The following is a 72,089-nucleotide window of genomic DNA, read 5'->3' as shown; positions in this document are numbered from 1 at the left end:
TCTACATTTCCTGGCAAATACTCAATTCTCAAAAAGAAATGCAGGGTTACCCAGACAAGATCACATAAATAAGCAAATCTGAATAACCAATATAACAAATATTTGTTTAGAAACTCTGGAGAAAGATTTAACAGCTCACATTTGCTTAGCAAAAGGTCATCATTCTGCACTATGTATAAAATGTAGTCACTTTGAAAAGGAATGAAGAACTGATCTAAAAGCCAAGCATACTATTGATCGTTCAGTGACAAAACAATGTTTCGCATCACAGCAAATTTTCTTTTGATGTAGTCTGTGCTAATGATGCACAAAACCCCAAACACATCATGGGCAAACTAAAGATTTGCTGATTTCTCATAAGCTTGCTTATATTGTAAGACATAAATTTGACACTAGAGCTCAAGTCAATACTATATGAAAAAAATACCATAGGCATTTGAAACACATCTCTTCCTATAGTATATAGTATATCCATTAAAACAGCTAAGAGCAGATTCAGAGTCAGCATACTTCAGCTTCCTTCCTACAGTACGGGCATCCAGCTCACTGGTTCCCAACTGAAGTTTTAAGCTGAAGAATAGCCTCCTCCAGCCTTAATTGACCTAAAAGGTTATTGTTGTTAGACAGTGACTCCTAGGTTGGTTGGACCTTTACTACATATTTCTGATGGATAAACATCAATTATGAGCTTAACTTTATATGTAAGTGTTTTATTTATAGTCTGGTTGTATATACAGACAGGAAACATGATACACTGAGTCTGAAGTAAGTAATTTTCACTTCAAAGCCAGCAGTTATGGTGCAAGTAAAGAACACCATAAAAACTACTAAAGCATTCTCAGAAGAGGAAGGATGAATGCAGAGAGATTTTGCAGAGAATGAAACTTCCTTCCTGCAGAATTCTTTCTTTCAGGAACTAGATTTCATAGTATCTCATTTCAGTAATATTATTGAGTTGTCTCAGCTTTGAATTTGCAGTTGTGGCTTCCATTTTCTCTGTCAAGGGATGGTGAACAGCAGAACACTATGGCTTATAAATACTACACACGCTTCATCTTTTAGCATACCTTTATATTTCTTCCTGAATTATAGCACTATTTGTGTAAAAGAAATAAGATTCAGCACTGTAACAGAATCAAACTGACTCTACCTCACAGAGCAGCTGTATGTTTTCTATGTTTTTGCGAAGTTTTATGACCATAGATTAATATGAAATTGCTTTATCTAGCTACAATAGTATTCAGTATAGCATTTCTCCACTGTTATATAAGATAATTTTCCCCAAACTACAAACTTTTTTATTCCTATTAGTATATTCATGGTTTTGCGTTCATGATGCTAAGTTTTCCAGTCTCAGGATGTGTGTTGCTTTTGGCTGGGATAGAGTTAATTTTCTTCATAGTAGCTAGTATGGGGCTACGTTTTGGATTTGTGCTGGAAACAATGTTGATAATTCAGTGATGTTTTCGTTATTGCTGAGCAGTGCTTACACAGAGTCAAGGCCTTCTCTGCTTCTCACACCACCCCACCAGCGAGGAGGCTGGAGGTGCACAGGGAGTTGGGAGGGGACACAGCTGGGACAGCTGACCCCAACTGACCCAAGGGATATTCCATACCATACGACATCATGCTCAGCAATAAACCAGGGGGAAGGTTGGCCAGGGGGCCACTGCTGAGGGACTGGCTGGGCATCAGTAGGTTGGTGGTGAGCAATTGTTTTCATTTGCATCACTTATCTTTCTTGGGTTTTATTTCTCTCTCTTTGTTATTTTCCTTTTCATTACAATTTATTATTATTATTATATTTTATTTTATTTCATTTATTAAATTGTTCTTATCTCAAGCCATGAGTTTTCTCACTTTTACCCTTCCAATTCTCTTCCCCCCATCCTGCTGGGGCAGGGGAGTGAGCGAGCGGCTGTGTGGTGCTTAGTTGCTGGCTGGCGTTAAACCACGACAGGATGCAACCAGACATGATGCAGCTGACTGATTTCATCACAGGAAAACAAGATGAAGGACAGGGAAGGAAATAAGGAAAATGCAGATGCTTGAGATTTTATTTTTAGTGAGCATTACTCAAATAATATAATTATAAATTCTTGAATTACTTCGGAAAATTTGTGGATAATGTTGCAAAAATCTGCCAAGTAATGTAGTGAACAATGAATTAAATATGCACTGACAGACTCTTTTGGGTAGTGCTCAGCATACCACTCTGACAGACCATCAGTGATTATCGGTGACTACACTGTAGTTTATTACAGAGGTTTCCACTACCCTTACTAGATAGTTGTTGCCAGAACTACTGAACATATTATATTTGTTTACACCTTCCAGATCCCCTGTGAAGTAGCTTCCAAGCAAACAATACACAAAAAATACCGTCCCTGGGTTTTTTTAGCAAAACTTTGTAGATTTTCTTATATGAAACCAATAGTGTGTCCAGAAAGCAAGAAAAATCTGTGATGCAAGTCTTACTGAACTTCTAGGAGGTTGATTTTTTTTTGTTTTGTTTTTTCGCAAAGAGCATACTCTGATCTCATAAATCTCCTGTGTCAAAACAGATGTCTATTCTTGTGAAGAACCTGTCCCTCTCTATGAATTCTGATCACCCTTAATCATGAGGCTAAAGTGTTGGGTTTCGTTTTTTTTAAGAAACCAGATCCCACCACTCAGGTAGATCACAGAAATAAGATGATGCTTTGTGACATACTCAGTAATATGCTTTTGTTATTATTAATAAAAGGCCACAGGTTTTATACTGAGCTGGCATTGCAGGGTCTCAGGACCAGTTGAGGCTTCCCTTGGCTCAAGCTGATTTTAGCTGGTTTAACATGGCAGGTGGCCTAGTGACCAGTGCCTCACCTGTTTCAGAAGAAGCTCTGTGAGTACGTACTCCCAACAAAAAACCTGAGATGCTGATAACTTGCTGTGACCTCCCACCACCTCCCTGTCTGGCGAAGACAGCTGCCATCAACCTTAGGATCCAGAAGGACAGTGGAGGGGTGAGTACAGTGCCAGAGGAAAAGGGCAAATATTAGCAGGTCTTTTTGTACAGCAATTTTAAAGATACTGAGGCTTTTCTGTATGAATTTAGACTATGAGTGCTGGCACTGTTTGCTATATTTTGATGAGACATTTAAGATTTTAATCAGGTTAATGACAAATTTTTTGCTCCATGTGTTTGGTGTATTCCCAGAATGGCCTATTTTCTGTAGATGCCTTATGTGATTAATGAAGAAAGGAAGCATTCGCCTCTCCTGAAAGAGTTAAATGACTCCTGAATACCTGCAGCTGGATTATCTGGGTGGTCGCTTAACCTGAGCTTGCCTTTCCCAGTGACCCAGCTGCTGACCCAGCACTGGTGTCCTGTACAGTCCATGCCTGTTACCCAACAGCCTTCCTTGCCTACAGTGCATGTCCTTGTAACCTAATTTACATAGGTTTTATTTGATTTCTTTTTTTGCTTTATCGTGATAGTGCTTCTTACCTAGGTTAACCACGATGACTGTGTAGACAGAATTTAGGAAGACTAAGCCTCTAATTTAGGCAACTAACTAAAACAGTGGCTGTGAATACCCTCTCTCTTCCTATCATATACACAAGCGTATTAAAGGAAAAGTTTGACAATCTTGTATTATATATAACCATTTTCAATTTGCCTTTTAACATCGGTAACATGCTGAATACTAGAATACAAAACTAGATTGGGAAAAATTAGCAACAAGATTACTCTGTCAATGAAAAGTTGTCCAAGGGAAAGTAGAAATTCTTGATGCTAGACAGCACTGTAGTTTAGCAGTACTCCTGAACCAGCAAAATGACGGGACGAACCTATTCCATTTAGTCTGATAGCAGAACATGAATTATAAATCACACTGTATAAGTCACTTGTTGCTTGATAACCCAATTATATGAGAATAGCATTTACAGCTTACCAGTGATCAGAAGCTTGAAAATGGTTTTATTCTCTTCAGTGACCATAAAATGGTCAACATTTATTTACAGCTGCTTTAAGGAAGAAGTAAGTAGGAGCCTATCTATTCTAAGCAAATGCTTTTTTCTTTTTTTTTTATTTTTTTAACTCAGCTAGAAATGTGTTAAGGTTTTTTTTCTTTATGCAAAAATGCATTTACCAAAAATTATTTTTTGGTATAATTTTCCATTTTTTTTCATTAAGGATTTGAATTTCAAAGGACTACTCAAGCGGGAGAAAACAGAGTCACAGTCATGTATGTTCTTCTCTCTGTTTTCAGAAAGAAATTAAACTTTCAAAAGGAGATTTATATAACATTACATATTTGATGAGCCCTTCAGCTATACACCATGTATACTGCTGCTGACATCCTGAGTACTGTGATAGCATATCGGAGCAGTGAGAAATTTAATATTATTTAATACAATAATCTAAAATAATTTAATACTATACGGCCATAACAAGCCAAGGGGGTTTTTGTTCTTGTTCTTTTTTTTTTCTGCAGATGAAGCCACTCAGAATGGCTTTTGAAAAAATTTCATTTTACCTTGGTCTCTCATATTTTCTCTGGCAAAAGAAGAAATAAGTTATTGTCTACAGAATATAACTACTCATTTATTTCTGGCATCTTTATAAACCTGAGAAAATAATTCAGAAAATACAAGGAAGGCAAGTCTGATTAATGTTATATCATTTGGAACTGCAAACATAATTTTGGTATTCATGAGGCTAAAACAACAGACTTTTCATGAAACTGAGTGTTTGTGTTGAAAGATACATTTGTTCCTAATAAATATTTCAGTAAAAACAGTGAGAAAGAAAGAGGGAGAAATTAGAAGTTAAAAAAAAGGTTCTGGAGCTTGTTGTAGTTTTTTATTTTAATTGATCCCTTATTAATTTACAGAAAACAAAATTACTGCCTTGTGGTATATTGGCCTTTGGAACGAGGTCTCATACAAATCACTGAAGTACAAAGGCAACTCATATTTTTTTCCCCAGTTTTCCTTTTTTTCAAATGTGTATGTAATTACAGCTGTTGCAAACAATATAAGTAACTATGGAGAAGCGGAAACAATGAAAGGAAGAAAGTGTAACTGTAAAACTTGAAGTGAAGAAATGAGGCTTCTGCAAATTGGCATTTTCCATGACACAATTCAGTTTACTTAGGAAAGAGAAACAAGAAAAAAATATAGTGGACCCAGAAATTTAGTGGAAATATAGTAGAAATTAAATTTTAAAAATGCATAGTATTTTCCTTTTAATCAGTTCTACAGAATATGAAAATTACTTGCCTTCCTGGACTATTTCCCTAGGAAATCTTTAGTAGTTTGGACTTGTCTTTTTCCTTTGGGCTGGTAGACAATCACTTTGAGATGCAAGTTTTTCCTATGATCAATGCACTATTCTAAAAGGACAAACAAACTGTGAAGTCTAATGAAGCCACTGAAGAGGGGTCACATTGCAACCTTACAACTAAGATTTTTAACATCCAGAGCTACTTTTTTTTTTCCCCCCTCCCAAAGTCTGTTATGGATAAAAATAAATAAACCATAATTTTTTGATGGATCCTGATTTAGTAGAAAGAATTTTTGAAGAGTTAAAGCCATTCATATGGAGGAAATTCTGTATTAAGTTTACAACAGTCAGTCAGTTTTATAGGTAGTCTAAGTTTGGTTTGCTACACAAGATTCTGTGCAACCAGTTTTATCTTGTTAGGTCTTTTAGAAATTACAGGTCTATCATATGCGAATTTCCACTTGACTAAAGAGACTCAGAGAATATACATGATAGTCTAAACAAGCTTTTATTTTTTAACATGGTTAGAAATTTTGTAAAATTCATTTTTTCAAATGTATTGCTTAGCCACATGAATAGAATGGGTTCTGCATTAATCAATACTGCATGTAACTGAATGGTAATAAAGATCTACAACAGGACTATTGCGATCTTTATTATGTGGAATTGTAGTTAAATGCCTAAATTTTTAGGAAGAAAAAAGATTTTAACAGAACAGTTTTAGCTGAACTACCTCTTGGTAAACAGTTTCTGAGATCCACAATAAAGAATTATCTGACTGAGCACAGGGAGAGAATAAATAATATGTCATACACATCTCAAGGCCAGTGATGTCTTTCCATGGAGGCAGCAGTTTTTGCATTTTAGTCAATATCTAATTTCCTCCAGACTAATCAGATTGATTTTTGGGATGAAATCATTGCAGAAGAAGGAATGCCACATTTGTAGATTCACAAAGGGAAAGGGATATTCATGTAGCTTTGGAAATATGTGGGAATAATTTCATTGAATGTTTTCATCAGTCTTTTTTACACAAAAAAATAAGGGATGCACTAAGAGAATCTGCTAGTGAAACAGAGCTGGGAGGTTTTACACAGAAGGAAATAAAAATGTCATACAGGAAGAATGAGATTATCTCAAAGACTTGAATAATAGAAACAGAATGAAGTATATTAGTACAAAGTGCAGTGCTAAGTACTTACAGAGTAATCATAAGTATTAACAGTCCTAAATATTCAGAAATTATGAATCATGCCTTTGAAAAAGTCTTACAGAACTGACTTAAAAATTTTAAATTATACATTTAAGATTAATTTTCCTTGCTATTTTTTGAGTCTTTGAGCCTGGATTCTTATCTTCAAGTGTAGTTCTACAATCAGAATGGGTGAGAAAGTACTTAAAAAGGAAGGAAAAAATGATTGTCACTATACGGCAGGTTATATGGTCCCTAAGGGGAAAAAAAAAAACCAAAAAAACAAAAATACAAAAAAAACCCCAACAGAATAGCAGTATTAATTTGTGACTTGTAGATGAAAAATCATGTCAAGGCAGCAGTTTGTAGAACTTAGATGAAAGTTTCAGATTCCCATTTAGTTTTTTATTAGAAAACACAAACTCTTTTTTCTTGCTTTTCTAGAATTTATTATAGTAGTTGTTTTGATAGGAGAGAGGATATTTTCCCCTCCTGTTGTTTTGTGGGGAATACAAGTTTTAAACACTTTCTTTCCCCTTGATCATGATGATTTGAACAGCCTTGTATCTTTGTGGAATCTGGCCAAAGACAAAAGATGAAGCTCAGTTTTGGGGGGGTGGGGGGGGGTTCTTCTGCTTTTCTTCTTTTGATTCCTTTGATTTTTGGTTTGTTTCCCCTACAGTATATCTAGAGAAAGTGCCACTTAAATCCCAAGGAACACTAAAAAAGCAAAACTTGAGGAACCCAAATTTACTGAAGAAGTGTTAAAAACTCTAGTAAAAGGCTGCTCTGTATGAATTCATGGCAATATATCCCACCCAAACTCACAAATCCACACAAAAATTCATCAATAATTTTGTCCAGACTTTAATTTAGCCTGTGTTGATGTTTCATCTGTATGTACGACTGTGTGCAGATATGCTTTGTTGTGCTTCTTGATTCACTGATCACACAGCAGCATTAGATTCTAGTTTGCTATGCTTTCCAGTCAGCCCACTACCTAAGGTTTTTCTGGTGGAATCATGAGACAGAGAAGAGATTGATGTGGCTTTCCTGACCTTGGTGGGCTTTTATTTTTTTCCTTTTGTTTTGTTTTTATTGCTGTCAGGACACAATCATCTGAATCTAAAAGTTAGGGAGAGTTTACAATCCTTTCTATGTGTGTAACCAATGTATATACAGTTACGTCACTCTCCAAATCCTTCACATTTTCTGCAGAACTGACTTTCCCGGGAGAGAAATTCAGGTGGGGATTGTTTCACACTTGACACCTGCAGCTGTTTGCAGTGTGGATACAAAGGACTTGAGACAATGAACTCTCAATTTGACGGCAGTGCTTTTGTAGTAAGTGTTTACTCAGCTCCTATAGTAGAGGGGGTATTCCTGCAAAGTTCAACTGTTTACTTATTTATTTTTTAATTTGAGACTCTTAAGAGTTTTTCTAAGGAAAAAAACCCACCATTTATTTTGTATTGATGCAGCTTTCGTTTCACTTACAGAATAAGTGATTTGTCCTAGTGTAAACAAGGATTCATAGGTATGCCATATGCTTATGTAAGGCTGTGTTTACATGACTTCTATACTTATTAGAACATGATACAACTCTTTCCACAAATAGAGGAATTTACATTTGTCTTGTGATCCTAATTACTTCTCGCTCTCATAAAATTAAAAAACCCCATCAGTCTTTTGATTACTTCGTTGAATTTCAAAGTCTATAGCAATAATGAACAGTCAGTAGCAAGTTTTAAGAAAGGGTATTATTTTTTCATTAAAATATATTTACAAAATTAAATATTTCTGCTCTCCAAAATAGTTCTATCAGAGATTTCTTAGACATCTCTAGTTCTTTTGTATTGGACTGGTAAAGAAAACTGTTAAATCAATGAAGTGATATGGAAGCCCATTATTGACAAGAATTACTATAGCATTACATATGTGGCCTTTCAAAGCTTTTGTTACCTTCCATTGGATGATATTCTCTAAATAAATTACATTTGGGCCTCCAGTTGATTTCTCACACAGTTAATTTCATAGCAACAAAAGTGGCTTCTTTGAGCTGTGACAGTACAATTATGGAAGAAATAATTGAATTTTATTTATTTGTTCAATATTTCTGAAGATATTTTATAGACAGGAACATTTTTTTTGCTTACGTATCTTTATTCTCATACACTGGTATCTTAATATCAAACAGATTTTTGCAATAATTATCTTCTTAAGAACATTCCTGACACAATACATTTTTTGAAATCATTTTCTAAAATTGAAACCAAAAAGACAGTCATAATGGTCTAGTTCACAAATTGCTGTGTTAAGAGTTTCCATTTAAGTAAATTGTCTAAGTGCATATAATTTTATATGTAATTGTCACTGTTATAACACTGAATTGCTTTGGTTTGAACTATATAGAAGTTCAACATACCCACCTACTTCATAGCTTTGTTTGCTCTACTTAGTAATTTGCACTATGTGAAAGCTGGGAGTTTTGAACTGTGATGAAGCACCATGACAGCAACAGCAGCTCAACATTTTACTGCCGTGAGTTTCCCAAGCAAAGGAGAGATAGGGAGGTAAAGTCATGTAGAAGTTAATACTGTAGCCATGATTCACAGATTGAACACTGGTATAGAATAAGTGCTTGGAGTCCATGCAGGCTCATTTGATTGAATGATCAGGTCTACAGTTATTTAACATTGACTTACCACAAAGTATCAACCATAAAAATATTCAATGTTTGAATATTGCAGCTTACGATCATTTTAAGACTGGCTGATTTATTTTTTTGGTTTGGTTTGGTTTTGCAGATCACTTTAGTCACTAAATGGCTATTGAGTAGTGATCAAAAGCATTTGTGATTTGTGTCAATTTTTCCATATCACCTGAAATGAAAATGAGAAAAAAAATAAAAGTTTCCAAGTGTTAAAATAAACTGTTACTTTCATGCACTTAAAAGGGCAATAAAAAAAGTACATAAACATTAGATTTGTACTACGAATTGTAAAGATGAATTTAGTTTTTCATCCCACCAGCATAAAAACTGTAAAAGTAGATGGTCCCTCCCAAAGTTAGTACCAGGTGACCAATATTCACAGGCCAGAGCACCTGTTCACTGAGTAGCACCAGGAGGAATGCAAAACATATAATTCAAAGTTAGGCTGGACTAGGAAGCCAACGAGACTGTCTCACAGTAGGTGAAACTACTGCAGCCAATGCCATCAGGCATTTCTAAGAAGTCTGGAGACTGACAGGTGGACAGAAATCACAATAAATTTGAGCCCTTTTGACCAGGCTAGTTCACGTTAAAATTCCTTATGCTAGGAGGGTGGTTTTAGTGGTTTATCCAATAGCCAAGTGGTTAGGCTCCTCTGCTAGTATCAAATTTTTCTTCCCCAAAGGATTTGCAGCCATATGTTTTACTTGTTAAGTGAGATGTGGTACGATTATAATATTTGGATATCTTGTGAGTTTCTTATTTTATACTGTTCATACTATTATGTTTTGCATGGCATATTTGAATATGCATTAAGCACGGAATTAGAAGCCAGGGGCTTTCCGTCAACACACACACTTGAAAATACTCCAATTACCAAGAGACAGAATTGATTTTTTTTTTTTTTTTCATGGCCTGGTTTACTGAAATGGCTTTTGGATAAAAACACTTCAGAATTAAACTCTTCCTTTTCCAGACATATATGTAGTTCTTCATTTCCTTTGCTTCTGTTAATGGACTTGAAAAAGGAATTTTCCATTTGTGTTGAAAGAAAATGCTTTGTTTGTTCAAAAGTGAGTAGTTTTTCTTTTCCAAAAATTTTATTAGAGAAATAAAAGAAATTACTAGATTATTTTCCCTTCAGTGTTTCTGTTCATCAGTTAAATCAAACTACCAGTTACTGAGACAATCTTCTGGATGATGTGTGACTCTTTAAAGAATAATATACATAGTCAGTGTGGTATATGAAATACAACTGCTCTTGGAACAAGGAATTATGTGTTTTAGCAATGTTTTGTTTAGAGGAATTTGGAAATATTCTACTGATGGAAAAACTAAAAGATTTTTCTCTACTAATACCTTAACCTACTCCTAGGAAATTGTAATATTTGCCAAGAAATACTACAAGAATATAGAAGAAAGTTAAAAACTCTGCTGCAAGCTCATTATTGTCTTCTATTTACTTAATGGAATAATTTATTTTTTAAGCCTTGCTATTTAGAAACATACTGAAAATTAATATCTATGCTATATTTTAGGGAAACTGTGACTTGCTAGAGGTCTGACCTGTGCACCGAACACTTTATGGACCCTTTCACTTTTACTGCCACTATTTTCAGTGAAAAGGAACAATGAAAAATTCTGATTCTGTTTCCTTCAGCCTCTAATAATGGGGATTGATATTGTTCATAGGGTCTCACCATATAAACTTAGTGATATGTAGATGAGTAGCTGGACTATTTTGTAAGCTTTTTCACTGCTTCTCTTTGTGCTGATGGTGTTCTTTGTATTCAAAATCTGTCAGCCTTGTGGATAAGCTAAATAATGTTAAGCTTATAAACTTTCCAAGTTAGGAAGCTCATTCAAGTATATTATTGTTGGTATGGAATATTGTATTGTACTATGTATTTTCAGGGCTGAGACATAATGCATGTATGAGGATCGTTGACATTACCAGAGACGAGAAAAAGAAGGAACAACTATCATGAAGGAACAACAATTATCATGGCTAAGCGACTATCCATCACTTTTGAGAAGTCATGGCAGTCTGGTGAAGTTCCCACTGACTGGAAAAGGGGAAGCATAACCCCCATTTTTAAAAAGGGGAAAAAAGGAAGACCCGGGGAACTACAGGCCAGTCAGTCTCGCCTCTGTGCCTGGCAAGATCATGGAGCAGATCCTCCTGGAAACTGTGCTAGGGCACATGGAAAATAAGGAGGTGATAGGTGACAGCCAACATGGCTTCACTAAGGGCAAATCATGCCTGACAAATTAGGTGGCCTTCTACAATGGGGTTACAGCGTTGGTGGATAAGGGAAGAGCAACTGATGTCATCTACCTGGACTTGTGCAAAGCGTTTGACACTGCCCCGCACAACATCCTTGTCTCTAAATTGGAGAGACATGGATTTGACGGATGGACCACTCAGTGGATAAGGAATTGGCTGGATGGTCGCACTGAAAGGGTTGTGGTCAATGTCTTGAAGTCCAAGTGGAGACCAGTGATGAGTGTTGTTCCTCAGGGGTCGGTATGGGGACCAGCAATGTTCAACATCTTTGTCAGCAACATGGACAGTGGGATTGAGTGCACCCTCAGCAAGTTTGCCGATGACACCAAGCTGTGTGGTGCGGTCGACATGCTGGAGGGAAGGAATGCCATCCAGAGGGACTTTGACACACTTGAGAGGTGGGCCTGTGCAAACTTCACGAAGTTCAACAAGGCCAAGCACAAGGTCCTGCACATGGGTTGGGGCAAGCCCAAACACAGATAAAGGCTGGGCAGAGAATGGATTGAGAGCAGCCCTGAGGAGAAGGACTTGAGGGTGTTGGTTGACAAGAAGCTGAACATGACCCAGCAGTGTGCGTTTGCAGCCCAGAAAGCCAACCGTATCCTGGGCTGCATCAAAAGAAGCGTGACCAGCAGGTCGAGGGAGGTGATTCTGCCCCTCTACTCTGCTCTCGTGAGACCCCACCTGGAGTACTGCATTCAGCTGTGGGCTCCCCAACATAAGAAGGACATGGACCTGTTGGAGCAAGTCCAGAGGAGGGCCACGAAGATGATCACAGGGCTGGAGCACCTCTTCTATGAAGAAAGGCTGAGAGAGTTGAGGTTGTTCAGCCTGGAGAAGAGAAGGCTCCGGCGAGACCTTATAGGAGCCTTCCAGTACCTAAAGGGGGCCTATAAGAAAGCTGGAGAGGGACTTTTTACAAAGGCATATAGTGGTAGGACAGAGAGCAATGGCTTTAAACTGAAAGAGGATAGATTTAGATTAGATGTAAGGAAGAAATTATTTACTATGAAGCTAGTGAGGCACTGCAACAGGTTGCCCAGAGAGATTGTGGATGCCCCTTCCCTGGAAGTGTTCAAGGCCAGGTTGGATGGAGTTTTGAGCAACCTGGTCTAGTGGAAGGTGTCCCTGCCCATAGCAGGGGGGTTGGAACTAGATGATCTTTAAGGTCCCTTCCAACCCAAACCATTCTATGATTCTATGTTCTCCTGTGAGAGTATTGCTATTACCGATGTTCATAGTAGCAACAGTGTCAGTAATGTCATATGACAAAGATAGCAGATAGGGACGAAGATTTTAAGTTATATTTGGAGCAAAGTAGGGTGGGAGCTGGTGTGAATAAGGGGTTAAAGGCAGTTCCAAAAAAAAGAATTAGATCCCCTGTCTAAATCCACTGTGTGGATTACACTGACTGTGGTGCAATGCCAGACTTGTTTTGTTTCTGATGATAGGTGTGGAGAGCGTTTGGCATTTTGTATACTTTACTGCAGTACTAAAAAAATAAATAAAAATTAGTACACTGTGTCAGAGTTTTAAGGGACTTGTGAGAACAGGTTATATCCATTACTCATTGGAAGTCTGGTATAATTCAGACTCAGAAATAATATGATTCAGTGACTAACTATCCTCAGTAGATATACAGATGAATGTAAAATTCGGAATAACATTTATTTAGGTTGTCTCTTTTTTGCAGTTCATTTTAAAAGTAAATATTTACTATTTTTATTAAGCTATTGCTACTAAAGTCATTTATTGCTACTTTTCAACTTTTGTTTTGTGAATACGTGAATTTTGTTTTATGGCATCTTAGAGATTGCTGTGGTAGGACTGTTCAGATAGTGGTAAGTGTTAAGGCCAGTTTTAAACTTTAAAACTAAACTTTACTAAATTCCTCACCTCATTAGCAATACACCTCAGGGTGTTTCCATCTTTCCTCTTCATGCTTGAAGTTTTTAGGCTATTTCTGCCCCTCTCAAAAGAAGGACCTTAAAATTGGCTTCCGATACTGTTTCTCTTGGTTTTGTTTTTGCCAGTACTCCTAATTTATTAATCAGGACATATATTTGCAGTCCCTTGCATTTCCCTTGTTCTTTGTTTTCCAACTTTCTGTTACTTGGATGCCTCCTATGTACAACATCTTTGCCCTTTTGGTGGTCAAGTTGCTCACATGCGCCTGTAAAATGCTAATTTATGTGTGTCACAGGGCTCTGCTTCTTCTGCAAAATAGTAAGCTGATAACATATGTGGATATAAGTAAATCTTTATATCAATGTATCTATTGTTTTATGAGTTCAGAAACATAAATGTTCCTATTTTATTAATGTTTTATCTGCATATTTGGTTATAAATTGTACTCAAACAGGACAGATTCCTCTCTTAGAAATACCATCACAGTAGATACAGCTTAGTTATTTATATTTACCAAATGCTAGTTACTGGACAGCTAGCGTGATGATAGCCAATATTTGGTGCGTCACTGAGTAAACAGAGATAAACAATGACCATTTGCTGCAATTAAAAAGTATCACTATTTGCTGGAGTGGTAATTTGGCTTCTGACAGCAGGGAGATGGCTGCATATAAATATTGTTGTATTTTTTTTCTAAATATTTTATAAAACATATACTTGAAGTGTTTTTATCTCCTCATCTTTTATTTGCATTTGCATTTTTTTATACAAATATGTTTCAGCAGATTTGTTTACACTTATTTGATGAGGCCCTAACCATTTGAAAATATTTAGACTCAGAAAGGACATTTCAGTAAAATATTAAAAACTATTTGTTCATCTTTTTTATGGTTATTATGAAGTCACTAGAACTTCCCTAGTTTGTAGTTCTAAGTGGTGCATCTGCATTCCCTAACTCATGTAATGCATAATGAAAATGGATAAATACATTAGTGGTAAATTCCCCAGCAATATCATACAGTAGCAAGTCAGAAAAAAATCTCTATCATTACTTTGCATTTAAGACCGCTAGCAATTTGAAAAAAAAATCCCTGTTCCATTTACTTTGAAGCCATATTGAACAGGCTGAGAACACACTGGCAAGCTTAATTAATGCCCTGTGTCATGAAGTATGACAAACAAACATTTACAGTATGTAGAACCTATATGACCTTGACAGTCTTCACTATAATTAGATATCTTACACAGTATTTTTTAAAAGTCCTATTAAAAACTCAATGAATGCACCTCAGTGGGGTACACTGGTATTATCTTAATTATTGCTAAATAAAATTTCAGAGTAATAGAATATTCCGAACAGTTTCCAGATGATGGGGTGCGTGTGTATTCATGAATATTTAGGTAAAAGAGAATTATTCCAGTAAATCTGATTCTGAAAAGTATGGAGCCTCCTTGCATCCTTGATTTCAGTGGGAAAAGAACCTTTTTCACCTGATTGATAGGAGACACTGAGCACCTTGCCAGAATAGGGCATCATATGTAACACTGCAGAAGGAAGATTGCACTCTGTATTGGAGGACTCACATATTTTATTTGCTGCATAAGTAAAACCTAAAGATTTCTGATATCTGTAGGGTAAAATTCTGGGTTAGATGTTGGAGGTCTATGCTTAGTTCCAGACCAGAACCTCTACGTAATTGCTCTTTCTACCTTTTTCCTAATGGAGGCAATAGTGCCTGGTGCAGTCTTTGCTGTGTTCTCCAGGTTATCCTGCAACAGCTGAAGGTAGAAGCTTTCTATTCCTGCTTAAACTGTAGGGAAGCATAGAAACAATTATTTCATATAGTTGCTGTCTGATATTTTTTGTCTTTTAAAAAAGTGTTTAGAAGGTCCAGATACTCATTTTAATTAGAGATTACTCCAAGTCCTGAGATAATATGTAATATATTACATACTTTGCTAGTTCAAATGATATGAAATAATTAATATTGTGTCATACTTCATATACCTTTTAGGGCAGCTAAATTAAGATAAAACTCAAGTAAATGAATAAATGACAGATATGCTACCTTTGCTGTTATTTACAAGTATTACTTGCACAGTATGAGTGTGCTAGGAGTGTGTGTCCTGGGCAATTTTCCACAACTTGCAATACATAAATAGACTAATGTAAGAAATTACTTTCTCTGCCATGAAAATTTGGGGAAACTCCAATACAAGTCACAAATTTTAACTTTCAGAAGTGATGTTTAAACAAAGGTTGCTTTGAACATTCCTTGGTTATACATCAGTGTAACTAATCGTTATCTGAGCTGCAGGATAGCTTAGACCATCATAGAAATATTTTAACAGGTAAACCTTTTCCTCACTAATTGCCACATTCAACAAAATGTATCTATGGTAGCAGAAAGTTAACTTTTTTTATCTTTGGTCTGTAAGACTGACTTAAGTGAAAAACAAAACTCACTGAGAGACTATTCTGACTGAGGAGCTACTAGGACTGAATCTGACAGAAGTCTGGAAAACATCAAGATGCTTATTAGAATTTAAAATGCTTTTTCATTCCAGTTTCCTGTTTTCAAAGCTTCCCCTAAAATTGAGACTTAAGAATCATAGCATCATTTAGGTTGGAAAAAACCCTTAAGATCATCGAGTCCAACCATTAAGATATTACTGTTGTAAGATATCTGTCTGCGTATGTACTTTAAGATCTCAAAAGTCCTAATGAAGGTAACAGGGTAACCCATGTATAAAGGTAACCACTTACACAAACTTTTGCAAGACTGGGTCCTACTATAACCAAATATGCACACAGAAGTAAATACAAAAGAAAAATTAAATTCATGGACATTCTAAACACCTCTGTATATTATAAATTCTGTGTAAAAACAACTGAACCCAATCAAGTTCAAAGAATGAACGCTAGCAATTTTAATGCACTTATTACAAAATTCGCAATATACTTTGAGAAAAAATTGCTCTATAAAACATAATCACAGTAGTTTCCCAATGTTCTTAAAACTATGGGGCTCATTGGCAGTGGACTCAATGTTTATCTGCTAGAAATATTTCAAAGTACAAAAATTATAATCAAGAATATCACCTGGAAAATAGATAAATTTAAAGGAATTTCATTTTTGCCTTAGTTTCAGAATACCACGTTTCACAGGAATCTTGTTTTTAATTTTTCCTTTGCATTTGTATTAACAAGAGCATACCTGAACAAAATTCAGTGTTTAGAGTTCATAGGAAGCTTATATTAACAGGTTTCTGTGTAGCCCAATATAAGTCCCAGAAAAATCTGTACTGCTTAAATAAGAGACCGTTTTGATAATGTTCTGAATCAAAAGAAAAATATACTGGATCACATAGTCTGATACAAAATTTGGCTAAGTATTAAAGATCAGAGCCTACGGAAGACCTATGGAATCTGAAAGTCCTGCTGTATGACTTTGTATGCATCAGCTTTCTATGGGCAGAATGCACAGCGAGGACAAGAAACCTGTGCACGTTTTATCATGAGTGAAGTCAATCAAATTTTTCGCAGCACACAGATGCTTGTGAAAGGAAGCACACTAGCATAGTAAAATGAAATCCTTGCTAAAATGTAGTGCAAATTACATTTGATTCTTGTAAAACAATTATTGAATGTAAAGAAAATTACTAGGAGGAGATGCCTAAAAAATATAAAAGGAATAGTTATAATTCTTTTGCTATTCCAGGTATTAATTTACAGTACTGCACTACTTGAAGACAATGCTTTCTTCTGTACAGCTTTGTTGTCCCCAACTCCATTTAAACAGATTCCTTGAGCATTCATTGCCATTATGCTTAATTCTGGGAATACTTTTTCTTAAGAATGGCTTTTTTGATACTTAAATATAATTTACATTTCAAAATTTAGAAAAAATATGTGTTCATGCACATGCATGCATACATGAACACAAATATAAATGACATGTGAATGTAACTCCTTTGTAACTGTAATCCTCTAAAAGGTAAGCATACGGTATCAGCTATTTGTCTGCATTTTTTGTATAACCAATGGACAAACAAGAATTCTTCATCCTCAGACCAGTGTCTGAAAAAATTGGGACAAACTTTTCTGGAGCCTTCTCTTTCTGACCCTTTATTGTTGTGACCTAATCCTACTTTTGAGTAAATGTCTAACTTTAGATGATAGCCTAGATTTAGATCAGTTGAACATGCTTTGAATCTATACCTTGAGCTGGAACTAGCAAGGAAAGAGAGGGGATAAATCTTGATTGAGAGATGCAAGGAGTAATTTTTATTGTGAAAGTCATTTGCAATGTCGTTTTTTCCAAAGGACAAAGTGAATTAAATGGATCTTTCCGTGCAGTTCTGACAGCCAAACTGAGAACTGTATAAAATACACTATAATCCTATAGTTTGATTTTGCTGATGCATCATAAAAATCAGCTCTGAGAGGAAAAATTTATTCTGAGAGGAAAATTTAATAGCATGTCCTCAGAAGAAGGAATACATTTTTCAAGAATTTGAAAATTTCCCTCAAATTTGGGCAAAATGTGGACAGATACATATACAAAAATTTACATGTATTTTAATGTAACAATTTGACATTTTGGAATACAGGTTTTTTTAGTCTCACTAGATATCCTTGCTCTTTTTTTACTCTCACATATTTCATTTCCATTCTGCCATTTTGATCGTTCTTTCTAGCATGTTTTCTGTACTTCTTCATCCTTATTTCCTACTTCCTTTGCCACAATTATCCTTTGTCCTCTAGTTCTGCTGAAGTCTTCTTTCTTCCCTAGCCTTTCTCTTCAATCCAATGCTTCACATTTTCTCATGGATGACTGTCTCTTTCCCATTTAATCTCTTCCTTGAGATAAAGACAACTAAAAAAATAGAATTTGGTGACAGACTATTAGACCTTCTTTTAACGCAACACTCTTGAAGCATGGACTCTCAACTGAACTGAATCTCTAAGACTATAGTTTTGCATTCAGTGAAATTATGGCTTCAGCTGTTTTGAACATCTCTCATCCTTATTTTCCGTTTCAGCTCCTTTTTCAATCCCTTATCGTGCTCTGCCATGTCATATTAAACATTAGATCAGGGAATTGTTTGAAAACTAACTAACTCAGGAAAGAAAGGGAAAAATGTTAATTTTTCAGGTGGATCAGTTTACCAATGGACTTTCTTGCTCAGCCATACAGACACATCTCCTTTTGGAACAACAAGAAGAAAGGAGGATAAAGAAACTTTGAAAACTGCAATTTTTTTCCTAACCTAAAGGAATACATACTCACCTTTTGTTAAGTTTTAAATTTTCACACTGCTTTCACTTTTTGGAAAATTCTTTGAGATGGAAAGAATGAGCAAGGTATTTTCACACTTAAGTGACATTTCTTGATAAAATTAAGAATGTCTAATCCACTATTTGACAGTCAGTATATGATATTTAATGTAATTCTTTCTTTTTTCCTGCTTGACTGTGAAATTTTTTGATAAATTAGTACTATACCCAAATAAGCTGTCATCAAATCTTTATTGCAATTTACCTCTTAAATCATGCACTGTCATAAACTTCAGAAAGTTCAAGTTTTATAATTAAAAAATCATATCAGAAAAAAGTCCTGAATATTTAGAAAGAAAAATAAGTAAGTTTCATAATAAAATGTCACTCTGTCATATTAATTTCTGACATCTGTTAAAAAAACCTACAACTTTAAAATAGTCATATGATGCAAATTTTTAATATCTAAAGGACATTTTAATTTCCTTAAAACTTCAGGTTTTAAAGACAACTCTTTTATTGGAGTTTTCCTCAACAGTTCCAAGCATAAAGGGTTGACAACAAAGAAACACCCTTTGTAATCCTCAAACTTTTTGCAGATAAGGAAAATTAATTGAAACTTTTAGCTAGTATTCAGTATCAGATAATACCACGACTACTTTAATTTACTGCATTGTACAGTATCTCAGATATTGTTTATAGCAAATACTCTCATTTTCCAGTATTTTGCACACTGGTGTGTCCCATGGAATCACAGAACTGTTGAGGTTGGAAGTGACCTCTGGAGGTCACTCAGGAGACAGTGTCGAAAGCCTTCCTGAAGTCCAGGTAGACAACATCCACTGCTTTCTCCTTGTCTACCAAGACAGTCATTTCATCATAGAAGTTTATCAGGTTGGTCAAGCAAGACTTCCCCTTCATGAGTGCATGTCAACTACTCCTGATCACCTTCTTGTCCTTCATGTGCCTGGAAATGGTTTCCAGGATTAGCTGCTCCATCACCTTCCCAAGGATTGAGGTAAGGCTGACCGACCTGTAGTTCCCTGAGTCCTCCTTCTTGCCCTTCTTGAAGATAGGAGTAACTTTTGCTTTCCTTCTGTGCTCGGGCACATCTCTCAATTGCCATGATCAATCAAGGATTATGGAGAGTGGCCTTGCAATGACATCAGCCAGCTTCCCTCAGCACTCATGGTTGCATCCCATCAATGACCACAGACTTAAAGTCCACTTTGCTTGAGTATTCCCTGACCTGATCCTCTTCCACCAAGGCTACGCCTTCCTTGCTCCAGCCTTTCCCCCAGTCTCTGGGGCATTGGATTCCTGAAGACCAGTCTTACTAGTAAAGACTAAGGCAAAGGCGGCATTCAGTACCTCAGCCTTTTCCATGTCCTGTGTTGCGAGGGCCCCTGCCCCATGCAGCAGCAGGCTCACATTTTCCTGGTCTACATTTTGCTACTTATGTGCTTCTAGAAGCCCCTCTTTTTGCCCATCTTGCTGTCCCACTTTAATGTTTTCATTATCAGCTGCAAATTTATGACCCATCAGAAAAAGTCAAACTATGATTTAGTAAAGTTCTTGCACTTTTTAGTGTTTCTGTCAGGAGTATCTTGAAACTACAGGAAAAAAAATAACTTTCTCCTTTTACTTGCTGCATAACAACTGGTGATCCTAAATATTTTGATATCTCAATGGTGTGAAGCCACAGAGAAACAGGATTTCATTTTGGAGTCCCTCATCTATTTTTCAGCTGAAAGAACAGGTAAGACAGCTGTAGCAGTTCACTAATGTTTGCCATACCCAAACTGATCGGTTTAGTTTTCAGTCAGTCCTGGAAAACATTGCCACAGTATCTAAGTGAATTACATCTGTGAATAACCAGAAGTAATTATGTGATATACTTTTTATTGGTTCTGGTGCAAGTATTTTGTGTATGTATTTTCAAATTTCCTTGCATCAAAGCCTTAAGAGGTTAGGTTTTGAAAGGCTAAATTAGAGTTATTTTCTTGCTATTTCTGAAAAATGAGCATAACATTTCTTTTCTTGCTATCGGGAAAGTCTACTATGACCTCTCAAAGATGACAGAGAGTAGCCTAGCAATGAAATTGATCCGTTCCCTTGGTACCCTAGGTATCCAGTCCCATGGACCTGTGCCTATCCAGTTTGCTCGAGTTATCCCTGAATTCATCCTCCTGTATCATGAATACTGTAATCCTTCAGACTCTGTCACTAGGCAACATAAACCTGAAACACTTGAGAACAAACACTGCCACTAAAGACAAAAGCAAAAAAGGCACTGATTACCTCACCCTGTTCTGGGTCCATTGTCATGAGTTCTCCCACCTCTTTTGCATGAGAATATAATTTTCCTTAGGTTTATTTTTGCTTCAGCTGTAAATGTAGGAGCCGTCTTTTGGCCCATTGCATCTCTTCTTCATTTCCAAGTCCAGCTGAGCTTTGGCTTTATTACATTTCTGAATGTCTGGGTAATGTTTCTGTATTCTTCCTGTGCTCATTGAACATTTTCTGTAAAAGTACTGATACCTGCATTTGCTGTTCACTTAATCATTAATTACCATTGCCAGATCTTTTCTTCTTTGAATGCCATTTCCTTACTTGGGTTCCAAATAAAAATGTGGAGATTATGGTAATGTGTAAAGTGTCTTAAGACCATGCAGTACTTGCAGTTTTAAAAAACACAAAAGAAGTATCCTTTTGTGTTTTGTATTTTGTGGTTTGGTTTTTTTTTCTGGCCCAAAGGTTGGCTTTCTACAGGCTCAATACTGTACTGAAAGTAAGATTTAATCAACAGCAACATTGTTTAAAGTTCCTCTGTGAAAGCTTCTTTGATTGATTTTTGCCTTCTTATTCACTTGACAAGCAAATGAAATAAGGAATATTTCTTAAAATAAGGGATGGGTAATAATTTTCAGGGATGACTCAAAGAAAGTGAGAATTGATTGCTTATAATAAACAGTAGGTACGCTCCCTGCCACCCAAACTTACTCTAAATCCTTCTAGACAATTATGTCCATCTTCCTCTAGCTCTACACGTATCTGCTTCTCCTAGGCACAGCTGTTCTCTTTCTCACATCCAACATTTTGGCTGTGTTTTCTGTCTGTTCCCTAGCTCCTACCATTCTTCTCTTTCTTTCACTTACAGGTGTAATTCTACAGTCTTACACTTATCTGTAGTATTGTTCCCTATCTCACACCAGATGAATAGACTCTGTAAAAGATGAAGAATCTCCCTTACACAGAAAGAATCACTGTTGTCTATCACAAAGATAGGAGAGGAGCCAAGAGTTCGGATCAGAAATTGCTACATGCATCATCTTTCCTTCCCTCACTGCAGTGGCAATAGGTGTAACAGTATTTGGAAAACCTATTTTCCCAGGGTGGCAACGAAAGCATTTGCCATCACAGACAGAATGCAGTGATGCTTAGGAAAGTGAAATCATGGTGGTTTCCTATTTGAGAATACCTAATGTTGGCTATGCCATGATAATTTTTTATTTTAAAACCAGCAATTGACAATAGGTACAGAGGATCTTGCCTTCCTTTGAAATTGTAATTAAGTTTTATGGGGAGGCAATTAAGGAGATTCCTTCTAAGACAATTTGGGTATATTTAGAGAAAACACAGCCTTTAGAGATTCTAAAGCATCAAAGTGACAGAGCTGATTTTTGAAACAGCGTTGGAACAGCTGGTTATACTAGCACAAATAAAGTGTAATATTCTTGCAATTAAATATGAGCAAGCACAGTTTTAAAGGTCAGTTTCCTTTCATATATGGAATTGAGTTCTGAACGCATTTATGTATTCATTTTAAAGCAAACACATTGACCTCAAACCTCAGCCACTTATTTACCTTCAGGATGAAGGGTTTCATAAAATAAACATTATTTATATGCCTAATATATCAGATATTAATTCAGATGTGTCTTGTGCCTCGTGCCTCAATTTGCAAGTGTAATCAGTAGTCTTTTCAACCCAACAGCTCATCTCTAGTTACAATCATTTCTCCTCCTAACTGTGGGCACTGATCTTACACTCATGTCCATGTTGAAACTCTTAAGAAATTATAAAAGTTGTGGCTGATAAAACTCCTGTTTCAAAATCAACCTTTGAATAAGAGATATATTTTGACAGTACTATCATCTGCTTCAGGTTGCTCTTTACTCTACCTAAATCACTCATCTGGATTGAATATATTTTTTACCTAAGGACGTCAGACTGTAAGTCTACTTTTTAACACTTAAGATTCTTCAAGACAAAATTTTCGACTTAGTCAGCTTTAAAAAGCATCTGCCTTAATTTAGGTTATTCCTTTCCCCTCTTGATATTCCCTTTCCCCTCAGCATGAAAAAAAGCATAATAGATTAAGACAAGATCTACTGATTCAAGGATTCAGTCTTATAAGGAAAGGGAATTGTGAAGCTTTGGTGTAAAAAGAAAAGGGAAATTGAAAAGTTTCCCCTCAGAGATCTCTGATGTGCAATTACAATGTACGGGGGTGGCAAAGATACTTTACAGGAGAGCAGGAATCTGAGAGGACCTCTAAGCAGCTGCTCTCCAGCTTGTCCTTCAAAGCCATTTTGGCTAGAGCTTCACTATTAAATATTGCAATCCTCTAGAAAGAGGGAAGAGCTGGTTTCCCATTCTTAGACAATATTTTCCTGTCACTACAATTGGCCATTCATGTCAGTGGCAATGGACTGAGCCTGTGTGTAATGCTCGCTTTGAAGTGTTCTTAGCTTTTACCCCTTTTTTTTCCTATCATCTGAGCAATCTGAGTCAAAAATACATGTATTAACTAGCTGATAAACAGGAATCCTCTGAATATATTTATTATTATTTTCATTTCTTTGTTTAGAACATACTTGGACAAATGTTGAAAAGCATTAACAAAAAAAGACCATGAGATTTGTTTTTAATGTAGTAGTTATAATGCATGTATGTGTGTATGTATGTGTTCATGTCTGTATGCGTGCATGTATATGTGAATAGTTTAACATGTATGCCTTTGATTTAGTATAAAGAAATGCTTAGTCAAACTAGTCATATACCGTGTAAATTAAACTTCATAAATATAAAATTACCTATAAGTAATTACCTAATAGTAGACATTAGGAGCCTGATTTCAGTTCCTCAAATCTCAAAACCTCAGAAGTTTTCAATGTTCAAGAAAATCAGTCAGAGCTTAAGAACATTAAATCAACCCATTCAGGAAGGCCATATCTACATGTTGTATGAAACTATATGTTTGCTAAGGCAGATATATAATAATTATGTCTTTTTTTTATCATTATTATACATTTTGCAAAAATAAAGGAGTCATGAAGTGAAAGGTAACTTTTCCATTACCTATTCTAAAGGTTAAAACTTCTATATTTTCCTCAACAAGTTATTTCTTTATTTCTGCTACACAGAATTGATGTTTCTTTGAAAGGTTTTGGTTTTTCATTCTTTTTTTGGAAACACACAAGAAATATATATTTTGTGAATTTTTATTTCAGAAAGATTGAAAATACCGTTGCTATATTTTAATATAAACCTTTGTTTAAAAAACAACAACACAGAAAACATTATTTTACAAAAAGAACTTTTTCTGAAACTGGAAATTCTATTTAAGAAAGATGAACTGCAACAACATTCTGAGTAAACCTCTTTCCGATATATCAAGGAACCATTTTCAAAAATCATGGCTGTCTCTTAACACAGCTCACTGGCAAAATTCTCTAGTGTAGATGACAGTTAACATACAGATTATAACTATGGGGAAATAATTTCAATCATTTTACTAACTTTGTTGATGATTTTTAATAAAAACTTTAGGGATGTAAAAAGATCCTTAGCTCAGTAAAATATTTGTACTACCAAGGATGTAGGAGTCCTAACAAAACAATTAGCTTATTCAACAAAAATGAGTTAAATAGTAAGAAAATGCATTATGCTTTTATGTACTTTAGGAGTTCTAAGTTGCTCAATGTGCTTTTCTGAGCTTTGAGGACTGAATTTTTGTAATGGTAAATGGTATCACCAATAATGAGTCTGCAGGGATCTTTATTATAAATATCCTGATTCTTTCATTTGCTCTATTTCCAGTGCATGCTGGGATGCTCAATTGTGTGAAATCAAGTCATAGATTATCTGTTTACTGCCACATTGTCCCAGAAGAAATGAACTTGAAAACAAATAGGCTGGGCATTTCTAATAACTTCTGAACAAAATATGTTTCTGTGTAAGCCAAGAAATGATAATAAAATTTTTAAATTTGAAAAATTTCCATCAAAAAGTAAGTAATGTTTCCCTCTTGTGAAGACTCCATTTAATTGGCAGGGACGAAGAGAGAGTGTGCAAAACCAAACCAAACCAAACCAAACCAAACCAAACCAAACCAAACCAAACCCCAGCCTACTTAGGGATAGGACTATAAAATAAATGTCTGCTTTTGGTACTTTCATTTAATCTTAGGTTAGTTGTTTTCATACTTCTTTTCATCAGCAGCCATTTTATTCCTTATTTATTAAGCAAGAACTTCCAGTGAGCTCAAGAAAATTTGTTTGAAGGAGGAGCACAGGACTGGAACTCAAGTGTTTGGACTCCTGTTTTAAAATATACCCATGATATGCCTTTTTGGGACCAATCACAAATAGGACATACACATGTAGACTCAGAAAAAAGATCTCTGTTGATTTCCTTTAGCCTTCAAATAGCCTCTGTGGGAACATGCTGACTTGTTAAATGATAAGCCATTCTACTGCACATTATCCTAATCTTTCCATATCCCTATTGATAGTAAGTTGGAAATGAACTGATCATTATTTTAAATCTTCAGCATCTTACCATTTACTGCTAAATTTAGGGTTTTAATGTATAAATATATACTTTCATTGTGTTGCAATGCATAGCGAGGTCAAGAGCCAGTAAAGATATTCATGCCGTATCTGTGATGAGATAAGAAATAAGTGTATGTATATTTATTTCGATGTTGATTAAGAAATTATTCTAGTATTTACTAAGTATCTTAATACAATCAATTATTAAAAATCCAAGAGAATAAACAGAGAAGTACATTTTTCTAATTTCATCGTGATGAACATGAAACACTTGGTGGTTAAGAGCAGCTTTTGTTCTTTAGATATTTCTTCCACCCTTGTGCCACCTAAGGTACCTTTAACTGGCTGCAGTTGAATTTAGGGCTGTAAAATGTGTTTGTATCCAGACTGTGCTGTTAGGCTGTAAACTTCTTTGCATATGGATGTGTTATTTGCATGTGTGTTTGTAGAATACTATTCTTGTAGTACACAGGGCTAATAAAAAAAATAATTTGGTTTAAAATTTAAAAGCATACTTACAGAATGTATTCCACTCACAAATACAAATTAATTCAGATGCTGTGCATGCTATAATCCACAGTCATTCAGGATTATAGGGGCCAATAGACCAACTATGTCCTGAGGGTATGAACTGGGACAGATCAATCAATTTACAGAGCTTTGGGAAAGGTTGAACAGCTGGTGCTGAAATACTTTGTTGGAGAAATGACCAACCCACCAGGGATTATAAATTTAAGCCAAGATTGATGGTTAAACCTTGCAAATAAAATCCTCTTCAAATGTGTTCTGACTGATTATAAAGCTAATTTAAAGGCATCACTCCACAGCACTTTCTTAGAACAAGATAGTCATTAAACTGGTGTTATACAAATTCTCTCTGAGGCCTGTTGCTAGTAGCAAATACATTAGTGTTTTCATTTGCAGATTATTTTTAAAAGGTCTCTGTTGACCAGTTTCTTTTTATTTAAACATTAACTAGGGTGAACTTAGATTATCAATAATTACTTTCACATACTTAGCACAACAGAGGGTAAGATTTTTTTGCCCTTTGGGCACTCAGCACAAGCTATCTGCTAGCTCAGCAAGTTTCTAACGGGTTCATGAGAAAGGTTTGATTATGAAATAAAGTAAGTTCTTTTATAGAAGAGGATGTGATTTTCAGTTCAGTTGAACTTGGTTTACAGCTGAAATGGGATTTGAAAAGAAATAGAAGTATCAGGAGAGCAGGCCTGAGAGAGTGGAGGTAGTAAATGAGCATGGGGCAAGAAAATTTCACTAAAGTAGAGAAATGAGGGTATATCTGAAACAATGGGGTAGCACACAAAGCTGGGGTTCTTTTTAGGAAATAAGGAAAGGAGACCATTTTGGATGAAAAAGTAGCAGGTAGAGATAAGAATAACATCAGAAAAGGAGGGATATCTGAAAAGGAAGAGAAATGTGCTGTATGGCAAGCCAGGAAAAGCCGGGAATAAAGTCCTCTAAAAATATGCAGAATTTTAAGCAAAATGAAGAAAGACCCTTTATCCTTCTGGACCCGGAGTCTTGTGAGGTACTAGACATGCAAGTACCTATACATAGAAGAAAACACAGACTCCTATAGTCACTGTGTATGTGTGTATGGTTATGTGTTTGTAAGCAAAATTATCTCATAAATTCCATCGATAATAGAGTATTGCATCATCTCCTTGACATAAGCAGGAAGGTGCACTTACCAGCTTGTTTATCGTCTCTTTCCCTTTTTCTATGACTTTTTCTTAGTCTGTGAGTATGAGTGTGGAAAGAGTATTTGCTTGTTTATAGATAGCTGGGCTAGGTGGACATATTCTTCCTCATAGTCAAAAGGAAGTTGAGGGAACTAAAAAAGAAACCTAGAAAGAAGATTGAAGATTAGAGATGGTTGGAAATTTCCCAGAGAGATTAGTAGCTACTTGAAATGTTGAATTGTAGAATCTTAAATCTTTGTAAAGTGGGGTTGATGGCAGCAATACTTTGTTCTGGGCAAAACTTAAAAAAGAAATTAAACTATTTTCCACAGAATATTTATAAATTAATTGTCTGCTTTTCACTCAAATTGAAACTCTGTCAACAATAGAATTTTCTGAAAAAAACCCAAAGTCTGAGTTGTAACTAGGCCTACAGAAGACTATGGAATGTAGGATATGGAATCTGAATGTTTAGGTTCCATGATCTTCTTAAGTGAGAGAGTAGGAAAGATTTTTAGAGAACAGGCTTTAAAGCCTCAAAGTGTTAAATAAAAAGTGATTTATTATTATTGCCAAAAAAATCGTGGAAGGAAAAAAACACAACCTGTCTAAAAGGTGGCAGGGTAGGGAAGGTGAAAAGGATATTGTTGTCAGCTCCTGTAGCCTACATCATATATTGCAGCCTTTCATCGTATATTCCTTTATTGGTATGAGTGGCTTCTCTGAGTCTGTTTCAGAACCTGAAGACCCAAAAAGATCTTTTGCTGAAGTTCTTTTTGAGGTTATTCTCCCTAAATAGAATTAACCCAGTTCCCTTATTCTTGCTTGAGATGTTCCCATCTTTCAGGATATTTTTGGATATTTTGCACTCTCCACTATATATTCTTTAAAGTATTTCCATCTGATAAATGATAAATTGACAGTTATGAACTCCACCCTTAAAAATAAGCTGTACTTATAGTGGGTGAAGAAAGCTTTGACTTCAAACCCACACTGACTACATAGACATTGAGGGAAATTCAAAATTCCTTATCTTGCATAGCATCTACTTCAATGTTGTGCGATGAATCTACAGACAAATGGTAATTGTTACCAAAAGTATAACTAAGTTCACAGAACCATTTCTCACTGGCAAATTGCTTGCTGCAATCATTAGCTACAAACTTGCATACAAATAGCTTGAGAGTTATCTGGAGAGACAACAGAGTTTTCATTACTCTTGAGCATTAAAGCAGCCTTTTTAAGAAACATTTTTTGTTCCTTTTTCTCCAAAAAGAAGTAATAGGGATCCATTTATACACTTACTGCTCCTCTGAGGTAAATTTCCTGTGGAATCAGATCATATCAAACACAAAAAATAGAGTACTTCATCTGAGTTACCACCACATAAAATGTACCTTATGAATGAACCATCAAAACGCATGAATGTTATATGAGATTATCCTCAATCCAATATACTGCATTCAACACACAAAAAGGATTTGTAGAAACGAGGTGGGTGAAACCAAGCAGCTAAGCACCTGAAAAAATCGTTACAGAGAAAAAGTTTATCCATTTTATTTCAAGCTAGATATGCAATATGTAGTTGTTATCTGTTTTCTGTATGTTTTCAAGAGTGAAACAATTCAAATTTATCATATCAGTAATTTTAGTTCCTTTATATGCATAGTTTTCTTTCCTTTCCTACCCTACACAGGATAAGAGCTCAAACATAGAGGACTTTAGAGTGCTGATGCTCAGCGTTCCCCAAAGATCAATTTGTGTGAGTGTTAAGACAGTGATGAAGGATACTGTAAGGATGAGACTATGTTTAGGCATATGCTTAAGACAATTCTTCAATTTGGTGGACAAACTGCAACACCAGACACAGCCTTTAAATATAATCCTTTGTACTGTCCAAGAAAGGGGGATCTGTTCTCTATGAAGTATTATGAGATATCTGTGGCTCCTGGTGTGTAACTCAAAAATAAGACTAATTTCTGCCCAACAGAGCCACAGAAACTCAATTTCATGAATCAAATCAGACTCTACTGCAAAAATATCAGCAAAGACATACGTTTATAAGTTTGACTTTGGGCCAAAACAGAGAATCATCAGAATGAAAGATGAAAAATCTAGCTTTCCATCCCTCTCTTTAGCAAAATTAACACTACCTTCAACTAAGTGCAGCATAAAATTTTCAAAATTTTCAAAATTGAAAAATACTTCTAAAGAAATGTCCAGACTTCCATGAGATAAACAAGACTGACATTTGATACTGAAGTTTAATATGTACTTCTGTCCATAAAGATGCTTATGCATAAAAGAAACTTAAGAAGGATTATGGTGTTTAGAAAGTAAGCCTATAACATGCTGTGGAATTAACATTTCTGATGTCTTTTAAAATAAATCATATGCTGCACTGAAACTGACAAAATTAGAGCTGATGATTAATGATTAGTTTTCAAGTATCCTCAAACTTCAACTTCTCCTGACCTCATGGCTTTGTTAAAATACTCCTCCTCTTGGAAGCAGCTTAAGATCCGTGATGTTGCTTTGTAGTGTTACAAAGACAAAGCCAGACAGAAAAAAAAAAATTATTCTGAATTATTTCCCTTACTTTACTAAATATTAGAAAATTTTATTATAGTATCTTAATGAGACTGTAGCTTGACTGAAGGCATATATAAAACAAATGAAAAGATAGAATTACTTGGAAAAGAAAGAGATATGCTATTCTGATTTCCACCAATGAAAATGTTAGTTCTTTAGAAGGCTGCTTCATTGGTTCGTTTTGGAGAAATTCCCTTTTTTCTGTAGAATATCTAATGAAATACTGGTTTCACCATTCTTTCCCACAAACATAGCTAACAATGTGAAGATTTACATTAAACGTATACACACACGTTATACACACACACACATTCTATGGGCTATAGAATTTGAATTATCATTTCTAGAGGAGAAGCAGAAGAATAATTCATTATACCCCCCAAAAACGTACACTTTAACTTGAACAAGTATACTCCATCTGCCAACCAACTATTTCTGTTGATGAGTACAACAGATGAGTAGAGCCATGTCTTTTACTGATGGCAATATCTGGCAATACCCTTACCTCACTTGATCATTTTAGCTTTACCTATACTCATCCTGAAGAAGTCAGCTTACAGAAAATTTTTATAGTCCTCAGAAATCCAGCCTGCCAAGCTGATCAGTGAATTGATGTGGACTTCAGGTATTCTGAACACAGACTATCTAAGTCCCATTATTCCTGTAGAAGCCAACACTGAGGCTAACCAATGTCCTCCTTCTAGGAAGAATCCAAACCACCCTCTCTAGTGATTTTGTTATGTTATGGCAAGGGTAAGTGTACTGGGTCTGGCTGGGATTGAGTTAGATTCTTCATAGCAGTCCACATGGTGCTACGTTTTGGATTTGTGAATAAATCAGAGTTATAACACACCAGTGTTCTGGCTATTGCTGAGCGGTGCTTGCACAACATCAAGGCTTTATCTTTTTCCCACTCTGAATCCCCAGTGAGTAGGCTAGGAGTATGCAAGAAGCTGGGAGGGGACACAGCCAGGACAGCTGACCTGAACTGACCAAAAGGATATTCCATATCATATAACATCGTGCTCAACAATAAAAGCTCAGGAAAAGGAGGAGGAAGCAGGGACGTTCATGCTCATGGCGTTTGCCTTCCCAGGTGACCATTGTGTATGCTGGGGTCCTGCTTTCTAGGAAGTACCTGGTTGTCTGCCTGCCCATGGGAAGGGGTATAAGGATTCCTCATTTTACTATGCTTGCACATGCAGCTTTGTTTTGCTTATTAAACTGGTTTTTATCTTGACCAAGGAGTTTTCTTGCTTTTGCTTTTCTGATTCTCTCCCCTGTCCCGCTGGGAGGGGAGTGAGTGAGCAGCTGGACGGCGAGTGAGTGAGCAGCTGGACGGATGCATAGTTGCACCCACCACAGCAAGGCAAGTCAGATGTATGGCAATAGGACAGCTATGCTTGCTAGTGACCCTCTGCTTTTCTAGAATGTACTTTCCTGAGAATGCTCTAAAATACAAGTCATATTCCCAAGTCATTTTCCCTGGGCATAGGAGATGCTCCACTCTAAACACTACCTTTAGTAATCTTCTGTGATTCAACAGTGTGTGGCCTACAAATATGGTGTCAAACCTAGCTTTGGGACTCTACTTAAAATGCAGAGATAGGCTTAGAATGATATTTTATGTAGATACAATAGAATTGGATATATTTACTTTCTCTGAATCCCTTTCATGTCATATACAGTCTAATTAACATTCTTCATGCAAGCTGTTTATAAATGATTTACAATTTGACCTGACAAGCTCTGTTGTGACCTATCTGTAATGTTAAATTACTTTTCAGTCTTTTTTGTTGTTAATAAAGTGATAATAATAATAATAGCAAAAATAATATTCAGAGCAGTATGTAGAATTTTATCTGTAGATCTCTCTGCACTTTGCACGTGTGATAAGAAGCTAATAATTGTGTTGTACCTCAATATCCCCTTTCTAAAGTGGAAAGTATTTAATGTTCATCCTTCACATTCTCTCTCCAGCTTATTATTTCTGCTCTGTGGGGTTTAATAGTATGTTAAATTGTGTTTATATAATGAGACACACTCATACTGTGCTCATGATTATATCAGTAGGGCACAGTAACCCTCTTTGTAGCAAGAGTCAAATCATGCCATTACTGAAGTGCCTTTTTTAGTTTCCTATGCTTTGTTATTCTAAACGTGATTCACATACAACAGTTAAATATCTTTCATATATTAGGACCATAAGTATAACCTGAGTGTTAAAATACAGTAATTAATTCAAGTTACCTAGAAATTACTTTTATTCATTCATATCAAATCCTATTTTTACAAATTCTACTTGTTCTCACTTCAGCTACACTCTGTGGGGCTCACAATCCAAGGATTAATACAGGTTTATATAAATTTTTTTCAGACCGAAAGCTTACCTTTAAGGAAGAAACAGTAGTAGGTGAATCACGTTTAACTGTTATGGTGTGAAAGAAATTGAAATAAAATGTACATCTTCACACTCTGATATACATTTTAAGTAGATTTGTTTTGCGTTTGTACAATACTTTGCAAAATAACTGTAATTAGGACTTTTGGACACTGAGGTTTAACACTCAATAATACATACATATTTATATATATGTAAATAGGTATATATATATTTTTATGTACATGTGTACCTTATATATGTATATATATACATGCATGCATATATGTAATTATATTCATCATTATTTTCAGTTCATTCTATGAGCTATGAGTGTTTTGGTTTCAAATCCAAGAAAATGCTTATGCACATGTTTAGCTCTACTGTAAATTAAGACAATGCTTAAATATATGCTTAGCTTTGAAGCAGCTATGGACTCACTGACTTCAAACAAATCTTTTTGTCAATTTATAAAGGAAGATGAAAAAATCTGGTGCTCCTCAGAATTAAATTGTTAATTTCATTTGAGAGACAGCGCAAAGGTCACCAGTTAACCTTACTTTTTTTTGCTATGAAAACAATTGCGACTTGTTCTATTCATAAAAGCATGACATGAAAATACAACAAGACCTTATACCTTATAGTTTTAGTTAGAAAAATTCCCAAGTAGAACTTTTTTCACCCTTCAGCCTTAATCCAGGTATCTAGTATATGCTATTCGTAGCTGCTGAGTGCTATATATTTCTATATGTATGATGAATTATTGCTACCAGAGTATTTTTGAGATTTCTTATAAGTTTCCTTGGAAAGTACTGCACACAGGCCAAAATCACTGAGTTGTCAGGAAAACCTAAATGATTTAAAAATGGTGGATATAAAAGGGAAAAGTACTAACATTAGATAAAAGATGGACGGCAGTAGTGATATCATACTATTTATTTGCTTACTTTACAGACTGGGGAAAACTTTTAACTGTACTGAACATAAAATATGCTAGATATATAAAATACAAAAATAATTACGTGTATGAAAAACAATGCTGTATATACTAATACTGACTGCAAATGCAGCACGAATAGTAATTTCTTTCTCCTTGCAATTCAATGAATGTTGCGTGTACAAAGACAAAAGAGCACAAACAGCAGACCATTTCTTGTAAGCAGTCCTTGGCAAGTCAGAAACTTGTTTTATGACTCCATGCCCCTTGACATATAGTTTGCAAGTCCTCAGGCAGTACTGTACTTCCAACCTTTTTGTGTAAGTGCATAGAGTGAAGCATACAATGGGAGAGAGCGTGGTTTTCCAGAAAAGTGAATTGCAAAGTTTATCTCAACATTTCGCATATAATCACATACAATACATAGTCCAATGAAAGTCTGTTGATGATACCAAAGAAATACAAGTAAATATAATAAATATGTTTGAAATTATTTCAGTAAAACTGCTCATATGCTAAATGCTGAAAGCTCTAAGACTTGCAAATCTGGGGGGGAGGCTGCCTAAACAACAAGAGAAAAACCTATTTTTTTCCCCTGTTTCCTTTTTCTTTTTTAACCAAAGAACTGAAGCTGTGAGATTTTGTCCAAGGTCACACAGATCTCTGGCAAAGTTAAGAAATAACTCTCTTGTGACCTAATCTGATGTTCAAATACTAGGATCATCCATCCTCCCAAATTATACTTTCAGATAAATCCCACCGTTAAGTAAGACTAAGTCTCTGTAAAAAATTATAAAACTATATTTTAAAATACAAAAAGCTCCTTTTATAAAACTCTTTAGTATCAACAAATTTCACATAATTACTTGCAGACAATATATACAATAGAAGTATCCCATAATTGTGAGTTTCTGAATATTTTTTTAGTTTGTAAATTATTTACTAAGTCACCATGTTATAGATCTGTATTTCACATGAATATTCCTTTCAAAAACATTTTGAAACACAGAGAAATCACTTAAGTAGCAAGCCTTTGCTTCCCTGAGCTCTTTCTGTAGACTACCTGACTTTGCAAGTGTTACGACCCAGACGGGACAGACCAGAGGGCCGTAGAGGTTCTGGGATCCCCCTGGGCTAAATTAAGGTGAAACGACACCAAACGATCACTTCGAATGCTTTATTTGAACAATCCAAACTGTGGAAGGCATAACGGTGGGCAGCGTGGGTTGCAGCAAAACGTTCACAAGAAGAGAGAAAAGAGAGGAAAAAAAAAGAAAGAGGGGGAAAAGAAAAGAGCTAGTCACCGCCCTTGGGTCCCGCGATGTCGGCAACGAAGGCGGCAATCCTCCGGGGGTGGGCGTGCGCCGTGGCTCTTTGCAGTTGTGTCTTTTATAGTCTAAATCTCCGTCCACAGTCACGCCTCTTGAAGACTTACATGGGTTCATTCTAGACAGTTCTCAACATATATGGTAGTGTTCCAGAGGGTTCTTTATCTACTGAGCATGTGCGGCTTATTGGGGTGGTGGTCTTAGGGACTTTCCAAGGAGCTCCAAGCCCCCTCCTCAAATAAGCTTTGTGTGGCCTCTGGCCATGTGTGGTGGGTTACCAGGCTGGCTCTGCCAGAACACAGGACTGCACACCCTCCGGCACACCCCCTGTGTCCATGCCAGCCAACTTCTTGCTAATGGCCGTCTGTTATGCAGACAATGTTTGGGACATTGACAGACATTAACTCTTCCAGTCCCTCACAGCAAGGTAGGTATCTACACTTAAAACTTCCATCCACTTCTCTTTAGCTACTAAAGTTAAAAAATTATTTGCAGTCAGTACTAGTAAATATTTTGTGAATGTAGCTGTCCTTAACCCCGTAGAACAATCCAAGGCCTCACTGGCAGTTTCAGTTAGTGTACAAAGTTTTTGAACAATGGTTTCTCAAATTATGTTGATTTTAACTTAGTGCCTTCAAAGCTTTGAAAAGATAACAATGCTGCTCTCTTACCTGTTCTTCCTTTTATTCTCCTTGCTGTTCTAAGGGATGTTGTAAAGCCTCTGATCCCAGCAGGCTCCGAGGCCCAGGGATTCCTCTGTCCCAGCTGCTAGAACCCAGCCCCGGGCATCCTGAGACCTAGGGGTCTCCCTCCCAGGCTGAGGGACACGGCTGCTGCTTTCTCGTTTGCAGGTCCAACCAGTGGTGAGGCTAAGTGTGTATATGAGACACACACGGAGAGGACACTGACATGGTGGCTACACTGACTGCCACAGACAGGGCACTGCCCTGGGGCACTAGCGTCACCAGCACTCATGGAAAACACAAGCACAGAGAGGCAAATCCCCTTCCTTTTCTTCAGCTGGTAGAGATTCAAGCACACTACTGAAAGCACACCCTTGACACTGTAGATTCACAACCGTATGCACAATCATGGATTTCCTGGTCTGTCTGACACCCCTGCCTGGATCCTGGGCACATCTTACCTGCTCCATAGGTCTCCTACTCGCCAACAGGTCCAGCTTGGTGCTCGCTAGCAAACACTTAAGCACTGAGACATCCATCTTACAGGCACCCCGCACTCACAGGTCTCCCCAAATACCTGCACAGGCCCTCTACCTGCTTGATACCCCTGCCCAGACCTGGAACATCCTCCTGAATGGTGGGTCCCGTTTGATGTTCCCTAGCGAACAGATGCACACACCCACACTTGTCTCACAGGCACCCTGCACCCTGGGGTGCCTCACCCACCCCAGAGAAAGGTTCTCCTCCTACATGCTGGCTAGTTTAGCTGGAAGTTTGGTAATGCATTAAACACACACACCTCCACACATTGGGTTAGGGTAAAATACAAACACCCCAATGGCTGCACCCAGGCACATGGGCGCTGGGACCTGCGGTCCCACACCAGTTGCTGGCACTAGAATAGAATAGAATAGAACAGAATAGAATAGAATAGAATGAAATATTTCAGCTGGTAAGGACCTACAATGATCATCTAGTCCAACTACCTGACCAATTTAGGGCTGACCAAAAGTTAAAACATGTTGTTAAGGGCATTGTCCAAATGCCTCTTAAACACTGACAGACTTGGGGTGTCAAACACCTCTTTAGGAAGCCTGTTCCAGTGTTTGAGCACCAACCCTGTCACAGACACACCAACCCTGTCACAGACGCACCAACCCTGTCACAGACACACCAACCCTGTCACGCCTGGTCTGACTCCAGTTACTGGCCCTGAATTCGCTGTCTTGGTCTCTCCAGTGGCGAAACACTCCCTAGTAAGTTTTGCGCCATTGCACAGGCCCCTCTCAAATATCCATAGTGCTTTTAATCATTTTATTTCCCTCTTCTTATCAGTTACAAATTCCAGGCTGACCCTCTCCAAAGGTATGCCTGGAGTTTCTTAACAGCCCATCAATTAGTTGCTGAAGAGTATTGGTCTTTGTTATTGTTCCTTTTATCACTTGTCTATCAGGTGTGTATCTCTATGTGTTTTGTTTATCACTTTCCCTGTTACTTACAACTCCCTTTGAACTGAAAAGGTCCTTAATCTGATAACCTTAATGAAGCAGGTGTTCTCACAGTCCACTTTCCCTTACAGTTTCCATAGCTGAAAACGAATCCTGGACATGTGTGAGGGGACAAAAGAGTGCAAGAGAGACTGGTGCCAAAAACATTTTTCCTTTACTGATCGAATGTGTTATCATGGAGCGAGACTCACCTGTAAAGAAGGCTGTTCTGAAAAGGGACGTGCTCCATATTCAGTTTTCAACTTTCCCTACAGCAGCTGCTTAAGGGAAGAGTCTAAGAAGTAGGAATATATACATTGATCCATCTTTTCTTACTTATTCCCAGATTCCAGCAACCAGACCCACAGTCAGATTATCATTTTTAATAGCATTTTTTTCATAGCATACAAGCTGCAATTTGGGCTTGCCAGTATTTTGTGGACAGTATATTTGCTAGTCGCATGCTTTCACAAGAAGCCCACTGTTTATGGATGTTGTGGTTTAAGCCCAGCCAGCAACAAAGCACCACGCAGCCGCTCGCTCACTCCTCCCCCTCCGGCAGGATGGAGAGCAGAAAATACAGCAAAAAAGCTCGTGGGTCGAGACAAGGACAGGGAGGGATCACTCACCACTTATGGTCACAGGCAAAACAGACTCGATTTTGGGGAAAAATAAACCAATTTAATTTGTTACCACTCAAATCAGAGTAGGATGGTGAGAAATAGAACCGTATCTTAAAAACACACCTTCCCCCCACCCCTCCCTTCTTCCCGGGCTCAGCTTTGCTCCTGATTCCTCTACCTCCTCCCCCACCAGCGGCCCAGGGGGGCAGGAATGGGGGTTTCGGTCAGTTCATCACAGGTTGTTTTTGCCACTCCTTCCTCCTCAGGGGGAGGGCTCCTCACACTCTTCCCCTGCTCCAGCATGGGGTCCCTCTCATGGGGGTCAGCCCTCCATGACTTTCTCCAACGCGAGTCCTTTCCACAGGCTGCAGTCCTCCGCAAACTGCTCCAGCGTGGGCTCTCCCACAGAGTCACGGCCTTCTCCGGGCCCAGCCACCTGCTCCAGCATGGGGTCCTCCACAGGCTGCAGGGGAATCTCTGCTCCACCATTAACCTCCATGGGCTGCAGGGGGACAGCCTGCCGTCTCACCACGGGCTGCAGGGGAATCTCTGCTCCGGCGCACCTCCTCCCTCTCCTTCTTCACTGACCTCGGTGTCTGCATGGTTGTTTCTCTCACATCCCACTCCTCTCTCTGCTGCAGGTTTTTCAGCACTCTTTCCCCTTCTTAAATATGCTATCACAGAGGCACTACCACCATTGCTGATGGGCTCGGCCTTGGCCAGCAGTGGGTCTGGGTTGGAGCCAGGGAAGCTTCCAGCAGCTTCTCACAGGAGCCACCCCTGTAGCCCCTCCCCCCGCTACCAGAACCCTGCCACACAAACCCAACACAATGGATTTCTCAGCAGCTTAATCGTGAATAGCTGTCAATTAATTGCACGCTTATCTGCCCATGCAAACAAAGTACCTGCATGTTGAATTTTGCCTTTTTGTTCACTTTTATCTGTTTTCAGAACAATGTATGCTATAGCTGTCACAAGAATTTAACAAACTCTAAAACATTGTTTACTCTTTAAATTTTGTTTTAATACTAGTACCCTGTTTTTCCATTCTACAGTTTCATCTGCTGATTTTCTATGAATAAATCTAGGTTTACTATGAGTTTATTTACATTCTACTTTCCTCTCCTTCAAAAATTCACTGCATACATTTATTGCTCTCTGTGTGAAGTACAAAGTAATTTAATCTTGATTTCTGATTTTAATGTTAGATCTCCTGGTTTTTGAATCTCTTACCACATTTCTGTTTAATAAGTGCTGTAGTTTGATGACTGATTGAATCAGAAATACACTCCTTTACACTTATGCAGTTGCATTGCCCTCAGTAGATCTTCACTGGCATGGTACTGAAGTAACAGAGATGAGAATCATGCCCTGGATTTTTAAAGGAACTTTATTGAATGAACCTTATTCCAGATGTTTTGACAAAGTCGTCAGTTTATTTATTGTATATTTTCCAGTACTTTGGCTCACCTACTTAAATAATCTTTCTGCACAGCAATTATATTTTTTCACACAAAATGAAACTGGCATTACCTAATTTCCTAACAAACTTTTCAAAACTGAAATCTTTTTAATGTTTAATATAACTGTGAGCTCTCAGCTCACAAATTCCACGTTCAGTGGTTTCCTAGGATACCAACACACAAGCACAAACAGAAAGCAGCACAGAAAAACAAGGTAGAAAGCCTGCAGCACTTCCACTTTTTTGAATCCTTTCAAACTCTTTGCATTCTCACAAACACATCAATGTTAAGAGCATGATAAACCTTAAACAAAACAGCTGGTATTGGGCTTAAACTATAACTCATATCTGTGTCATTTGTAAAGGTAGACAAAGTTCTCTTGAGAACTCTGAAGAGAACAATTGAAACAAAGAATAAGAGCTTTTGCACACACTGCATCATGACTTTGGAAGAATGAAGCAGGAACAGCTTATCAAAATTAATTTCAGGGCACTGCTTTAATAACAATTGAAATAAATGGGGAGATATTAACTGACTCCAGCTGCTAAAGTGGTAGCCAACAAGTAAAAGGCAATTACAGAAAGCATTATGGATGCGTGATGGGGTATATTTTCAAATAAAATGCATTTTCAGTCAAAAACAAAGTTAATATTAATCTCCCACCACACAAATGTCCCAATGCACACATGCGTGTATACACACATAAACACAAATTTAGACAATAGCTACATAATTTTGAAAGAAGAAACGGAACTTCAAAAAATTTATTAAGGAGTCAGAGTGGACAACTCACAGTTATAAAGTTGGAGTGCAATGATAGATCAAGAAAAGAGAATGAGAGCTTTCAACATGTAAACCTGGCATACTTAGATAAAGATAATGGTGATACCGATGCTGGAATGTTTTATTCAATTTTGTTATCCTCTTTTTAAAAGGAGATAGAAACCTAGAAAGAAATGTAGAAAAGAAACACTAAAATAACGTAAGAGCTAGAAAAAAATCTGCACAGCAAGAAATGAAATGTACTTAGTCTTTGTAGTTAATCCAAAGGAAACCAAGTGAAGACCAAAAGGTGAGGTGACCTGATTACAGAGTATAAAAGCCATCATGGGAAGAAAATACTGTATACTTAAACAGGAAGGTTTAGCAATAACCAAAAGCAGAAAACTGAAGTTTGACAAATTAAAGTAGGAAATAAGGCAAAAAATGCTATTAACAGAAAGCACAATTAACGATTGAAACATGATCATAAAGAAAGTGATAGCTCTTAGTCTCACTACTCCTCAGATCAAGATTTGTGGGATATCATTCTGGTTCATAGTTATCTTTGTGTTTGATTGTAACTTAAGTGAAATTCAGGAACAGTGACATATAAGATCATCAGATAAATTTTTTGTTCTTCTAGGTCTGAATGCTACAAATCTCTGACTTAATGGAGATCTGACTGTACTTACACTCGTGTTGCAATGTTAGTAATTTTGATGGTAGTTCAATTTAAGAAACTTGAACCATACTTGTTAAATATATTTACAACTGCTCTCAGTGTTTCAGTTTTATTTCAAAGCTAGTTACTTGTTACCAAATTACTGGAGCTTTCATAATGCAGGAAATAGCTTTGATAAAAGGTAGGGTGGCTTTCCAAAAATGGGAACTGTGAGTGAAACGCTGGCATAGGGAAGTTAATGATAGTGTAATGTTGATTTAATCAGACCAGCATTTCACCCATCTTTTGGATAGATAGAACTACATTGAGAAAAGTCTGTGTGAGAGAAGGGAATCAAAACTTGCTTAAGAAAGTCTAGGATTTAAATGAGAACAACATATGAAACAGTAGAGACTGTCACAGTGGATTTTTTTATGAAAAATGATCATAGAATCATAGAATGGTTTGGGCCAGAAACGACCTTTAAGTATCATCTAGACCAAACCCCCTGCCACAGGCAAGGACCACTAGATCAGGTTGCTCAAAGCCCCATCCAACCTGACCTTGAACACTTCCAGGGATGGGTCCCGCTTCTCTGGGCCATCTGTTCCAGTCTCACCACCCATATTGTAAAGAATTTCCTCCCTTATATCCAATCTAAATCTATGCTCTTTTAGTTTAAAAACATTACTCCTTGTCCCATCACTGCAGACCCTGGTAAAAAGTCTCTCTCCATCTTTCTTATAAGCCCCCTCTAAGTATTGAAAGACCACGATAAGGTCTCCCCAAGACTTCTCCAGGCAGAACAACCCCAACTCCCTCAACCTTTCTTCATAGAGGATAATTTTCACGGCCCTCCTCTGGACCTGCTCTAACAGGTCTGTGTCTTTCTTGTGCTGAGGGCCCCAGAGCTGAATGCAGTACTCCAGGTGAGGTCTCATGAGAGTGGAGAAGAGGGGCAGAATCACCTCCCTTGATCTGATGGCCATGCTTCTTTTTATGCAGTCCAGGATACAATTGGCTTTCTGGGCTGCCAGTGCACGTTGCTGGTTTATATCCAATATTTCATCTACCAGTATCCCCAAGTCCTTCACTGCAGGGCTGCTCTCAATCCATTCATCACTCTGTACAGATACTGGAGGTTGCCCCAACCCAGGTGCAGGACCTTGCACTTGGCCTTGTTGAACTTCATGAGGTTCACATTGGCCCACCTCTCAAGCCTGTCAAAGTCCCTCTGGATGGCATCCCTTCCCTCTGGAGTATCAATTGCACCACTCATCTTGGTGTCATCTGCAAATTTGCTGAGGGTGCACTCAATCGCACTATATCATTAATAAAGATATTGAACAGTACTGCTCCCGATATAGAGCCCTGAGGGACACCACTCGCTCCATTTCGACATTGAGACATTGACTGCAACTCTTTGGAGGCGGCCATCCAGCCAATTCCTTATCCATTGAAGAGTCCATCCATCAAACCCGTTTCTCTCCAATTTAGTGACAAGGATGTTGTGTGGGACTGTGTCAAAGGCCTTACAGAAGTCCAGATAAATGACATCAGTTGCTCTTCCCTTATCCACCAACACAGTCACTCCGTCATAGGTGGCCACCAGATTAGTCAGGCATGATTTGCCCTTTGTGAAGCCATGTTGGTTGTCTCTAATCACCTCCCTGTCATCCATATGCCTTGACATAGCTTCCAGGATGATCTGTTCCATGATCTTATTGGGCATAGAGGTGAGGCTGACTGGTTGGTAGCTCCCAGGGTACTCCTTTTTACCCCTTTTAAAAACGGGTGTGATGTTTCCCTTTTCTCCAGTCACTGGGGACTTTGACTGACTCCCATGACTTTTCAAATATGAAGGAAAGTGGTGTAAAAACTACATCTGCCAATTCCCTCAGGACCCTGGGATGCATCTCATCTGAACTTGTGTGTATGTTCAGGTTCCTCATACGGTCTCAAAGCTGATCTTCCCCTACAATATGTAGGACTTCGTTCCTCCAGTCCCTGCCTTGAGATTCAGGGACTGAAGAGATGTGGGAAGAGCAATTGTCAGTGAAAACTGAGGCACGAAATTGTTGAGTACCTCTAGCCTTCTCCATGTCAGTTGTCACCAGATCACCTGTCTCTGTTACCAGGAGAGGTACATTTTCTTTATTCTTCCTTTTCTGACTAATGTACCTGTAGAAGCCCCTATTCTTCTTCACATCCCTTGCCAAACTCAGCTCCAGTGGAGATTTAACTTTCCTGATTCCATCCCTGCACTCCCAGGCAGTATCCCTATATTCTTCCCAAGATGTGTGTCCCTGCTTACACTGCCTATGCATTTTTGTCTTGTGTTTGGTAAGACAGTAATAGAGTAGAATAGACTATTTCAGTTGGAAGGGACCTACAACGATCATCTAGTCCAACTGCCTGACCAGTTCAGGGCTGACCAAGTTAAAGCATGTTTCAGTTCGACCAGGAAGTCCTTACTCAGCCACTTACTCAAATTCTGTCTGTGTAGCTCAAGCCTTCTCAAAAGCTACAAGTTATTTGGGGAATAAGTAAGAATTGGGCAGTTTTGAAATCTTGCCCTATGAATGGCCATGGAGCAACTCTGATAATTCTGAAAATAATGTTTACTTTCAGCTTATTTTAGTATCAGAGAAAACTACTTATTCCTGAAAGAGTTAATAAGGAGTGAGGATTCTGAACACTCGTTGGTATGATTAATAAGAGTTGGCAACACATGGGAAAAAATAGCTTATCTTTCCCAAGTCCTATCAACCAATCAACTGGAAACAACAACTTTTTGCAAACAAAAGACTGCACAACCATCTTCAGGGTTACTAAGTGCCAGTCAAAAGTAGAGTGGCTTGTACCACAGAGTAAAGCTGTCAGCTGTTTTGAAACACAAAAACGTATCTTTGAAATTATAGTGACAACATAAGTGTTCGTATAAGTCAAGCTTCCAGGCCATTTAACTTGATTCTTACCAATCTGGGTCCAGCCTGCAGTAATTTTCCTGTTGAAACTCCAGCTGCTACCAAAAGGCGTAGATGTTATGCATTTAAAAAACAGTTCAAATAATAAATGATACTGAGATGATAGCACAATAATGATCAGAAAGGGGACTCTAATCTTGACTATCTTCATATTATTCAATGATAACACAATGGGCTTTTGTTTTTTAAGTGAAACCTGTTGTTTTTTCCAGTGTCTCTCATTTGCCCAGGTCTCCTTGGATTAAAGAGATTCCCCAAAGTATTGTGTAGGAAATCAAATTTTACCCAAGTACTCTAATTGAAAATACCTTACATGTTTGAAATCTGTGTGATTGCACTACATAAATGTGCATGTATGTACGTATGTCACTCACTACACTTTTGTATTTAGGATGTCAGATAGATTTCAGCTATACAGATATTTCTAGATATTTTCCGATATTGAACTGATCAGTTAGATTTTACCATCTCTAATACAGAGCTACAATCTAGAATACACAAAAAAATACAGTTGTTGAATACAGTACCGTCTAATTACATTTCTGATTTCTGGAATTATGGTATAACACTAGGTAGCAGCTAACGACAAAAAAGAAACAGTTTCCCATTTATACTAATTTCTTCTATTCCTAGATGTTGGAAACAAAATTGATGTCTATATATGAAATGATATTGTTGATATGCACATTTGCCAGGAATAGCAGCTCTAGATAGAGAAAAAATAGTCATGTAATACTGTAGGTTGTTTTGAACATGTGAGTCTTGCTTCTGTCTCATGAGAATTATATAAAGCAGGTATGATTTCTATGAATTAGGAAATAGGAAAAACTGTTATAGTAAATATTTGCTTTTGAATTCCATAGCATATAGGATAATCAGAGTATATATGTTTTGTGTGTATGATTGTGGAGGATATGTATACATATTTATTTAAATTAACTTTTTGTTAACTGTCTCCATTATTGAAACTGCTGTTCAAGTTTCATTAACTTGTTTTCCAGCAATATGAATGAAGAGATTTACATTATATTTATTTTAAATTTTTTTTGCCCGGATTTATGTGTTTTGACTTTTATTTGCAGGGAAATTTGGCAGCCCTTTACAATTATTTGTGAGTTGAATAAAAATACATGGATTACATTGTGTTGGGAAATTATCATGCCCACACAATTTTAATAGTAAAAAAAAAAGGAAGAAGGTTGTAGTTGGTCACTCTTATCTCAATTGTTGTCCTTTTCTTTTGTGATGCAGCATTGTGCAAGACGAATCAAAAGGAAACAACATATTCTGCACACGTGAAATTTGCAGTATCTATCCCTGTAACCTCAAGGGAAACGAGAGTCAGCAGTAACTTAGCTCCAAAAGGACATGGATAAGCACATCACATGTGAGGGGAGCTAAGGTAATTCCTGTAAAAGAAGAATAAATGTTCTCAGGTAGTTCATATTAAAATCTTGGGGTTTAAAATAATTTTCAATGTCTTTGTATCATACCTTGATTATAGTGTGTAAGCCATATGTACACCACAACCACAGTGGAATACAGCAGAAACTTTATTGTCAGCTGTTGATGTATACATAAGGAACATGATTTTTCTTTTTTTCCCCCCTTGTCTCAATAAGTAAAAGATATTCCTGAGGTATTCCTAATTACTGCTAAGTGTAATAACATGTTTAAAGTTAATCCTATACTTTAACATTTTGCTAGGATGGAAGTGTAAAAATTAAAGCTTTTGTAAGCAGACTGTTTTCCATGAGAACTTGTTTCATTTGGCACAATTTTCACATTTGGGAGTGAATGATGAAGAGGATTACAGGAAAAAGACACACAGCCTTGAGGGCTAAAGCATTTGAAATCTGCCTTCTGCCATAGAGTTTTTATGTGATGCCAAGGAATGTTTTAACCAAGCATTTCATAGTTGGTCACTAATTGCATATTTTTCTGTCTTTTGGGCACTCAATTAAATACCTTGGAACCAGCAGCGAAATAAAGTAAATTGAATGTTAGGACTGATTAGAAAAGTAAGAGGCAAATCAGAGAGCAAGAACAGCATTTTATTTGGTAAACCAGTCTAATGTGGATATTAATTTAGAATACTATTTGCCCCTGTTCATCTCACTCTACTACAAAAGGTGTGATAGGACTGGAAGAGATTCAAAGAAAGATAACAATGATGACCAAAGTTATGGAAAAGCTTCTGAGCAGAAACTTTGTGAAGGTTAGAGAAGAGACACCTAAGAAGGAATATGATGTTGTCTGTCAGATCATGAAAAGAATAAATAGCAAGTAATTGTTCATTGCTTTAGAAATAGAGAAATAACAAAACTAGCTGAAATCAAGATGTGAAATTGTACAACAAAACTACTTTGTACAAAATACAGTGTCTACAGAAAATTAAACTGAATTCAAAATGGCCATATACTAATGGAACTCCCCTTATACCAAGGGAACTAATTAAAAAGGATATCAAATCCAACTCAAAACATTCCTGAGCCCAAAATCAGGAAGCTACATGATATTTCAGTTATGCGTGCCCACTTCTTATACACTAACATAGATACTCAGTGTTGTTCAGTGACAGGCAGAACACCAGGCTAGAGAAACTTTGCCTTCTAACCAATAGCTACTATGACCAATTTTTAAAAATATGTGCACAAATTCAGAGTTCTTAGAGGAGCAACTGAGTCTTTGGGAGCCAGCCTTCAGACATACATTTTCAGACTGAACACTGAATACTAGGGAAGCATCGGGTTCTACTCACCTTAAGCTGGTGTCCTGGTTTAAGCCCAACTGGCAACAAAGCACCACGCAGCTGCTCGCTCACTCCTCCCCCTCCAGTGGGATGGGGAGGAGAAAATACAGCAAAAAAGCTCGTGGGTCAAGACAAGGACAGGGAGGGATCAGTCACCACTTACGGTCACAGGCAAAACAGACTCGATTTTGGGGAAAAATAAACCAATTTAATTTGTTACCACTCAAATCAGAGTAGGATGATGAGAAATAGAACCATATCTTAAAAACACACCTTCCCCCCACCCCTCCCTTCTTCCCGGGCTCAGCTTTGCTCCCGATTCCTCTACCTCCTCCCCCACCAATGGCCCAGGGGGGCGGGAATAGGGGTTGTGGTCAGTTCATCACACATTGTTTCTGCAGTTCCTTCCTCCTCAGGTGGAAGACTCCTCACACTCTTCCCCTGCTCCAGCATGGGGTCCCTCCCATGGGGGTCAGTTTCTCCAACTCAAATCTTTTCCACGGGCTGCAGTCCTCCGCCACCTGGTCCAGTGTGGGCTCTCCCACAGAGTCACGGCCTTCTCCGGGCCCAGCCACCTGCTCCAGCGTGGGGTCCTCCACGGGCTGCAGGGGAATCTCTGCTCCGCCATGAACCTCCACGGGCTGCAGCGGAATGCTTGCTCCGGTGCACCTCCTCCCTCTCCTTCTTCACTGACCTCAGTGTCTGCATGGCTGTTTCTGTCACATCCCACTCCTCGCAGGAGCTCCTCTTCTTCTTATCCCATCTTCTCCCTCTCCTTCTCTTTTTTTACTGTAGCTCCTCTTCTTCTTCTTCCTTCTCCATCTTACTCTTCACAGCTCAGGAGTCCTCTTTTCCCCTTCTTAAATATGCTATCACAGAGGCGCAAACACCGTTGCTGGTTGGCTCGGCCTTGGCCAGAGGCGGGTCTGGGTTGGAGCCAGGGAAGCTTCTAGCAGCTTCTCACAGGTGCCACCCTTGTAGCCCCCCCCTCACTACACAAACCCAACACAGCTGGATTTCCAAAATTAAAGGAAATTGGTTGCCTTGAAATCTCTAGATTGGATCTGTTAAAGGTACCACCACTCAGGAGATTACAGTGTTAAGCAAGAACCCTGTTTTTTAATGCAATGTGTATCCCTGTAAAATATGTAGGTAAAATTATGTACCTGAGTACATGATTAACAGAAATTCAGATGAGGAGCTGTCAAGTAGAGAGGGTACAATAATGAGTGTGTCTTCAGGAAAAAAAAAAGAAGTGTGATTTTTAAAGGCATTAAACTCAAGGCTAGAGAAGGTATCAGAGACCTGAGGGCAGTATGAGGCCTGACTGGCCTTGCCCAGTCCCACCAGGGTCCTTCCCCAACCCCCCCACAGCCCAAGACCCCATTTGACCCCAGCTTGGGGCTGTCAGTCCCTGCCCCAGGGATGATGTAGGAGTGCAAAACTCCAGCACTATCTCTGATTTTGTCTCCTGCATTGATGTTGCAGGTAGGTTGTCTCCAGTGCTCTGTCCTGAAGGGACGCCTTTGTTCCCATATTTGATTCTCACCTGTGAAGTCTGTCCACTTTTGGCCTCTACATTTACTTACAATGACTTAGTAACTACGGTTCTTAATCCAGTTATTTAAAATCTGAACCTGGATCTCTGTTGTGATTATACTTTCAATTATTATACTTTCAATCCAGGCTGAAACTAATAAGTGAGAAGTCAGGAAAAAAATCTTGAAAATGAGAGGCCAGTTATGCATTTATAAATGTTGTCTCTTAAACACCTTTCTGACAGTTGCTTGTATGAAATCTGGTCTGAGCTGAAATAGTTGACAATCTTTCAACAGCAGACCACCAACTATTGAGACTCTAGAAAAAGTGACACAATATATTTTAGTTGTTTTTGAACTTGTTTCCCTAAGTGTCCAAACAAAAGTCAGAGCAAAAAATGTTATAAACATCTTTATTCTATTTATGCTTTGAGAACAGTTAAAAACCATACCATATAACTGCATTCCAGATGACTTCATAACTGTCCATACAGAAACAGAAGTATGCATGAACCTATGTCTGTGTAATTTTAGTCAGCTTCATTGGAAAATCTGATTTAGTTCATTTGTTCTTTTGCAAAAACCTTCAGTTTATAGCAGTTGTCCTAACTTTGCCTGAATTATAAAGAAAAACTCCTCTCATTCTGGTGACAAAAAAAATCACCATTCATAGTTTAAATAATAATAGGAAATATGGTCATAGGATTCAAATCTGGGAAAGTGATAAACATGGAATAATGATGTTTAAAAATAAATCATTATAGACTGATACTTAAAAAAACACCACAAGAGATATTTAAAGGTTACATGATGCTAAAATAAAAGTACCTACACTGATCCCCTGCATCCTCTTTAATCATAATTACCATTATCTATTGTCCTATTCCAGCTTCCTTTTCCCCCATCTTAAAAAGCCTTTTATAGATGAACCAAAAAAGGCTAAACAAAGTTTCCTTAAAAGAATTTGATATGGTACTTGTAATTTGCTTATAATTATGCATCTTTTAATGTGTCAGATCAATGCTTAAAGGAGAAATAAACTTCTACTAAAACTCATACTCTCCCTAGTTGACAACTGCTCCATGGAATGACTTTCTGGCTATCACTTGGTGATTTGGAAAGTTGCCCATAACTACAATAGCAATTTCTGTTCTCATCAGTCTTCAAGGACAGTCTGTATACATTGCGCAGTCATACACTAACAGGAGATTGTCAAGTGTTTTAAGAACAAGTTCTGTATGTTTTTTCACTTACTGTTCAGAGTATATTCCTAGGCTCTTAAAACAAACTTCTTGCTACCAGTTTAGTGCCTTTTTCTTTTTTTTTCCTTTCTTTTAATGTAACAACATATGAATGATGTCACCCACAGTTCCATCAATACAGGTCTGGAAACAATATTGGTAATTGACTTCCTTTGCTGGGTCTACACTTGAATGTTAATGAACATTTTATTAATGAACATTTTGTTAATGAACTTTGACAAGTTCCCTCTAAATATTGACTATATTTTGGAAATTATTTTCTAACTAATGACAACAGAATTTTGCAATTAAAAAACTTACAGTTAAGAACATACTTATCTTTTGATAAAAAAAAAAACCTACAACAAAAATATAGAATTTTAGGTGTAAATTCTTCCTAGCCTTCTCCATTTATTTAAGGTTCAACACTAAGAAGTTTTTTCTTGTTATGAGTCTTAAGACATAAGTGTAATGTTGTCTGCAAATTATGTAAGTATACAGGTCCATATCTTTCAAAGTACTTGCACAAGGTTTCATTGCAAAATGCCTCTGAATACAACAAATGATTTGTTCTGTACCTTTCCATACATAGGACCTACTGAAAAATCTGGCTGCTTTACTACTGAATGAAATGGAAGTTTTCTCATTTGATTTCCCTGGCAGTTGAAGCCTTAAATTTGTTACTCTCTAAGTGTGACTTTCACAGTTTCAGAATTCCATATTTAAGTAAATAAGTTTGCTTCTTTGTTTACTAAAGCCTAATTTTATGCCTACAGGGATATGTATATTCTGATAGACTCAGGAATCTAATAAAAATCACTGCCCGTTTTGTGCCACAAAAAACCACAGGTCCATCCTGAAGAATTCACAATATAATTTTAAATAAGATGGAGGATGCAGGTGAAACAGAAGCTTTAAAGGAGAGTAGATGGGAGGAATGGCAAAATAAATTGTAATCACTATGAATAATTTAATCCACCACTGTGGATTTGTACAATTAAGTCTTCCTTTCTGTAGCTGCTCTTCAGCTTAATTTTCAGTGGCCAACTGATTTCTTTTATTTATAACAGGAGATGGACATACTAAGAAGTGTCAAATCTAAAGGCAACAACAATGAAAAAAGGGAATTAAATGAATGGTTGTAGTCAGAACTGCATGACATAATATTTCAAAATAAACCTGAACAATAGAAATACAATGTTTGTAGGGTGACATATCATTGTTTATTTTAACATGTAGCTAAAAATTGAGCATATTTGGCAGGAGAGAAAAAGCACAGCCGCAACATTATCAGCAGGTCCACAGCAGGTCTGTTTAAAGGGAACAGTGTTCATTTGTACCAAATAACCCTGTAACTATTTAGTAGTTGTTAGAAGGTAACTTCAGGTAATGACACAAATTACGAGTGACACAAATGTTTTGAAGTTACTAGACTTGAGATCAGCTGTCTTGCAGGGTTTTAGATGCAATGATATGTAATTTTTCAAGACAGAAAAATAGCATGTAATATACCCTATCGTTACATAATATTTATAATTTTAAAAGATCTTTGTCACTTCAGGGCTCTCTATTGCAATTCAGAGGTATCACTTACCTTTCTTGTCAGGACTGGAATCAGATGGTATTTATTTTTTACATTCAAGGTTATCTGTTCTTATTGTTCATATAACTGTAGTAATTAAGAGTTGTTGCAGTCAGGTACTGATTGATCTGATAATCAAAAGATAGGATTGTGATGTCAAGATTGCAGTCCTTTGACATACTTACTGCTCCTGGTGAAAAGGAGCTGCTCTTTAGTGTGGCTGTGTTTTTTCTTTTCTTTTTTTACTGTGTTTTTTTGGTTTGCCCTTTTTTTTTTTTTTTTTATAAACCATCTTCCATAGTCTGCCATCTTAACTGCTCTAGGCAGAAGTGCGGTGCTTAATTACAAAGTGTCATAAATTCATATGCCATTTGTAACTTTAATAGTAAATCATCAGTGAGATTTGTTCTGCCAGCACTAGGGCTGTGGAACATGGAAAGGAAAATTTCACAAGTTAATGGCCTGCCCTTTTCTGACAGCACACCAAGCTTTCACACTATTAACTAACACTTTGCTTCACTCAACTACTGAACTGTTGACAAGAGCACTTTAGCAAGTCTGAACAGCAGAAAATAATCAAGTAAATCAAAAGCCAGTTTGGAATGAGGCAGAAAAATAGAGAAAAAAGATGAATCAAAGGAAAAAAAATAACAAGCAAAACAAAGCAACTTGATATGCTTTGATAACCCTTATCAATAATACATCAATACAATGAATAATATATATTATAATTTTTCAATTTTTGAATAGTTTTTCTTCTCAATACTGAGGAAACAATCATCAAATAGTCCTGAATTATTTCAGGTTGGTTTAGAGGTTTGATTCTACATAGATGAGATAGTGCTTATTTTATTGAACTAGTTTTGAGACATGAAGAAACTCCAAAATTTTCCCTGTGGAGATAACTAAATTTTGCAAAAATTATTCACAATGGAAACATTGATTCCTTTAGGGACTGCAGAAAGAGATCTTTTGAGAGCATGAAAGAGAGATTAACATTAATCAATAAAATCGTATGTTTAGATGCAATCATGAAAATATGCTTTGTGCAAGCACGGTAGGTTACTAACTCATAGACTAGAGCTCTTTAGTTTGAGACAATCCATCCAGAATTTTATGTAGGTGTATCATTATCTGTTAAATATATGCACACATACATATTTGTTTGCTGTCCACAACTTACTCATATACAATATCAGATCATTGAGAAAATTGTGTATGCGACTTTGTCAAGAAAATACTTGGAAGTAAATGAAACCTAGTTCTTGTCCAGCAGCAGAGGCAACATAATACGAAGATTTTTGTGAAGTGGAGGATCGTATGATTACAGCTTCAGACTTAATTGTGTATCAAAAGTAGCACATCAGAGGAAGTCTGTAAAACAAACCAAAGCTTCTGATCTACCGCATGGAATCTTGTGAATATAAATATTAGGAAATGCACCTACTTCTTAGTTAAGTGATCTACATACTCAGATTTTTGGCAGATGTCCCCATTCTTGTAGTCAAAATGATTTAACATTTGTTTGTAATCATGGTTCATATTGTTTTCTTTGCCATTGCATTAAGTAGAATTTCTTACTGTCTGAAAGCATGTTGGAATATTGCACCTGGTTTCAGTGAAATGCCCATATTACACTGAGGAGAAACTTAACTTCCTAACAAAATAATTTGTGGTCCTGCCTTATTCTCTAACCACTGTAATTTTCTCTGAATCGAGACCAAGAATTTGCTGCAAAGCTCTACGTTGATGGGTTTGGTGCAGCCCATTCATAGCTTGGTTTGAAGAATTAAAAAGCATTTGAGGGTAAGGAAAATAGTAGCAGCTTTTTAATTTATATTATTTCAAAATTTCAGCTTTGCTAAATTTTGACATCTGTATAGATGCCTTAGAATCCTTATATAAAATAACAAAGTGGAACAATATAATTTGCAAATTAATTAAAAAATACGAATGATGTAATGAATATGACAAAGGATTAACCATATAATTTCCTAGGAAAGCCAAGGCATCACAGCTGCCTTTCACAATTGTAAAGCTAAGCCACCATTACGAACAAAGCTTCAACAACTGCTAATGCTAAAGACCTCATATGCAGTTTAAATACTTAGTATACGTTTTTAAAGTCAAGTCACAGCAAGACAGATACCAGAGAAATAAGAAAATGAAACGGGATGTAGGTGGCTAATAAGAGAGAGAAGTGACAGAACAGCCCAAGGATAAAAAAGAAAGGCAGTTTAGCTGTCACTCAATATTTCCTGTGAGATACTAACAAACTTGGAGATGATTACTTTCTAGTGGTTTGTTCTTTGTCCCATTTGCCTCAATTAAGTGGCTCTGGAAAGAATGTACACCATTAAAGTTGGTATTTAGTGAGATGAAAAATTCTACTTCTTAAGATCCTTTTTGGTTGTTCAGTCACAGGCACAAAATATTTCTGCTTTGCCATCCTCTGTCTACTTTTTTACTTTTCATGCAAAATTCTTCATTTATTTCTAAAAATTCTGACGTAAAATCACTAGACAAAGAAATGAGAAGATTATTGCTGACAGCAAGCAATTTAAAACAGTTAGATTTAGCTCTTGAGAAAGCAAGTCTTGAGATAAACTTGGAGACAATTTTACTGTCATAAAATCAGACAGCAAAGAAAATAAAGGTTGAAATAAAGATAGTGAAGTTAACAAATATATAGACATTCAACATGAACACATAGCTAACTTCAGAGAGAAAGTAAAGATATTTCTTTAATCAGTTTGATATTGAATGTGGAGAGACCTCAAACTGAACAAAATCTCTTAGCTCTGTTTAAAAACAGTAAGACTTTGAAAAAGTCATTCTGCATACACAGACAAATGTATTAATTCTCTAAATAGTGTTGTTTATGTGATTAAATCTTTAAAAAAAGACAGAGAGGGAAAAAATATTCAAAACACTAAGGGAAGTATTGCATGATACAGGACTGATAAATTATTTCCGTATTAGATATACCTCTGCGTTATCTGAAGGCAATGTTCTTGAATTTGTATTCTTTCACATTCAATGCATCAAGTCAGGATTAGTAGAGAAGACTACCTTTGTAATACACTATGGGTTAGAATTAATGTAAGATAGTAACATTTACAGTCTCTGATCTGACTAAAATATGACATTCCCTTGAAAATTCAACTGTGCTTGAATAACAGTGTAGAGATGAGTGAAGTTGTATAATTTTCTACTCGCATATGAGTGACTTTAAGCAATTTTTTAAGTAAGTGTGAATATTTTTGATGCTTTATTGGTTACTCTTAAATATAATAATAGCGTTTGATGCAATTTCATATATTATTGCAATTTTTTTTTTCCATTTGAGGCAGTGAGGCTATCTTCTTTTCTTCTCATACTAGGTGATCTTCCTGCACTCACAACACAAAGGTGCTATTTACTTTTCACAGAACAGTCCAACTTTTTCACTACCTTCTCTGAGTCTCTGTAAAGAGGTTGACCCAAGAACTGTTGGTTCCATGACAGAAAAAGAGAATTCTAGCGTCTTCATTTGCATTTGAAATCTTTTGGCTTCCTTGTATACAATCATGTAACAAACAAACGAACTTCTGTGGCCGAATATTTAATTGCAAGAGTATGAGACACTTACTCTACAATTTATATATTTCTTTTGTAGACACTTCATTTTGTGATCTACTGATCCAAATGAAAGTTTAATAAATTCATTACATCTCCGGAAAACCCTTATTTCTCCAGAGGTCAAGTAACAAGTAGGTCATAAGGTGAAGTAGTATGAAAGTTTTGTTCAATGTTTTAGAACAAATCAAATATGCAAGAAATTATTTCTGAGTTTTTGGGAGCTGACTATGAAACATTTATGCACAACTGAAAAGAACACTTTTCTATAATTACGCTGGTTAATGATGTTTGCATTTGCATAATCACCACAATGCTTCCTTTAATTTTTGCATGTTTCACATTTTTCTTTCCATTTAACAATTTCTCACATTGTTTGTGGGGCAGTGTGGTGAATTAATCCTAGAATATTTGCATTTTTCTATAAATAGCATTATGCATTGCTAAATAAATAAAATAAGGAGAGGGTTAGGGGTTTTTTTGCCTGTTTTACTAATCATTTGATTATATGCTTTTCTGCTACACTTGGTTTGTTTGAAGAAATAGCTCCTAGGCCAGAAGCTTTATGAAACCTGTCAGAGACATCTGTAAGGAGACTTCATTGAAATAATATTTCTCTGTACAACACTTTTTTTCTTCAATAACTTAGAAAAGTCATTCCGCTTTTCACAATACTTGGCCAAACTGATAGAAGAAAACATAGAAAAAAGTAGGAAGAAGTGTTTACAATACTCATTTGCATACAAACAACTGAATTATAAGAAAAGACTAGTGACATTTAGATAAAAAAAATCTCTCGGAAAGAATGGCCAGGAGAAAATCCTTCCTAAAATTTAAGAGGCCTGTGGTGAGGTGTGTATCTCATATCATAGATACAGAGTATGTTGAAAGTACTGCTAGAACATAACCGTCAGTAATAGTAGAAATGTTATAGTCTAGAACACAGGTTACACATTAATGCAAAATTAATATAAAAAACATAATCACCCTAATTCTACAAAGTATCAGGTATGGTTGAAAGAGTTTTTCCCAACAACCTGCAAGAAAAAAGATAACTATACATTTGATACATATAATATTAGTTTATACAGAATATGAACTTATGACAGTAACAGAGAAGAAAATGATAGCAAAAATAGAAAAATTATCCTAAAAAAAATCAAAAAAGAGGCAGAGAGGGGAGAGGAGAAAAGACTGAACAGAGGATACTGCTGGTTTAAAAATATTACTTCTACCTAGAGCAATTTCTTACGTGCTTAAAAAAAAGAGGGAAACTTATATCTCAAACTTTTTTTTTATCAAAATCATGAACAGTTTAGATATCTAGATAGAGAGAAAATATATGTATGTAAGCTGATCTTCCATAGCTTCTTCATGCTTTTAAACTTCTACAAGTGCAGCCAAACTAGTTCAAATTAATTATATTTTAAATTTTGGCTGAAAGCACGTGTCTTATGGACAGTCAGTACAGATAATGGTTATTTTAACTTCTGATAAATTGGTCCTGTGTCCAAATCCTTTGGCTCTAACTTGTACTTCATCTTTCTTCAATAAAATTTACAGCATATTCTTATGTTTAGCAACATACTTAAGTCCAGTTTAAGTAAAGTTTAAGCATATACTTACACACGTTATTAAAATTAGTTCCCAGAATACTACATGATGCTAATGGTTGACACATACCCCCAGCCCGAGCCCTAGATTAATTATATTTTGATAACTTAAAACCATCACGAATATAAAACTAATAAAGGAAACAGTAATTTTAAACATTTATTGTAAAAAAAAAGGTAGGAAAAAATTTATCAAGTAGGTGTGAAACAACAGATAATTAAACTCTTTCTTTTCTGATGAATTGTGAGCTGACTTCAGTATCTCTTCCTCTGTTCTTTCTGCCTTTTTAGTGTTATTAACTAGCAGTCATACATTGTTGAAACCTATATAAATACCCAATATAGACAGCTGAGTGTGATTATGTATACTGCATATTAATTACTGTGTGACTGACAAACTAAACAAAGTTATAATATAAGAATGTATATATTAGGTATGTATCTGTGGTGGGTTGACCCTGGCTGGATGCCAGGTGCCCACCAAAGCCGCTCTATCACTCCCCCTCCTCAGCTGGACAGGGGAGAGAAAATACAATGAAAGGCTCATGGGTCAAGATAAGGACAGTTTAATAAAGCAAAAACAAAGGTCACACGTGAAAGCAAAGAAAACCAAAAGATTTTATTCTCTACTTCCCATCAGCAGGCGATGTCTGGCCACTTCCCAGGAAGCAGGGCTTCAGTATGCATAGCGGTTGCTCTGGAAGACAAACATAAATAATGAATGCCCCCACTTCCTCCTCCTTCTCCTAGCTTTTATTGCTGAGCAGAGGTCATATGGTATGGAATATCCCTTTGGTCAGGTTGGGTCAGCTGTGCTGGCTATGTCCCCTCCCAAGATCTTGCCCACCCCCAGCCTACTGGTGAGGGGGGCAATGTTGGAGAGACAGCCTTGATGCTGTGGGAGCACTGCTCAGCAGTAGCCAAAACACTGGTGTGTTATCAACACCGTTCTAGCTACCAATACAGAGCACAGCACTATGAGGGCTGCTATGGGGAAAATTAACTCCATCGCAGCTAGACCCAATACAGTATCAGTATACAAAATAAACTACAAACCATGCTTTGCATAATCTGTTATTTAAATAGTAGTGTTCTTAATATATTAGAACCTGAGAAGTATTGTTCATCAGTCTCGCAAAATGCAGGTATAGTTATTGTGGATATTCATGCTTTAGGTGTTTAAATAAGCATTAAAAATTTTAAAATTTTATTTTATATGAGCCAAAAAATCAAAATACTGCGTATTCTTCATTGTTATGTCTTGGATCATAATTAAAAAAGAAATTTGGTCTTGAAATATTCAATTGTAGTCAGTGAAATTCATTAAATATTTGCATACTAATCTCATTTTTGAAGATATTTAAGTCTTCCTTTACTGATTTCAACTTAAGTACATAGATAAAAATGAAAAACTAAATCCCTTTTATATGGACCAAAAGTGCTTTCAACATATACGTTGTTGTTTGTGTTACATGATTTGTACTAAATTATTTTACTTACTTAAACCTATATGTTCATAGGAAAATATTTTTGTGCTTACTCTCTCTATAACTAAATATATGTCAAAATACCATTTGATTTATATTCTTATTAATTTTTTCCTCCTTAAACGAAAGCATATGCTCCTAGGTACACAGCCTCTCCTAAAGGCTGTAGTCAATGTGCAGTTTAAAAAGTAAACATGGAATGGCATAGAGAAGGATTTTAAGACATTTGAGGATTCTCTAAGGAATCCTGAATTCCTTAAGGATTTAGGATATACTGCATGGAAGGAAACACTGGTTAAATCTACAGAGATAACAGTGAGGCCATCATTCTAAGACTTGCGGCACCAGGGCTCCTGAATTCAATTCCTCTGGCAAGTCAGCACAGGACAGAATTCATCATCGATGTGAACGAAACTAAGACCACGCTGCAACTGAGAGAGATGATTACCCTGATTGTGAGGAAACTACCAACTACTTATGAGGTGAGTTGGAACAGCTTGTTGATCTGTGTGAAATCTACCCTGAAAAAAAAATAAAATTCGTGATCCAGATCTCCCTGTGGCTGTCTGACCGCTAGAACCAACGCAAGGAAAAGGATATGTGGTCTGGGGACTAGGATGGCACTGCCAGTCTAGTTCAGCTTCTACTACATGCGGAATGTCATCCTTATTTTGACTGTTGGATACATTTTTCAAAGCTACAGGCAAATAAAGCCTGTGTCTTCCCTCAACAAAGGCCATGCCAGAACTTTAGAACTGTTTTAGCTATGTTGACCATGGACTGAAAAGTACAAATCCAGACAAGTGAAGCAAAATTTTAATTTGAACAAAAAGCAGGAAGTCTGGAACGATGCATAAACACAGATATGGAAGCTGAATTTGAATTCATGAAGGAGATTATCAAGGGATGAAGCATAATGAGAAAAGACAGAGAATCCAGAACTCTGCATTTCCTTTTGGAAGGCAAAGGAGAAGAAAAGAGGACAATGTACTGAAAATTAATGTAAATTTCCATTATTTTAAATTCATTCAATCTTATATTACATTGACAGGAAATACGAATTCTCTAATACCACATATATTTCAACTGACTATAAATTTGACTCAAGTTGGGTACGGGGTGAAAGTCTCATCTATAATTATGAGTACTGTCTCTAGTGTGCAGAAATGTTCATCATGGCAAAACAGTGATTTTATGAAAAGACAGATATAGATATTCAAGTTATTTATAATTAAGGATTACAATTCTTCAAGTAGTCCATTGTATACTCATTCTCTTAAAAACACCAAACCTGCCAAGAGCTCTTGACTTTTGGCTATCTTACTCTTTGTGTGGCAAAACTTACTAATGACCCTTCTGTTTGTTATTTGATGCCATCATGGATTTTCATTCACATCTAAAAAAGAAGTTCTGATCAGAATTTCCCATTGCATGTGAATAAAATAACCACTAGGCTGTATGTTCATACTGCCAACAGTCTTCTCTTTGTGGTCTAGTAAATCATGAGGTATTTCCTGTACAAGGGCCACACCTTCTAGAGGACAGAGAGGTCCACCTCACCCCTGTATCTTATTGATTAGGGCACTATTCTAAGCAGAGTGCTCCAATGAACACCTTTAACTTGGAGTGTGCAGGTAGTCTAAGTTTCCTCCCCAGGAGCCGTTCTATTTGTTTAATTCTTCTGTGAAAGGTGGGAACCTTGCTGCAATATGAAAATGAAAAGGTGCATGTCCATATATGCAGAAATGGGCGGTATAGTTTTTTCTAGAACAAATTCATACCTGAGGTGCTCTGTTACATGCATGTGTTGTTCCTTTTTTGTATATACAGAGAGAATTCATAGCATATTTATTCCTCCCTTTTTCCATTCACGTAGCAGGAACTGAGTGGGGAGCAGTAGGGAATTGCCATTGTGTGTTTTTTCAGCAATGACCAAGTTGTGTTCCCTTGAAACTGGATGCTGTCATTCCTGGCTTTCTACTGAAGTATTACATGAACTTTTCACATCTCCTTTAAATGATGTATTGAAACCCCACCAGAGAGATTTTTAGGCCTGATAGCTTAACTGAACAGAGGCATCTGCCTTCATCCCAAGATACGTATCTGAGCCCTTGCAGAAAGGTAGAAGTTCAAAAGCATCTTATGTTCAGTATTTTTGACTAGTTATTGAAAATGTTGTATTATTATTTTGTAGGAATTCTGACAACTTTCAAAAAGACCTGATTCTCCTGTATACAGTGCTAAACTCAGAGGTTTGGATTCCATTTTTGAGGCTAAGCATAATCAGTCACTGAAATGGCTAGCTTGTAAGTGCTAAATTTCCTATTTGGATCTATCATCAATGAATATAGCTTACTTAAACATTCTTCTTTGGCTTTCTTATTCGATTTTGTCATTCTTACAGCTACTTAGACTGCAAGCTCTATACAGGGTGTTTTCTTACTTGTGGGATCATAACAGTAGAAGAAAACATTGCTGGTGTTTAACAAAACTAAAATTCATGTGGTACTTTTTTTTCTGCTTTCCGTGGTGGAAATTTTCCACTCAGTTTCACTCTCGGTTAAACAGTTGACGCATAAAGTACACCTATTACTTATTAGCATTTTACATGGATGCTACATGACTACTGGCATCCTATGATTTTTTTTTTTTCTTTTTCATATTTTGTAGCTATTCACTGCTCTCTCTTAGAGACACAGTACTAGGCTCCTGCTATTTAAACCTTTGCTAGGTACTTGTGCTCAAAGGTAGTGAGAAGGAGAGAGAACTTGTGTGTTCTCTAGAGAAAAGCATAAGTATTTTTCATTGATTGTACTGTAACATGGAAAATTTCCAGAGAGCTGAAGTGAGGAATCTTGTAGGTTATGTCTACTTTAGCAAGTAAGGCAGTACAATAGAAATGGACTTGTAAATCAAAGCAGTTGTCAATAACTTAACATCCACCATTACCATGTTTCATGTGGGGTTGCTTCAGATTGTCTTCAGCCTGCTTTCATGGACTGAGTGGCATTAGTGACTGGAGTTCACTGGATGTACTTTTGGTGTGCATCTTCAGATTAGTTTCACTTGAAATGAACCCAGTTGTGCCCTGATACTGTGCTACAAAGTGAATCAAAGCATGATATACGGGGATGGTTAGCTTTAAAAGCACTCTCCTGATCTAGACCGAAACTGTAATGTAGACATACTCTCAGCCACTCTATAAAACTAAAGAAAATTTCAAAGGCTGTAGAGATCTCAAGATGATGAGGACTTCATTAGGTCAGTGAATATTAAAACTGAAATAAAGAAAGAAGAAATTTCTCTTGTTGCATGGACTGCTGTTGAGGCTTTTTTGACTACTTTTATGTTACGGCTGTTAAGAAGCAATCTATGGACCAAGTATGGTAGATGTTCTCCTAAAGAATTTGATGTAAAACACAATTTATTAATACTAAAAAAAATCTCTTTTAAAGAAGGTAATGTATTCACTGGTGGATTTTGTACCATGTGTTAAGTAATTTCCATTTTCAATACGGCTTCTTAACAGAATTTCATCCATTGCTCTGATTACAGAGGTGAACTTTTAAGTTCATTTTCTCTGAAAAATAATTACAGTCTTCTCTTATGTTCAGTATTAGATCTATAATGTTTAAAGCCTAGAAGCTTGGAATTAATGTGTTTTGTCTTAGAGCCTTAGTCGTCAACATTTAAAACCTGTTATGTCAATAAGGAAGGATTTTTTTGGTCAAAACTCTTTTATACTTTTTAAAAGAAGCTGGTTATGTAATTCCTTATAAAGTATACTTATGAATGATTGTAAATATAATATTCACATTGTTATTTCTATGTGGTTGTCATTTGGGGTTCAATTCTACAATACAGGTTTTTAATCTTTTTTTTTTACATCAAACATGCCTACAGCTATTTGTTCATTAAGGGGGAAAAAAGCTTTACATATTCATAGTTAACGTCTATATTTTTAACTTTGAGGATCAGTTCATTTGATAAATATCTGACATCCTAGTGTAGATTTTATTATTTACATAACATGGCATTGCATTGCTAGATGTGAATGCAACTGACTTTGGTTTATAATTAGACACCTATATAACTGTAGATAAAACATATTAACCAATTGTAACTTTTCCCAGTATTTATGTTTATTTGATCTCAGTTTAACTTTCCGTAAGGATGACAATTGGACTATTAGACAGATTTCTTGCTGTCCTGGGTTTGGCTGGGATAGGGTTAATTTTCACAAGAAGCTGGGAGGGGGCACAGCCAGGATGGCTGACCCAAACTAGCCAGGGGATATTTGATACCATATGATGTCATGTTGTTGTGGTTTAACCCCAGCCAGCAACTAAGCACCACGCAGCCGCTTCCCTCTCCCCCCTCCCAGTGGGGTGGGGAGGAGGAAAAAGAAAAAAAAAGTAAAACTCGTGGGTTGAGATAAGAACAGTTTAATAACTAAAGTAAAATAAAATACACTATTAAGAATAATGGTAATAATATAATAATAATAATTGTAATGAAAAGGAATACAACAAAAAAAGAAATAACACCCAAGAAAGGACAAGTGATGCACAATGCAATTGCTCACCACCCACTGACCGACGCCAGAGCCATGACCCACCCCTCCCGGCCAACTCCCCCCTGTTTATATACTGGGCATGACATTCCATGGTATGGAATACGCCTTTGGCTAGTTCAGGTCAGCTGCCCCGGCTCTGCTCCCTCCCAGCTTCTTGCACACCTGCTTGCTGGCAGAGCATGGGAAACTGAAAAGTCCTTGGCTTAAGATAAGCGCTACTTCGCAACAACTAAAACATCAGCATGTTATCAACAGTATTCTCACACTAAATCCAAAACCCAGCACTGTACCAGCTACTAAGAAGAGAGTTAACTCTGTCCCAGCCAAAATCAGGACACATGTCCAGTATATAACTGGGGGAACGGGCCGAATGGAGTGCTATCGCGGCTCGGGAACAAGCTGAGCATAATGCTCTGGGTGGTGAGCAATTGCATTGTGCAACACTCGCTTTATACATTCTTTTATTAGTATTACTGTGATTATTATTTCTTCTCTCCTTGTGTTGTTCTATTAAACTGTCCTTATCTCAACCTACGAGGTTTTACCTTTTTCTTCTGATTCTCCTCCCCATCCCACCCGGGGGGCAAGGGGTGTGAGCGAGCGGCCGCGTGGTGCTTAGTTGCCAACTGGGCCTAAACCACGACACTTGCAAAGCTTTGAATCTTCCATATAAAAGCACTGCCTTTTTTTCTCCCTGAAGGCAGACGTGTATTGAGGGACCCACTGCAAGATAAAACCTAAGCAGCAGTTTCTAGATCTCTGGCAGGTCAGTACAATGAGAGGAAATTGCATCCCAACCATCAGAAATTCTCCCCAGCTGTGCATTTGTGAGTTTTCTCAAAGAGGAGTCCTGAAAAAGTGTTCCTTATGATATTCTGCTCCTTCTTCAAATAACAGCCAAGAACCTGTTGCAGTATTTTCTGGCTAAGCCTGAGAACCATCACCTTCTTAAAGCTTGAACTAAGACTTCGTATACATATATGTGTATGTGTATATGTATGCATGTGTGTATGCATATGTGTATACATATGTGTAACTTCCCTTGTTTCATATATTCATTGGATTCATAGGGTAGAGTCAGAACCAGGTTTACATTATTTCAGCTCAAAAAAGTGGTGCAATTTGTAGTAAAAGAACGTGTCCACTTATATAGGTATCTTCAATTCATATACCTCAGTACCAAACATTAGACTCTGCATCTGCCGTTAGTGATGAAGCGCCTATAAACCTAGCAAAAGTAAATAAGTAACTTCAATGTACAATTCAAAACCTGAATGTATCAAGCAATGAATGATATACATCACGAAAAGGGTGTGTCTGAAGCTTCTGTGTCTGGGTGTTAGATATCTATGCTTTCCAGGTCTTTCCCATTTTGGATCTACACTGAAGATTTCTGTCTTGCATGCATATTCCTAACTGACTGCGTCTTACTGATTTTAAAACTAATGGCAGAGGTGACAGTAGTCTCATATATGCTTTATGAAAGAGTGTAATAGCCAAGGAAATGGAATAACTTGCTCTATGTCATTGGTCCTGTACCTCCAAAGCTTAAAGTAAGCACCTAGATCACCTCAATATAGTGGGGGGGAGGGACACCCACTTCCCCCCCCACTTCTTTTTCTTTTGCTAGTTTCATTTTCCTTTTGAAGCCACATTACTACATATAAAAGTCATGGCACTAGAAAGAAAACAATTAGAATTTGTAAGCTGGTAACTACAGTACTAAGCTTGGTAGATGGGCATAGTTTTGGTTTTATCAAACTCTTTAGGGTAAAATAGATGCAAAATCCTAATTTAGACAGCAGAGTAAATATAGCAGATCTTGCTTATTATTCTATTCTTGCCATTCCCAGGGCTGGCTGCCTTCTCACTTATCTGCTTTCCTCAACCCATTCATAATTTTGGTCCTTACGACATTCTGGGCGGTGAAGTACATAGTGCACATTAATAACATATAGTGGACATTAATAACGTGATGGTTGCACAAAACCAGACAATTCTGGCATTTCCTAGGAAATACAAATGCAAAGACAGTGATAATTTTTAAAAGCAGAAAACTCAATTTCGTAAGAATAGTATTTCTAATGATGAATGAGAATAACACCATTTCTCTGCTGAAAATTACATTTTCTATAGATTTATTTATCGCTTGTGGAAAAAATAAAATAAATTTTATTTGTATGAAGCGGCCTTTTTTCATGCTACCATTTGCCTAGACAATTTTGTGTGGAAAACAAATAAACAGAAAGCTTAGTAACACCTTTCAGAGAACAGTTGTAATTATCATATTTTGGGCCCAAAACATTGAGGGAAACTTTATGAAGTTAGACATTTTTTACAATTTTCCTTGAAAATTTTGTGAATTTTTTTGTGTTCTTCAAGCTAAAACAATAAAATCAGCACAAATTATATGCATGTGTTCCTTCTTCAGACATATGAGAGAGCTTTTCTTAAGTGAGTAGAGAAAGAAAATCAGCCATCTTCCAGTCTGTCTTTGTTCTTTTCATATGATGAAAAGCCACATCTTCTTTTAAGAAAGTGTAGAGGATGATAATTATACTTCCAAATATTAAGCACTTACTTCAGCAACAGAGCAGCTACCTGACTTCTCATACACCCACCAGCTTCCATATAAGGGCAAACTTTGGTTTCAGAAAACTCCTAAAAAGTTTCTTTTTCTCATCCAAAAAAACCTATACGAAATTATTGTAATAAAATTATTTCCTCCAAAGTAATGTTGTGAATTTTAATGTGTTTTTTAGAAGCTGGATAAATGCACTATGGGTATTTTATCTTCAAAGCAGAAGGAAGCTTGCTCTGGAAGTGAAAAGTCTGGATAAGGTAGGGAGTGGTAATGTTTTCATGATAAGTTAGAGAAGTGGAGATTTTGACAAAGCTTTTCAATTAAAAATGTTACACTATGGAAACTGAAATGCTCTACTCTACCCTCTCTTTTTTGAAAAAAGATAATATGAAAATAGCCTGATGATAATAACAGTCACATGGAAATATGAGATGATGAGGTAAGGTACTTATTCTGGGTCAAGGTAGGAAGGAACTTCAACTGGAATTTCCCAAATAGGCTGTCTATTGGTTAGTTTAGGTTGTTTCTTTTTCTTATATTTGGGAGGGACAAGGTTCGGTTTCATTTTGAGAGTAATTCAAACAATCTTCTTATGTTTCTTAAATTTTGCAATACAGAAATATTATTTTTTGAGTATCCCTACAGCTAATGTATGTATCGTGTTACTTATATCAGTAATTTTGCTTGATGGTTGGGTGATTTGCATTAATAGGCAATAGGTGTTGAATGAGTATTATGTAGTCAGCTTGCCAAAACTTGTGCTGCAATGCTGACATGCCTGTAAGAAGTGGTGGTTCATTTTATGGTATAAATGGAAGATGAAGCTTTGCTAGGAACAGTTTAAAAATCAAAACGCAAAATCTAGCAAAAGGGCTGTTTTTGCTAAACAGTTTTAAAAAGTCAATGGCAGTTTGAGTGTGCTCAAATGTCATTTGGGTGAATGCCCCTTAGCTCACCAATCTAAAGGAGGTTAGTTTCTTATACAAGAGCACTAGATTTTAAAATATATATTTTTTTAATAATAACTAATATTACAGGAATTTAAGCCTTTGAAATTTCCATACCATTCATCCTAGTAACAGGTTATGGATGACTAGCCAAGAGTAGCCCTCAGAAAGGATCTATTTTTACATAGAGGTCTAATATAAAAAATAAAATTCATGAAATCCATATAAGAAAGGTATATTGAAATTACACACAGAAATTCAAGCATCTCTAAACTTGTCAGTTTCCATGGCAGCAAACAATTTGTATATTACCTAGCATTTTAGGCACTGGATTTTCTTTTTCGTGATTTTGAAGTATTCAGAGACAATTTGAATCTGTTATATTTTTGAAAAATGAACTCTGATCCATCTTCTTTTGTTATATTACAAGATTTTTAAAAGGTGCTTAATCATCTAATTTTTCTTTTCTGATTTTGGGCCCTGCATTTTTGTTGGTTTTATTATTATGAGGAAATGGCATTAATACATTCACAGCCTGCGAATTCAGTATGAAATAAGAGTTATAGAAATACTTAATGATATAGGAGACAGTGCATGTATTTTATTTTTCCTTAAATACTTTCATATACTGCATTATTTCATCAGAAAACTATCAGAAAGCTAGACAATAATTGGAATTGAAGTGGATCCTTCATTTAAAAAAGAATAGGAGAATTTCTACATTGCTACATTCCTAGCAAATGGCCCTAATATTGCTCATAGATGATAAACAATTAGTCCAGTTTCATGGGTGAAGCTAGTCAGTTCAGAGAGAAAAATAAGTACATAATAAGCATTATTTTGCCCTTTCCTTTGAAGAATGATAAATAATGTAATCACAGAGGAAAAGACATGCTTTTTTTTTTTCCCCAAATGCTTTCATGAAAATAAAACTTGCAGTGTTCTAGGAGATCCCAGTCTTGAAACATTACCAGGAGATTCCACCAGAATCAGATGGATTTATTAAATATAGTCTGATCCTACTCTGAGATCCTATATTTATGAAAAATAGCTCTTAAACTTTATACTGTAAAATTTTATATTATGCAGTGTATCTTCTTATGAATGGCACCCATAGTTGCATTTTTTGGCCCTGAAGTCCAGCAACAAATAGTGTTAGTCACCATCAGTGGCAGACATGAGAGCTCTGTTTTGTCATACCATTTCTAAAGTGTCATTAACGTTCAGCTGCAAAGAAAATAGAACACTTTTTCTTCTTTAGGCTAAACTGATTAAGGAGTGCTTTGAATGAAAGGAATATTTAGAAGCTGTCTGATTCATGTGAAGAATTTATGTGAAGTATGTGATCTATTACTATAATATTTAGTATGGAGATTCACTGCATACAGTTGAAAATAAATGAAAATGTATATAAAAACTTTATTATATATAGTAAATAGATTTACTTTTTCAAAAAAGAAATAATTTTCCTGTTCCTTTTTTTTTCTTCATCACTCTATGCTATTAAAAAAACTGAAATCTAAGTAGAATCCAAATTTACATAAGAGTAATAGCAGCAATATCCATATTGTTATGTTTCTAATAAATGAACAGAGCAGAAGGAAACATATGTGGTAGTTCTCTGTTGTATTTTCATGGTCTGGTTCTTTACAAGAAATAAAAGACGAAAGAAATACAGATGATATTTAACAACAACAGAAAAGTAATGGGAAAAGAAGTAATCAGAATATGAAGAACAAAGAGCTGTACTAAAGTAGATCATGTTACCCAGATTTTTTGGATGTTAGCAAAGGAAAATTACTTAAGAGGAAAATTAATTATCAAAAAAATTACAAGCTGTTTTTAAGAAATAACCTGTTCTTGTTTAAAAAGTGCCACTAGAGCTTGAAATTTTGGATATTTAACGTTTGAAAGCTACATTTAAAAAAAAAAAATATATATTTGGTGGACTCCATATCCTGATTCACTCAATTACTAAATTCAATAGGGATAAGGAATTAAATTTGTAATAGTTATTGAAAGTAAAACAAGAAAAACAGGTTAGCAATCTTACTTCAGTTGCTTGGCTTTTGGTTGATTTTCAGTTGAAAATTAAATCTTCATATATAAAATTATAAATCTTAAATATTAGCTTTTCTAAGAAAAAGAAAAAGCATTATTCTTGGGGTCATCTGTGAAATGTATGTACTCTGTAATACTGTATTCAATGCATATATTTTCCTTTTTTTTTTTAGTCACAGAGACTCTTCAGTTTATGAAAGCACCTGTCTAATAAATGCACAGTTGCAAAAATGACTAACACTTAAATCCTACTCAGTTCAACTGAGTTAAGTGCATCAATATTCAAGCATATGGCTGATATTGCAGAATTGCTGTCTTATGTCAGACAATGATCACATTGTGGTGGAATGCCTGACTTATACGGGCATAATATTAGACAACGTTAAAGTTCCTTGTGTATACGTACTGGAAAATTTCTAGTGAAAATAATGAGTATGTTATGTGACCTAATTTATGAAGATAATAAATTTCTTCAGTTTCCTTTATGTTTCACCAGAATGGTAAGTGCTCTGGATTTGTTAGAAGAAATCTAGATACTCTCCATTATTCACACAATGGTACCAATATCCACAGCTTGTTATATGTTCTTGTCCTCAGATAGAACAATTGTAATTGTGTCCCACAGGGAGTATTTATTTGTTCTGTCTAAAATTTAATGATCGCACAGGATGTTACTATGCTGAAGGCTCATTGAGGGTTAGCATTTATGAGGTTTATTTCTAGAGAATTTTGGTATTGAATTGACACATTTTCAACACACAGTGGAACTAAGGTTGTGTCACACAAGATCTGACATTAAACTTCATTGTTCTTACAACAGTTGATGAGAAATTCAACAGCTTATGACAATAGCATTGAGTTAGATAATTAATTTAAAGATCTTGCCAAACCTTTTGATTCCCTATTTAATTAACACATTTTATAGATCAATTATTTTCATTAATTAGAAAAAATCATGTAGAATGCAGGAGCCTCTTTAGCAGAGGCAATAGAGTATAAACTATAGAGTAGAGGTTACAGGGTAAATCTTTATATGAATATTTTACCATCTAGCCAATGATCATTCCCTTTCTTTGTCTCTACTACAAAGTGAAGTTGTATTAGCAGACCAAAGAGACTTAGATATCTAAGACAAAATTCTGGAAATTGGATGCCTCAGCCAATTTATGTTTTTTGGGTTCCTTCTCTATTGTAGAGCCTATCAGATGATTTTTTTTAGCCTGTATAATAAATCATTATCAAAACAGAAATATGAATTGATGACAAATCAAAAGATGGAGAAGTGATTTGCATAGTGTTTGACAAATCATGAGAAATATGAAGGAACTGAAATCTTGAAGCACTGTGTCTGAAAGTTTCTGACACCCATGCCATTGCTGTCTTTTCGAGGCTATGACAAGAAACAAAATCATCAACTTTCTGCACTTAAATCAAACTGAGGTTTACATTAGGCACTGACGCAAAAATCTGCACCCAGTTCTCAATTTCTCTGATGTTTGGAATTTTGGATCCATGGTACAATTAATATTCAACTGATCATCAGAACATATCTATTAGAGTTGTAAGAAGCTCATGCTTTCTTTCAGAATTGGTTGAAAAGGTTTTATTTACTTTCCAGTGCTGACAGTACAACAGTATGTAAATCCTCTAGATTTTCATTAAAAGGGATAATAGTTACTGCTTGATCCTGCAATCCTTGTTCCAATGAAGCTGCAGACTTTTGCCTCAAGAAAAGTAGAATGAATAGAATCAATAGTAGAATTGAATGCAAATGTAAAAAGTCTCTTCTGAAGATAATAATGCTCACCTAAGTCAGGATAATGCAGGTGGGTTTTGCCCACTAGTTACACAGACAACTAATAGGAAACTGGGATCTCTTAAGTCTCCACTGAATTTGGACACCTAATACAGAAGGGTTATGGTTATTTTAAAAAAAAGAAAGGAGGATGGAAGCATGAGCAGTGACTTTCATCTTTTGCATTTACTGGCTAAGTCCCAAAATGCAGACTACAAATCTGCTAAAGTCTGAAGGATTTTTGGACCCATTTTTCCCCATGACTGATCTAATTACTGGCAACCAGAATAAAAAAAAAAAAATCTATTTTCTTTCTGTGAGTAGTGGCAACATCTCTTTCCTCTCCCAGTCAGACAAGCAGATAAGGAAGAAACAGTAATAAGCCCCATTAAATACATTTAATAATAATCTGATAGGTGACAATTTTGCATTATAAGGGAAAGATCTCTTGGGTCAGAGAAAAATTTCACTGTAAGTGGCGTACAACTTCTCAGGTGGAGAAAATAATTTGAAATGTATTGAAGCAATTCAGGGATTTTACTTCTCCACATGCAAATATAATTTTAAATGACTACAGCTGTAGTGGAGTGAGTATTTATGTATAGTTTATGTACAGTTGCAGACCTTGGTCACTTCTTGTTCCCATCTTAGGAATAAGAAATTGATTACTCTCTCAGTCAAAATTTATTAATAAGTCAAAGGGTTATACATCATTTCTTATTGGACTCTGTTTCTAGTTGGCAGATACATATATATATGGAAGTCCAGATTAATAGCTCTATGGTGCAGCAATATAGAGAGAAGTATTCAGTTTCATCATTTCTTCTTATGACACCAAAGAGACGTGGTCCGCCTATAGGAACACAAATGAGTATGAAGGTGTTCAAGATGTATGTGTTATCCAAACATTAATTTCTAGCCCTTTTTTTAGGATACATTCTTCAGGATAAACATAGTGTGGTGGTGTCCTGGTTTTGGCTGGGACAGAGTTAACTTTCTTTTTAGTAGCTGGTACAGTGCTGTGTTTTGGATTTAGTGTGAGAATAGTGTTGATAACACTCTGATGTTTTAGTTGTTGCTAAGTAGCGCTTATCTTAAGCCAAGGACTTTTCAGTTTCCCATGCTCTGCCAGCAAGCAGGTGTGCAAGGAGCTGGGAGGGAGCAGAGCCGGGGCAGCTGACTTGAACTAGCCAAAGGGGTATTCCATACCATGGAACGTCATGCCCAGTATATAAACAGGGGGGAGCTGCCCGGAAGGCGCGGATCGCGGTTCGGGAACTAACTGAGCATCGGTCAGCGGGTGGTGAGCAATTGCATTGTGCATCACTGGTTTTTTTTCCTTCCCCCCCCCCCTTCTTTTGTTGCATTCCTTTTCATTACTATTATTATTATATTTCATTATTACTATTGTTAGTATTATATTTTACTTTAGTTATTAAACTGTTCTTATCTCAACCCACGAGTTTTACTTTTTTTTTCCTTTGCTTTCCTCCTCCTCACCCCACTGGGAGGGGGAGGGGGAAGCGGCTGCGTGGTGCTGAGTTGCTGACTGGGGTTAAACCACGACAGGTGGCCATCCTATGGGCCATACTTTTAAAGATGTGAGAGAAAGCAAGCACATGGGAGAGCTGAGGATGGTTCTACAGGAAAGATTGTGCCATGAACTCTTCAGCCCCATGGATTGTTATGCTTAAGTGTACTCAGTACAAAAAAGTTACAAAACTGGCAAAAGACATTTTAGATAACTTTCCTGTAACATCATAGATTCATCCTGTGTATAGTCTGTCAACATATTTTTTAATGTTGGAAAAACTTGCTGTTTCAATAAATGTTTTTGCCAAAGCAGAATTGCTAGAATTTTCGTATGAATTAAGCTTACGATGTTCAGAGCATGCTTTACGCAAATTAATTTAAAAATTAGATAACATTTTTCAGTTCTAAGATGTAGTATTAAATTCTTATTTTTTATTCAGGTTTCTGATTCCTTAAAAGCTTCTGTACTCTTTTGATAAAGTAACCTCTTGTCATTCCTTTCTGAAATGATGACAATAAAAGAGACACACCAAAGAGAAGAAAGAGATTTCTTATCCATTACATCTTACCAGCATCTCTGGGCCACCAAATAGAATACTTTTATTAAGTTAGATGGTCATGCTTTTCAAGCAGTGTATTTATAGAAAAATTCTAAGTTTCACAGGAAGTAATATGCTTTATAGGTTTTAACAGCAAACCAGAAAAAGATTGACTCTATTCCCCATGACTTTTCTCCCAGGATGTTGAAGCCCATAAAGTCTCCTTCCAAATCCATAATGATCAGGAAGTAGAATTGCACGCAGGATTAAGGTCAAGTCTTCTGCATCAGGCTCAAGCCCTCATCTCAGATGCACCCCCTGAAAAAATGTTGTTTCAGTAAGTTGCAATTGTGCTAAGTAGATGAGATGTGTACAGCAGCATTACATGCTGAGTGCCTGGCTGTGCTTGAGACCACCAACAACGAATTGTAAGGCTTTAATTACAGATCAGCAATGTAGCTCAGCTATGTGGAAACATCCATGCTTAGCTGGTTTTGCACGTGTTACTGGCAGAAAATCATGCATCTATGAGTTGTTTGAGGATGATCTGTTATTTTGAGGATGCCAGTGAACACTCTGACTATGGTGAGTTGAATACCTATATAATTAGGTAGGTGGTCAAGATCCTTATAGTCTGTCTCATTGTGCACATAATCAGACCTGAAAATTAAAATAAAAGATCAAGTTCACCCTTGTCCCAGCAGATTAAAGCAAACACTCTCTAATAAATTTCACCTTTTAGTACAACTGAAACTACATGACTTAAGACAGGAAGCTTGAGGGGAAAAGATACTATCAGATCAATAAGGAGAGCCTTTTTCATTAATAGCTACATCTCTTCAACCATCCTAAGCAAATAGCACTTTTACTTTATAGTGATTACAGTGGCATATACACAGCTGTAGGTTTATGCTATTTTAGTTCAGATTTTTTTTTTTTTACGTGCTAAAATACATTAGATATAGATAGTTACTTGTTCAACATTGAGAACAGTTGATAAGGGAGTTCACCAAAAGGCACATTGAAAAAGTTTCTATTAGCAGTCTACTGATTGTTGTGATTATCAGTTCACATTCTCCTTCAGAACAAAGTACAGAGGCCAGTCATCAAGCTGAGAACCTTTCT

This window comes from Gymnogyps californianus, chromosome 4 (assembly GCF_018139145.2).
Source record: "Gymnogyps californianus isolate 813 chromosome 4, ASM1813914v2, whole genome shotgun sequence".
NCBI lineage: Eukaryota > Metazoa > Chordata > Aves > Accipitriformes > Cathartidae > Gymnogyps > Gymnogyps californianus.
The sequence above is the reverse complement of the archived record's forward strand: the minus strand, read 5'-3'. Positions refer to the sequence as shown.